Genomic DNA, 72089 nt, shown 5'->3' on the forward strand with positions numbered 1-72089 from the left:
AAGAACAAAATCTATATTGAGATACAGTGAAGAAAATTAATCTGTACATGTATTTATTGGCCATTGGCTGCAATAAATCTGTTATTAAATAGAGCAACAATTAAATATCACTATTTCACCACCACAAGTAAGCTCTAAAACGCATTGTGGAATACAACTTAATAAAAGAATTGTGACTGGTAACAGTTTTAATTATTTAATTACAAACTTATTCACCGTCACAGACAAGGCCTACATTAAAACATGATTACGTTTTTTGAAAAGATTATTTCCTGTACACTATTAGCTAAAAGAAGAAAATTTACCCAGAATTCAAAATACAGAAAAAGGAAATTAATTTCTTTCAATAACTGTCTCAGGATTTCACTAAGTAGGACCTACACATATATAATATGAATGAGTATGCAATATAATTGACATCTGAAGTAAGAAATGCAATAGCATTAATAGTTGAATCACATATTATCTGCTGAACAAGATAATATTTCTCTCTGACTAGATAGATACCTTGAGCACATAATTATAAATGATACTCTCTCTTTACACTTCTTGCAACAGAATAAAACTTTAGTTTTATTTCATACTGTAAAGAAATGGTTACATACAATATTCTTAAAGTCCTTTTGGAGAAAAAAGAATAACACAGAATATTGAAGTTAAGATGAGATAAGAAACACTTAAGACGACAAACAAGAAAAAACGGAATGAAAAACTGTAGGAAAAGATAAACACCTAATACAGACTTGTTTTCTTCATTATTCGAAGAAATTCATCTTGATTAATTTCACCATCACCATCTCTGTCAGCTTCATCAATCATTTCCTACAATAAAGAAAAAAGAGAAAATGCTGACAAAACAATAACTGAAAAAATAAACTCACTATGTATACATATAGAATGAATACTCAAAATACAGGCCAATATATACAGTACACAATGAGACAAAAAGGGGTCAATGGCCCATACCTGCAGCTCCTCATCAGTAAGATTCTCACCCAACTCTTTCGCAACACGTTTTAGATTTTTGAAGGATATCTTTCCAGTTTCATCATCATCAAACAACCTAAATGCTTTCATTATTTCTTCTTTTGAATCTTTTTCAGCCATCTTCACTGTCATCAGTGAAAGAAAGTCATCATACGATAAGACACCTGGAAATGAATTGATTCTTGTCAGAATATCATGGAAAGTATTGCAAGTAAACAATATCCTGTGATATTTTATCAATTATTTCTGTCAATAAATGGAACAAAAATTACCACAGTATTAAATCTATGTCCAGTTATCCACTGATCATCAGCCCATCCCATCCATACACACAGGGGCGGCCGTACTTTATGTGCTGAGGTGCTGCAGCACATTGTATTATTTCAAAATAAATTACTTTAATAAGGTTATCTATTACAATCAAATACAGTGCATTGAAAAAAACGTCATTCAAATAACAGAAAATCATTCAACTTCCCTCACAATCAGGTAAGTTGTCGTGTGTCCCACTCCGGAGGCTGTGCGTATACAGCTCAGCGAGAATTCGTTAAGAGTTTTGACAGAAAGCAGGAACTCTGTCTATTGAGATTGCGTGCCCAACTCTTCCGATATGCTGTGGAAATAACAGCCAAGACATCACTTGCTAGCCCTAGCGATTCTTCGTTCGACCACAGAGAGGCAGCACAGATCAATGATCACGTTTGCATTTCGACCGAAATGAGAGCGTGGCAGGTGGATTCAGTGGTAGTATTAAGAGGGAATCACTCAAAACAAACAGCAAACAAAATACTGTATAGGAAGGTATCAGCAGTTCCCACCAGATCTTTTAATACTCCCAACTTGCCTATTCCATAGCAACATTTGTAAATCGATGAACGATAAAAATTGTAGATTTTATGTAGGACACGATGTTTTGATTTTCTTTAATTACAAAATGCCTAGTTTATAAATGTCACTATAGCAATATAACATGTATTTTGCATTATTGCATTGCTGGTTTTATTTCAATGCTCTTGGTAAAACTGAGAAGTTCTGTTTTTGCGCGCTCACACAAAGTGTTTCTGAGTTCGTGAATGTTTTGTCATTGCAAGTGTTATTGTGTGCTTAATTAGTTTTGTATGAGGAATGTGTATATGTGTTGAGGTTATTTGAGTGTTAGTTCAGAATGGAAAACTCAGTAGAGCGCCTCTTTAAAAAAGAGGATTTTCAACCAGAACTCTGGAAGAAAAAATTAAAGTAAAGAAGTTAGGTAGACCTACCCCAGATTTAAATATTGCTCAGAAAGGCATCTCTAATAAAACTCCATATACTAGAAAATTAATAGAAAAGTGTATAAAAACTATTTGGTGTGCGGATGCGAGATTAGAAATGCCCTTTTCTGTTTTCCGTGTTTGTGTTTTGCCAATAGTGATTCTTGGGGAACAGTGGGTGTAAAGATCTTGGACATCTAAATGCTTTAAGAAGCATAATGACAGTGAGAAACACATTAATAATTCTTTAAACTTGAGTACTTTAGGAAGGGTTAATATTGCAACATTTGTAAGCCGTGCTCATCACGAAAAAAAAAAGAAAAGCACAATCAACAAATGGAAAAGAACAGGTATGTGTTATCAAGAATTGTAGAATGCATTAAGTTTTGCGGTTCGTTTGAATTAGCTTTAAGGGGACAGATGAAAGTGATAGTTCTGACAGTCCTGGTGTTTTCTTGGGCCTATTAGATTTAGGCCCGGTTTCTTCAACTGTATGTTAAATTTTACTTAACAAATGTTAACTAACAATTGTTATTACTTTAACACTTCGTTTAAAAGTGCCCTGTTTCACAAACACATTTACAACATTTGTTACGAAACCATTGTTAAAGACAAATTAACACATTTCCGTGAGATTTCCGAACACTTTGGCAGTGAGCATCTTTTGTTTCTTTACATAAAGCGCTCCTAGTGGTATGTTGAAATATTATTTTGTCATACAGACACATGGTTGACATTATTATAGGTTATGGTTAGCGGAGACCGATAAGACGTAAACATGTCAAGTAAGAGGCAACAAAAGCGTTATTATGATGAATGCGAGTTTTTATTTAATTTTAAATTATGCGAATGTGCTTAAAAAATGAAAGAACGGACAATTACATCACAACATTCGATATAGCCTATTATAGGCTATTCTTATCACCGGGAAATTGATATGTTTTGGTCCGCTTCTGTGGTGTCATGGTTAGCGTGATTAGCTACCACCTCCGGAGGTCCGGGTTCGATTCCCGGCTCTGCCACGAAATTTGAAAAGTGGTACGAGGGCTGGAACGGGGTCCACTCAGCCTCGGAAGGTCAACTAAGTAGAGGTGTGTTCGATTCCCACCTCAGCCATCCTGGAAGTAGTTTTCCGTGGTTTCCCACTTCTCCTCCAGGCAAATGCCGGGATGGTACCTAACTTAAGGCCACGGCCACTTCCTTGTCTATCCTTTCCAATCTTCCCATCCCCCCCGCAAGCATAGCAGGTGAGGCCGCCTGGGCGAGGTACTGGACATCCTCCCCAGTTGTATCCCTGACCAGAGTCTGAAGCTCCAGGACACTGCCCTTGAGGCGGTAGAGGTTGGATCCCGTGCTGAGTCCGAGGGCAAAACCAACCCTGTAGGGTAAGCAGATTAAGAAAGAAAAATATGTTTTGAATGATTTTCGGGCATTCTTTTATTGCGGGGAAAATTGTGTAGATGCCACTGCAGCATTAACGAGGCATTACATTACATTTTTCTTGCACTCATGAACATAGTCACCTACAATTATATGAAAAGTGTCTCAAGCATAATATCTAACAAGTAGAGGCCATATGCTGCGGTCAACCGATTTCACCAAGCTTCAATGTACCTGTGGGGAGACACTCAATGGTAACTCGTGTATAAGAGTTTAAGTCAAATACGCTTTCGTTTTCGAAAAAAATGAGGTCAGATATCATTACACAGAATCCGCTTTGGACAAAGTAGAGGTGGTAGAACACTAAAAGGCAAACAAATTTTACTTAAGCATGTCAGGTCCGCAACCTAATAACTTCTGAAAAAGTGATGAATCCCCGATTCCAATGTAAGGCATATGTACTTGGGAGTTACATCACAGCCAAACGGAGTGGTGGCCAAGTGTTCACCGTACTTGTCTGCGAACCTCGTAGACGTGAATTCGAGTCTTGTCGCAGCTTAGTTGTTGCACAATGTAAATTAATATGTCCCCCTCTGTGGTGTAGTGGTTTGTATGATTAACTGCCCCCCCACCTGGAGGTCCGGGTTTGATTCCCGGCTCTGCCACGAAATTTGAAAAGTGGTACGAGGGCTGGAACAGGTTCCACTCAGCCTCGGGAGGTCAACTGAGTAGAGGTAGGTTCGATTCCCACCTCAGCCATCCTGGAAGTGGTTTTCCATGGTTTCCCACTCTCCTCCTAACTTAAGGCCACGGCCGCTTCCTTCCCCCTTCCAATCTTCCCATCACCCCACAAGGCCCCTGTTCAGCATAGCAGGTGAGGCCGCCTAGGCGAGGTACTGGTTATCCTCCCCAGTTGTATCCCCAACCAAGAGTCTGAAGCTCCAGGACACTGCCCTTGAGGCGGTAGAGGTGCGATCCCACGCTGAGTCCAAGGGAAAAACCGACCCTGGAGGGTAAACAGATAAAGAAGAAGAAGATGAATAAATTAATATTTGAGGGAACGTCAAGATAAAAATTGGAACAAAAATATTACGCAAATTGCAGTACACTTTACTTTCTACCTGAAATTAATATAGGCCTAAACGTTGTCACAGTTGTTACTGCTGGATCTCTTTCTCTGTATATATATATATATATACTGTATTTGAATTTGAGGTAGAAAATTAAGTTCCACTGCAATTTGATTATTCATTTTATTTGCATTTTTACCTTCACATTCCCTGAAATAATTATTTAATTTGTATTTTAAAAATGTGTCTATGGCGGGATTCGAACTCACGTCATCACGGTTCGGAGACAAGTATGATCACTCGGCCACTGCTCGACTTGTATGGGCTGCAACTCTTCAAGTATATATGCGTTGCATTAGAATCAGGGGATTCAAAAAATTTTCGTAATTTATTAGGTTGTGGACCTGACAAGTTTGAGTAAAATGTGTTCGCATTTTAGTGTTCTATCACCTCCATGTGGTCCGAAGCGGATCCTGCCTCATGATATTTGTCCTCACTGTTGGGAACTCTAACCTATTTTCTATATTGTCTAGTACCTTGTTCATTATGGCTTTGGTAATGAGAAATATATCTTCTGACAACTCCAAAAAGTCTCTATTTCTTAGATCATTTTGATCACCTATTGAACAGGACAGAAGCAGATCACAGAACAAAAGAACCAGCTGTTGAAATCTGCACAGAGGAACCTCCCATTATATGGGCAGAAAGAGAACCAGCCCTTAAGAAGATGCCGCAAGGGAAATCTCCAGGAATCAATGAAGTCAGCACGGACATGATTAAAGCAGCAGGAGTCCAGGGTTTACAGTGGCTACATAGAGTGCTCAATGCAGTTTGGAAAGGTGGCAAGATACCTACTCATTGGAGCAAGGGTGTCATTATGCCCCTGTTTAAGAAAGGAGATCACCGAAAATGTTCCAACTACCGGGGAATAACACTCATTTCTCACGGGCTTAAGATTCTTCAGAAAATCTTAGAGAGCAGACTGCGAGTCATCTTACAGTTTGAAGGGGAACAGTATGGCTTCAGGTCTAACAGGTCCATATGTTAATGGAAAAATATTCGGAAAAAGGCAAAGATCTGTTTATGGTTTTCCTTGACACTGAGAAGGCATATGACAGCATTACAAGCGAGAAGATATGGGAATGCCTGAGAAAAAGGAATGTGCAAGAGGGACTGGTGAGGAAAGTTCAGATGCTGTATGAGAACTGTACCAGCTGTGTGCGATTAGGTGACAGACATTCATCCTGGTTCAAGACCAAAAGTGGAGTCCAGCAAGGCAGTGCACTATCCCCATTATTGTTTACCATCATCATGGATGACATAATGAGGAACATCAAGAAAACCTTTGGTGAACTAAATGCAATGTCCTTTGCTGATGATGTTATGATCTGGGGAGAAACTGAGGAACAAGTACAGTCGAGACTCAATAAATGGAAGGTTAAGTTCCAGGAGTTCAATCTCAAGATAAGCGAACTCAAAACAGTAATGATAGCAATAAACAGAGAGGGACGACCAGCGAACATCATGCTAGGAAATCATCCACTAGAATGTGTAGAAAGCTTTGCATACCTGGGCAGTGTAGTATCTCGAAATACACTACATACAAAGGAGGTAGCAAATAAGAGTGCAGAAGAGCTCTTACTTCTACCAGCAAGTATGAACACTCCTCTGGGATCCCAAAGTACCAACAAAATCAAAGCTGGTGATGTTCAACCAGTACTTCGTACCAATCTTATGGCTGGTTTCGGGAATGACAGTTACCTGTAGATGCGTAGTTATCAGTGGCTTAACATGATGATACGCTTAAAATGAGTTTCCGAAACAACCGTTACCGTCAGCTTCACAGTTATCTGTGCAGTGACTGGTAACTGCAGCTAAAGCTGTAGTTACCTCTATGTTAGAATTGATTCCAACTTATACTGATATGTGGCGCCACTTCATTATGATTTCGTACAAGGCCTTATATTAGTTTTGTAAACATTAGTAAGTGATAATGAACTGATTATAATATATTCACAGTCATTCATTCTATTGTTTACGTGCTTTCTTTTCTTTTTTATGTTACGGTAAATATCCTGAGTTTATAGCACTGTAGGTGGTATTATAATACTAGTTTATATCAGCAATACGGAATTATTATCTTCATCTTCATCATCAGATTCTGTGTCATCAGACGAAGAAGATTTGGCTGTTTTGACTGCTCTACCAATGCCACGAATGTTCAGGGCTTCAAAAAATCCATTCGATCACTTGAATGAAACCAAATTTCAGATGAGGTACAAGTTAAGAAAACAGATGGTGATGAGGTTAGAACATCAAATTAGTCAAAATATTAGACCTGAAACACACCGAAACCAATCTGTAAGTTCATTAAATCAAATCCTGATTACCCTAAGATTTCTGGCAACAGAAGCTTTCCAAATTTTACTAGGTGATGACATTAACCTACATAAATCAATGACATGTCGCATATTGCAGAAGGTGCTCCATCAAATTGCTGCTTTGTGGGACAAATTTATTTGCATGCCAAGGAACCCAGTAGAAGTTGCAGAAACGAAAAGAACCTTCCATGCTATTTCTGGGTTTCCTTCTGTAATAGGATGCATTGATGGGATACACGTGAAGATTCAGTCTCCGGGTGGTGAAAATGCAGAACGGTACCGAAATAGAAAATCCTACTTTTCCTATAATATTAAAGCTGTCTATGATAAAAATCTGCGCATCATGGATATTGTTGCGTGGTGGCCAGGTTCAACCCATGACAGCACAATCTTCAGTGCATCTGCAGTGAACCTCAGATTTGTTCAAGGAGAATTTCCAATCTTCCAATCTCTTTTTTGCTTGCTGAAAGTGCATACCAGCAGAAGAAATTCATTCTTACACCGATTCTAAACCCTCAAAATAATGTGCAAGAACGATACAATTCAGCACATATACGCACAAGAAATTGCATTGAACGGTGCTTTGGAGTTCTTAAGTTCTATCCTGGCTTGGGATTTCGCACTAAACGACAAACAACTTTAACAGCAATAGTGGCAGCTGCTATATTTACAACTTAGCAATAGAAGAAAAAGAGGATATGCCAGTCATGAAAATGGATGCAGATTATAACGACTAAGTGCCCACAGAAAACCTACCTGATAATGAGGGTAATGCTGTTCGTGCTACAATTGTGGAAAGCATTTTCAGATAATGTAAATATGAAATATTTATATTCTATTATAAATTGATGTATTAAACTATAAATTATCACAAGTTATAATATATTAACATAGGCTAATTTTCAGATTAACATGGCATGGAAAAAATGAAAACAGTAATATTTGCTTTTGATTGTTCTTACATCATTTTAAATTGTTTTAATTTTATTTTGTAATCAAGTTCCTTAATTTTAAATTCATATTCTTGTTTTTCCAACTCCTTGAGAGCAATTTTCTTTTGAATGTCTAATATTTCACATTTTTATTATGCTCTACTTCCTTCATTTCAAATTCTTTCTTTTTAATTATTGCAAGTTCTTCATCTATATCAGTTTTGGCTTTTTTCTATTCACAATGCTTTCACTGATGCTGTGGACATAATTTGATTTTCTTTTAGGTGCTGGTTTAGGTCTAGGGTGTGCTGCAGTCGATAAAATTTTGTTCTTTACATTTACGTCCATCTTATGAGAATCACTTTCGCATGGCTTCCAAGCCACTTTGGAATTGCGGGAAATGAACTTGCGAATAACGCAATGCATAATTATAAAATTTCTTGCTCATGAAGGAGTTACAGCGGCAGAAATTTTGGCTTCAGTCACTGATTCCACTTGGATGGTACCATCTGTCCCAGCTGTTTCAAATACAACCTCCTGGAAACGTGACACCTCTACTGTACACGTATCTTCCAATACGGGAGCTGAATCATTAAACAAAATAGAACTGGAATCAAATGAATTTTCGTCTGACTCAAATTGATCTTTTAGTGCACCTATAATCTATTTTGTCAGCCTTTGTTTCATGAGTCCCACCACCAGTCAGTGAACACCCAATCTGAAATTAAGGAACATTCACCATTAATATTTACATTTATACAAAATAATGAACATTTTAGTCACCAGTATGCATTTAATATAAGCCTGCTGAATACAGATTTTTCATTGCTCTGTTAATTTTATTATATCCTTTAAACAGTGGTGTGAGATCTCATATATCCCCAAGAAACATAAAACATCTGGACTTCTTTAATTATATATCTTGCAGGGAGCTGTAGTTTATGTTACCTTCTTATCTGTGTTGACACACTTCATACCCTACGTCAGGGTTGGCTCACTACGTTCGATTAAAATTCTCAAAGGGACTGCCAGAGCTTACATCACCAGTTAAGAGAGTATTTTTGTCAATGCATGTTGCATGGCCAGCGTAAGTAAAACATATCAAATGGCTGGTCCATTGCAATTATTAAGACTACAAATCCTTAGAACAAGGAGTACATTAGGGAACTATTAATGAAAAATGTAGTGATATGGCTAATTTCTTTCGACTATTGTAGATTGCAGTTTGTAACGCTTTCGTGTTGTTCAAGTTGTAGCCCGAGAGACCGAAAAAATGGATTTCTTGAAGGGTTTGGTAGCTATCAGGTAAAATTACATATCAAAGAAAAATTATAAATGAGCGAGTTTTCAATGAGACCAATATACAGTAAATGGTCCATTATTGGACATTATAAATTTTTCAGCTAACTCATTCCTGGTTGCCAGAGTTTCGTCCCTGTGTGCTAAGTTGGGGTCATCAGTTGGTAATTAGCACACCCATCAAGACGCATGGCTAGTGCATACCGTGGAGGCCACTGCGTAGGCTATTTGGAGCCACCGGCAGTGCCAATGCACTAGAAGAGACTTTGTCTCATTACCAAAAATTGATGCCTGCCTGGCCATCAGATGATATAGATACTGATTCCCATAGGGAACCTGAAATATTTGTCCCGAATGAGTAAATTACCAACTGATGAGCCTAACTCAGCATACAGGGGCGAAACACTGGCAACCAGGAATGAGTTAGCTGGAAAATTTATAATGTCCAATAACGGACCATTTATATTGGTGTTATAAATTTACTCGTTCGGGCCAAATACTTCAGGTTCCCTATGGGAATCAACATCTATATCATCTGATGGCCAGGCAGACATCAATTTTTGGTAATGAGACAAAGTCTCTCATAGTGCATTGGCACTGCTGGTGGCTCCAAACAGCCTACGCAGTGGCCTCCACAGTATGTACTAGCCATGCATCTTGGTGGGTGCACTAATTACCAACTGATGAGGCCAACTTAGCACACAGGGGCGAAATGCTGGCAACCAGGAATGAGCTGGAAAATTTATAATGTTCAATAACGGACCATTTATACTGGTGTTATAAATTTACACATTCGGGACAAATATTTCACGTTCCCTATGGGAATCAGTATCTATATCATTCCCAACGAGATACGAGCACGAATAAGCAACATTTTGCACACAAGACTCGGTGCCGAGATACAGAAGAAAAACTGGAAAAAGGGCAAACGTGCTGTACACGTCCAACATCTTTGAAGAGAAAAACATCATATATGTATGTTTTAAGTGCGAGTTGCCAGTTTGTTCGCAGTGTACTAAAATAATTTTCACCAGTTGTATCGAGGACAAATGAGTGTGGCATCATCAATACAGAACTTAAGTGCCGGAATGATAGGTTCTAAAGTGCACTACACATTTTCATGTATAGGATTATATTTGTTTACGCTTGTTTTGCTCTGGATCAATAAAAAGTGATCCGTTTGGTTATTTGAACATTTTTAGTGATGACAACAATCAAAGTGAAATTTAAGAGGATGTCTGTGTACTGTAAGTAAGAAAGAAGGGAAGATATATTTAATTTTTGCATTATTAGGTCCTACATATATTCATATTATGAGAGATTATTACATGCTGAACACGATAAAATAATTATAGTACTTGTATAAGATGTCGAATGTTTCTTATTGGACTCTATTTGTCACAAGTCTCAGAGACCTCACATCACTACCAGTTCGAGGATATATCACCGGGCGAGTTGGCCGTGTGGTTAGGAGAGCGCAGCTGTGAGCTTGCATCCGGGAGATGGTGGGTTCAAACCCCACTGTCGGCAGCCCTGAAGATGGTTTTCTGTGGTTTCCCATTTTTACACCAGGCAAGTGCTGGGTCTGTACCTTAATTAAGGCCACGGCCGCTTCCTTCCCATTCCTAAGTCTTTCCTATCCCATCGTCACCATAAGACCTACCTGTGTCAGTGCAATGTAAAGCAAAAGTAGCAACAACAACAAAAAAGAGGATATAACAGTACTTACTCTGTTTACGTTATTGTGCTTTCTTGCTTTCCTTTTCATAATGAAATACAGTTCTTTTAACTGTTTTGCAGTCCATCCTCCTGTCTGACTGGATGCATTGAAGACTTTAGATAAGTCCTCCCAAGAACTTTTTTTTCTGAGCTAACGTTGCCCCATCTCTATTCTCAATCACTTCTTTTCTTTGAAGAACGAGGTCAATTAACAAGTTTCTCTCAAAAGGACTAAAAATTTTTCACACGTTTTTATCCGACATTTCCGTATTGTGTCGCACCAAATAGCTACAATCATTCACTGAGTTCTTATAACCGCATTTCGACTGAGATGACTGTGTAGATGTTTGCCAACCAATTTTCATTATTGAAAACTTCTGCTAGTAAAAGGAACTAGATATTACAAAAAAAACCACTAAAAACTTTTGCGTAGAGACATCTATTGGAGAATGAGAGATACTAAATATGACGATATCTGTACTGTTTATAGCCAGGGCTTATAAATCTGGATTTATGTTTCCGGAAATTCATTAAAGTTAACAGCACAGTTAAAGTTACAAGCGTATTTAGGTAACTTACAGGTAACTGTGGTGTACCAGAAACTAGCCATTAACCTATGGTATTGAAACCTGTACCCTCACTAAGAAAGACTCATAAAGATTTCAGGCATCCGAGATGAAGTTCCTTAGGTCCACAATTCAAAAAACCAAACTGGACAAGGGAATAGCCTGTGGGGGTGAAGTAGGCCCCGAAACCACTACGGTAGCTGTGAAGGCCCTACAGGAATCCTGAAAAAGATGGCGGCTAACGGGGCTCTGGTGAAGTCACGACAGGCCTAGCAAGCCGGTGATGGATATTAACTCACTTTCAAGGCAACAAGGAACGATAAGCCGGACCGATGTAACAGACGACGACCCTGGCGAGGAACAGGATTATGAATTGGCACACTGAAAATACAAGCCTTGACCGAAAAAGTAGAAGAGGTTGTAGACATGATGGAAAGAAGAAAACTGGATGTACTAGGGCTGGCAGAGACTAAGTGGAAGGGTGAGGGTAGGAGAGAGCTGCGGATTGGTTTTTGGTTGTACTGGTCAGGAAATGATGAGGGTTGACGGTCTTCCCACCATCTGTTTCCCTGCCACATGTCTCTCCAAGTTAACATATGCTGTCCTTGTAGGCTCCATCCTCATTACATCCTGATTACATGCCCAAACCACATCAGTCTGGACGTGCTGACCCCGATCTAACAATGTCGTCTCAATCCCAGCTTCTTTCCTACATCATTCCCTACTTGATGACATTGCCAATCTCCCACGATGTGGACGAGGGGTTGGATTTGTGGGAGACATTTCGTATTCTATTCAAAGTTAGAAATGTATTCTGTGTTAAATGATACAGTCCCATGATTTCTCGCGTGATAGTATACATATGGATTAGGAACATAATAATGTGAAGTTGACTAGCATGCTGCATATTTGTGCAGCCTAGTTATGGATACTGAAAATGTCCTAATATCGCTTACTAATTAAGACAAAATTAAAATCCAGGATATGGACAGGCATCTGCATCTTTCAATGGTGGCACCTTCAAGTTTTGACTCGAGTCAATCAAAGTGTTGTCACATTCAAGATGACGGTCAAAGTCATTCTCTCGCACATGGCCGAGTTTAACCTTCAAATAATTCAAAGAGTTTGACCACGAAATAACCGTTTGGTCTGAAATATAAGACTTCAGCTGACATTGTTTTAGAAATGCAAATGGGCTCCAGTGCTAATGTTTTTATATTTGTTGTTTGGTGTTTTATACACCCTTTAATACACTCTTGTTATTTAATAAGCCCCAGTGGAAAAGGCTTTCGTATGTTCTCTCGTCTTTTTCACGCCTTTTAATACTCTCATCTTTAGAAATGGTAGTTACCCAATATCTTTCACTATAGCTGTACATACACGACGTAAAATGCATGCATGATATAGATGTTGCTTCCCATAGGGAACCTGAAATATTTGTCCCGAATGAGTAAATTTATAATACCAATATAAATGGTCCATTGTTGGACATTATAAATTTTCCAGCTAACTCATTCCTGGTTGCCAGCGTTTCGCCCCAGTGTGCTAAGTTGGGCTCATCAGTTGGTAAATAGCACACCCACCAAGACATATGGCTAGTGCATACCGTGGAGGCCCTGCGTAGGCTACTTGGAGCCTAATATGCGAAGGGGTCTAATACACGAGTAAATACGGTAATTCAAATTTGCAAATTTAATTACAGAAACTGGAAATTAATAATCCATTAATTTATTTTGAACATAGAGACATAAGTAACAACAAAGCAAATCATAGGGCATATAATCTATATATATAAAATAACTTGTCCTTACTGACTAACTGAATGATTCACCATCGCCGAGCCAAAACTACTGGACATAAAGAAATGAAATTTTGAGGATCCATTGATATTAAGATGTAGGTGCTCATTAGAGAGGACTTTTGGATATTCTGTCGCTAAGGGGGTGAAATTTTAAAATGAGGGTATCTATATCTCAAAACTGTAAAAGTTTACAGAAGTAAAAATCGGTATTTAGAATCTTCTTTAAAAATTAGGAAACACAATTTTTTTTGTTTTCAGAAAATCCCAATAGGGAGGGGGGGTGAAAAAGGGGTTGAATGCCTTTAATCAGGTTACCTGTACTTATATCTCAGAAAATGAACATATTACAGACCTGATAATTGGTAGTTTTGATCTCTTATAGAAATAAAGAAACACGTACTATTTAGTTTTTCGAAAATCCAATTAATGGGAGGGTGAAAAGGGGGTTGAATTTTTACAATGAGTGTATCTATATCTCTAAACTTTGAAAGTTTACAAATGTAAAAATTGGTATTTAGAATCTTCATTAAAAATAAAGAAACGCATTTTTTTTTTTGGAAAATCCCAACAGGAGGGGTGAAAACGGGTGAAAAATGGGTTGAATGCCTTTAATGAGGGTACTTATATCTCAGAAACTGAAGATATTACAGACCTGAAAATTGGTGTTTGGGATCTCCTTAAAAATAAAGAAACGTGTATTATTTTGTTTTTGGAAAATCCAATTAATGGGGGGGGGTGAAAAGGGGGTGAATTTTTAAAATGAGTGTATCTATATCTCAAAACTTTTATAGTTTATAGATGTAAAAATTGGTATTTAGAATCTCCTTTAAAAATAAAGAAACTTTTTTTTTTATTTTTTATTTTTTTTTTCAGAAAATCCCAATAGGAAGGGTGGAAAAGGGAGAAAAATGGGTTAAATGCCTTTAATGAGGCTACTTATATTTCAGAACCTGAAGATATTACAGACCTGAAAATTGGTTTTTGGGATTTACTTTAAAAATAAAGAAACAGGTATTTTTTTGTTTTTGGAAAATCCAAATAATGGGGGGTGAAAAAGGGGGGTGAATTTTTAAAATGAATGTATCTACTTAAAACTTTAAAAGTTTACACATGTAAAAATTGGTATTTAGATTCTTTTTAAAACTAAAGAAACATGTATTTTTTGTTTTCAGAAAATCCAATTAATGGCTGTTAAACAGGAGTGACAAATTGGAGTGAATTTTTTGAAAGACTATATCTACAGAATATCTGAGAAATGTAAAATGTTACAGACGTAAAAGGTGGTATTTGGAATCTCCTGTTAATGTAAAGAAACATAGGTGATTTGTTTTTGGAAACTCCACTTAAGGGGAACTAAAAAGGGGGTGAAATTTTAAAATGAGAAATTCTACAGTATATCTCAAAAAAACTTAACATGTTACAGAAGTGAAAAATGGTATTTTTTTTCTTTCTATTAAAAATAAAGAAACATGTATTTTTAGTTTTTGGAAAAACCACTTGGGTGGGGGTGGTGGGTAAAAGTGAATGAAAATGGGGTTGAATTATTTTAATTAGGATACTGATATCTCAAAAACTGAAGAGGTTACAGACGTGAAATTTGGTATTTGGAATCTGCTTTAAAAGTAAAGAAACACATATTCTCGGAAAATCCAATGAAAGAGGGGGCGGGGGAAGTGAAATAATTTGAATATCAATTGCATGAGGATACTTACATCTAATAAAAACTGTTGTTGGAGACGTCAAAACAAAGAAAAACGCGTTATGGGGGCAAATCACGTTGGGGGGGCGGGAGTGAAAAGGAGTTGAATTCCTTTTATGAGGACACATATCTCAAAAACTGAAGATGCTCGAGTCGTGAAAATTGGTATTTAGAAGATGCTTACTATTAAAGAAACAAGTCTTTGCCGGAAAATTCACTTTGGGGGGGTGTGAAAGGAAGTAAACAAAAGTGAATTATTTTTATGGGGATACTTATATCTCAAAACTGAACTAGACGTGAACATGTATTTGGAATCTCCTTTAAACATAAAGAAACACGCCATTTTACGGAGGGGTGAATCAACTTAATGGCGGTAGGGTGAAAAAGGAGTTGAGACCAATTGATTTTACTGTTCATAATGTACTTATTAGGAGCCTTCATGGCTCAGGCGGCAGTGCACTGGCCTCTCACCGCTGGGTTCCGTGGTTCAAATCCCGGTCACTCCATGTGAGATTTGTGCTGGACAAAGCGGAGGCGGGACAGGTTTTCTCCGGGTACTCCGGTTTTCCCTATCATCATTCATTCCACCAACACTGTCCAATATCATTTCATTTGTCATTCATTAATCATTGCCCCAGAGGAGTGCGACAGCCTTCGGCAGCCAGCACAATTCCTATTGTCGCCGCTAGATGGGGGCTTTATTCACTCCATTCCTGACCCGGTCGATTGACTGGAAACAGGCTATAGATTTTCGATGTACTTATTCTGATCATAAACCGATCATTTTTAATCTTTCCTGGGTTCGTTTTATAGAGCCATCTTTTTCTTCTGAGAACGTTCTTAGATTACAGTAGATTCTCCTGACGTATAAATAAAAATTTAAACACATTTGAAATAAACTATAGGAATGAGATTGACCGTTCAATTATTCACCTCTGTAATAAGGTCAATAATGCACAGAAATATGTCATTCGTATCGCCAGAAATCCCACACATACTGGTGCTGGTCACATTGTCAACAATGACAATGGCGGCAGATGTAATGTACCGCCAAGTAGTGGTCTTGCATCTTGCTGTGGGGTCCAGAACATCTATAACAATAATAATAATAATAATAATAATAATAATAATAATAATAATAATAATAATAATGTTCTGGACCGTCGTCAAATGTGCGGACCGCGCTGGAATCGGGTCCTGGATGGGTAATGACTAAGAATGCAGTCTGGCCTTGGGTTCAGTACCGCCAAGGCACCCAAGACGACACCACGTCGGATCTTCCGAAGGATTTGATCCATATTAAACATGCTTTTAGGAAAAGATGGCACAGATTTAGGAACCCAAATGACCGGGTGTAATACCTGGACCTAGCCCGGGAAGTACGAAATCGATTGCTGGAAAGAAAGATTGAAAAATGGGAGGAACTTTGCCGTAATCTCTCAGAAAATGAGCCAGATCGCAAATTTTGTCGGATTCTCTCAGAAAACGAGTCAGATCGCGAATTTCGTTGGATTATATATAAAAGGTTAAGCATTCAATTAGAAATTTAAGTATAATACGTAGTGTAACACGGGTATCTTGCTAGTATATTATATGGATCATTAAAAAAAATCTGCATAGCTTCAAAACTGAGGTGAGTACAACATTTTCAGCAAAACCTTATGCCTTTATTTAGGTTGGCAGTTTTAGCAGTACTACAGCATTTTAGCTTCACAGTGTACTGGTTAAAAAAAAAAAAAAAAACATCATACCTGAGCCATCTTTGTCAATATCAGCTATCATCTTTTTTATTTCTTCTTTCTTGGGTTCAAATCCAAGGGCTCTGATTGCAACCTGAAAAGATATAAGAACTATCAAATCTACTCAGGATGATCTATCATTTAAAGAGATTAATATTAGAGAAACAATATAGTAAACAGTACTAGATAACACAATGCTAAATATTTTAAATCAGAACTTTAAAATTTACAAAATGGTGAAAAGGCATAATTAATTTTAGATAGTCATACATCACGCTCAGACGTACACAAGAGAGATTTGTTTGGTATGTTTTATGAAAGAAGAGTATTATTATTGCTCACGTCCACAGAATTTACCTCCTTATTACCCTGCACATGTTCCCCAAGTGGTACTAAATGAGCAATAACATATCCACAGTCGAATTATCAATAATCATTGATCATGGACACATCTTGTGACAGAAATAATATAGGTCCTCCTCATAACCTATCAGCAAGGTCAAATGACTAATCCATTGCAGTTATTAAGCTGAAAATCCTCAGTTTGAGGAGTACATTAGGAAACTACTAATGAAAAATGTAGTGATATGGCTATTTTCTTTTGGCTATTGGAGATTGCAGTTTGTAACGCTTTTTGTGTTGTTTAAGTTGTACCATGAAAGCCCGGGAAAAAAATGGAATTCTTAAAGGGTTTGGCATCTGATCAGGTGAAATGACATGTCAAATAAGAATAATAAACGAGCAAGTTCCCAGAGAGATACGAGCAGGAATAAGCAACATTTTGCATGCAAGACTCGGCGCCGAGATACGGAAGAAAAACTGAAGAAACGGCAATCTTGGCATACATGTCCAACATCCTTGAAGAGAAAAACATAATATGCGCGTTTTAAGTGGGAGAGTCTCCAGTACGTTTGCAGTCTACTAAACAAATCTGCAACAGTTGCAGCGAGCGAATGGATATCGCACCATCAGAGCAGAACTTCAGTGCCGGAATAATAGGTTCCAAAGTGTGCTGCACATTTTCATTTATATGAATATTTTTGTTTATGCTTGTTGTGTTCTAAGTCAGTGAAAAGTGATCTGCTTGGTATTTACGGTGTATTTGTATAATCCTACTGACGACAATTATAAAGGTGAAATTTAAGATGATGTCTGCGTATTATGAATTAGAAAGAGGGGGAAATATATCCATTTTTTTCAATATTAGATCGTACATAAATTCATATTATGATAGATTATTACATGCTGAATCAGACTGACTGAGATCACTGTGTACATGTTTACCAACCACTTTTCATTATAGAAAACTTCTGCTAGTAAAAGTAAACAGATATTACCAAAATAACCCTAAAAACATTGAAGGTTAGGTCAAATGTTCCACCTTTACAATACTAAGATTCTTTATTAACTAAATATTTACATGATTTTTAATTATATCGGGACATGTTTCGTCTACCTTGTAGACATCATCAGCCATAAAAACTTTTGAGAAAAAGCTACAAGGACAAGGACAAAGTAACACATTAAAATAATTCGGATAACCGAATATGTCATTTAAAATGGTGAAGAATTCAGAACTGTTTTGAGCACTGCACTTAAAAATACAGTTGACATTAAAATTAAAATTGTCCACATGGGATGATACAGTATAAACTTGCGTTAAAATTCTTCCTTTTTGTGTGATGTGTTAATATATAATATTCTGTTATGTCGTGAAGGCTTGATAATGAATTGCACAATGTTCATTCCAATAGGATAACAACGATGTATAAGAAATCCAGCGAGCATATGTTAAAGCCGTCTTATTGGTGTAGTATTGGCATTTCCTGTTGAGAAGATAGGTGGAAAATTTGAACGTGATGACGTAATGTGGAATGTGCAGTAGAGGGCCCTAGAATAAGAAAGATAGCTGTTGTTAGTGTTAAAATAGGCAAGTTTTTGTGTCTTGAGATGTAAAGTAATGAAAATGAGAAGTGCGGCACATCTGATTACTTACGTTCTCGCCTGTCTGGCAGCGACTAGTTCAGTGTGGAAGCCTGTGGTTGACTGAGAGTGAACTATAGAGGTCGTGTGTGAAGGGAGCCGCCATGAGGGGAAATTAGGGGAAGGTTAGGATCAGTAGGCGGGAAGCCGTCACAAGGAAGCTTGTTGTTGGATTTGTTAAAGTAAGAACTATTGAGCAATGCCTCAAAAATTACGTTCGCAGTTTCGGAAATTTCATTTAAATTGTGAAAGGGATTGCATTTATGATCTATATTAATATAGATGTTTTCTAAAACATTGAGTAAAGTGCTTTTATTATGAAAATAAAGAATTTTTAAGTCCTGTTCTATGGAAGTGAAGGAATGATTGGATTCTGTCATGTGAGTACATTTGCGTAGAGATACATAGTATCTAGTGGAGGACAAGAGATACTAAACATGTCGATATCTGTACTATTTATTACCAGGGCTTATAAATCTCGACTTAAGTTTCCAGAAACTCATTAAAGTTAACAGTGCAGTTAAAGTAACAAATGTATTTAGGTAACTCATAAGTTACTGTGGTGTACCAGAAACTGGCCATCAGAGTAGCCAACACTGAAGACCCGTAGTCTTCACCAGTAATACATCCCTTTACTATTTTTCTATACAATAGTAAATGACGATGCAGATGTCATTCCCCCAGGGCAATCTCTCATTACCAACAGTAGCACATTGTCTTTGGATTCTGGAAAGCCTGATCTCATCGAGTGGAAGAAATCCGAGTTCTCCTATATCATCAACTCAAAATTTAAACCCAAACATATCACAAACTTTGGGACAATAAATATTAAAATCCTCTGTAAGAATGGTAAACTCAAGCAACTTATATCATGCATAAATGCAATATTTCATTGACAGCAGTTCAAGAAACCAAAATTTACTGACAATGTGGTTTCTGAGTCAGGTTATAGAATAATTAAGGGGAAACCAGCATCCAAGAACAAACACGGTTCAAAAGTCTTTGGAACGGCCTTCATAAAATGGCGAGATCTGATGGATTCCATCATCTCCTAGCAAAGATCTGACAGTGCTGTCCTTCAGATACTGAAACAAAGGATACTCCCTCATGAAAAGACATGCTCCTATCAATAACACTAAGAACCTCGAGAAAACAGAAATCTTCTGGCAGATGCTCGGAGACAAGATAAGCAAGATCCCCATCATCAAATCAAGATCCTCAGAAGTGACTTCAATGCCCAACTGGGGAAAGAACAAAGATTCAAAGACATAATAGGACCTCACACAGTACGTAAGGAAAGGAACACTGACGGTAAGCATTTAACAGAACTGTGCAGGTTGTACTAGATGAGTATCACGTCCACAGTCTTTCCCAGAAAGCCAAGATACCAGACCACCTGGTAGTCACCGAACCCTGCTGTTGGCTCATTTCAGGTACACCACGTTGCAATCAGCGTGAAACAAAGGATGTGAGAGCTAATGGAACACGGATTCTGACCATTCTCTCACACAAATAAAGACCAAGCTGCTCCCTAAGCAACACGTATCCTTTAATATAATCCCACCGAGAACTCCTCAGTTCCTTTCTGAGAATAAGGAATGCTATATCTGACATCTTGCAAAGAGAAATGAGTGCTTGGAACCAATTGAAGTCCGCCTTTAACCTCAGACAATGGAACTCAATTAAATGACAGGAAAACTGGGAGAATTTCACAACAGTGTGAAAAAGTCATGCAAGATTATCACACACGTGAAGATATCTTACAAACGATCAAGACTGAATTGCTCAATTTCGAACATCCTGAGGAAAGGATACACACAGAAGACCTATCACAGATCATCCTACCATAAGAACCATCAATTCTGCAGTAAGTCACTACCATCATCAAATGACTCAAGAACTGCAAGGCACCCAGAGAAGTGGCATCATTGTGAAAGTTCTGAAAGCAGATGAAAGTTTTATCATCGAGGCTGTACTATGGATCCTGGTCAACTGCTGGAAGACCAGCACAACATCCAATGACTGGAAAACAGCTCTAATACACCCCTTATGCAAGAAAGGTGATCAAAATTAGGTTAACAACTACCAGAGGATATTCATTGCTGCCGACACCCTACAAAGTACTCACCAGGATTCTACAAGACAATGTAGAGAGCCAGAATGACCAGACCATTGGTGAATATCGAGGAGGATTTTGGCGACGAGCTTTAATATTACTGAGATATTCATCGAGGCTTCTGATTTGAAGCCTTACATCCTAATGTCAACTGAGTTAAAAGTAACTCAACACATTGAAGATGCCGCCCGTAATTTCTTCGGGCGCGTGAATTCATTGCTACTGACGGCGCTCGGAGAATCTACGAGCGTATGTTTTCACTATGGCTAGGAAGAGAAGCCGCTATTCCAGTGAGCTCTTACTTCACCAGGACACTGTCTGATGCTTCTAATGAGCATACAGTTTACTAGTTATGAGCTGAAGTCAAGAGCTCTTCTTTGAAAGCATTGATAACACAGCTGCGTTCCAACATAGCCTGTGGCTGCGTCATTGCTCACTCTCAGCTGTGAAACGAGCGGGAAGTACATGCGCACAGACAGGAAAGGAGTGTGTTTCGGGAGCCTGGCTTGTTTGTGTCATTCTTGTGGCTATTATGTCTAATTCCAGCACACAAAATTTAGATAATGAATCCATATTGGATGTTCTTATGGAAGACAGGTTCTGAGATGGAGGACAATGATGATGATTTCATACAACGTGACCATGATGATTCTGACGCTTCAGGCAAGTACACTTATTATTTAGCTCATTTCAAATAGGTACAAAGTGGGTTTTATAATATAGTTTTATTCCAGGTCCCTAATAATTTAGATTGTTTCCTGTGTACAGATGACAACCTGCAGCAACGCGATGCAAGCCCGTCATCAAGTTACGAACTGCGGGAAAAACATCAAAACAAAGGGAGTAAGCGTGCAGTTCAGAGACCCGCTATTGATGACGAATGGTCATCTACCGATAATCTTCCTCAATTACCGGTATTTCAAGAAAAATGCGGAGTCTGAATTCCAGTAGAAAATAACAGTGATGCATGGGAATGTTTTAGTAATTATCTGAACGTAGATATTTTTAGGGACATAAAGTCAGAAACAAATCATTATGCAAGCGATGCAATAAAAAAGAAAAGAAATCTCAATGAACAGATAAAGCAAAGATCTCTCTTTGGCTCCTGAACTACAGTTACACTGAGGGAGATTTATCACTTTTTCGCAATTATCATTCATATGTGTTTGGTTGTGAAGCCAAAGTTGACAGATTATTGGGCAAAATTGCCGATTCTTCAAGCTCCTTTCCCAAGGTCACTCCTATCTAGGGATAGATTTCGAGTGATTTTGTCATTTTTACACTTGAATAACAATCAAACGTATGTTATAAAAGGTCAACCCAACCATTATGCCCTGCATATGATTAGACCGATTTATGACCGTTTTATTAGAAAATGTCTATCAAACTGAAAATTTGACAGTTGATGAGGGCATATGTCCCTTCTGAGGCCAGGTAGGATTCCGTGTTTACATCTACACATATAAAACTAGCAAGATACCCGTGCTTCACTACGGTATTATACTGATATTTATAATTGAATGCTTATTCTTTTATATATAATCTGCCAAAATTCGCGATCTGATTAGTTTTCTGAGAGAATCCGACAAAATTTGCGATCTGGCTCATTTCTGAGAGATTACGGCAAAGTTCCTCCCATTTTTCAATCTTTCTTTACAGCAATCGATTTCGTACTTCCCGGGCTAGGTCCAGGTATTACACCCGGTCAGTTGGGTCCCTAAATCTGTGCCATCTTTTCCTAAAAGCATGTTTAATATGGATCAAATCCTTCGGAAGATCCGACGTGGTGTCGTCTTGGGTGCCTTGGCGGTACTGAACCCAAGGCCAGACTGCATTCTTAGTCATTACCCATCCAGGACCCGATTCCAGCACGGTCCGCACATTTGACGACGGTCCAGAACATTATTATTATTATTATTATTATTGTTATAGATGTTCTGGACCCCACAGCAAGATGCAAGACCACTACTTGGCGGTAAATTACATCTGCCGCCATTGTCATTGTTGACAATGTGACCAGCACCAGTATGTGTGGGATTTCTGGCGATACGAATGACATATTTCTGTGCATTATTGACCTTATTACAGAGGTGAATAATTGGACGGTCAATCTCATTCCTATAGTTTATTTCAAATGTGTTTAAATTTTTATTTATACGTCAGGAGAATCTACTGTAATCTAAGAACGTTCTCAGAAGAAAAAGATGGCTCTATAAAACGAACCCAGGAAAGATTAAAAATGATCGGTTTATGATCAGAATAAGTACATCGAAAATCTAGTCTGTTTCCAGTCAATCGACCGGGTCAGGAATGGAATGAATAAAGCCCCCATCTAGCGGCGACAATAGGAATTGTGACGGCTGCCGAAGCCTGTTGCACTCCTCTGGGGCAATGATGAATGAATAACAAATTAAATGAAATGATATTGGACAGTGTTGCTGGAAAAAATGACAGGGAAAACCGGAGTATCCAGACAAAAACCTGTCCTGCCTCCGTTTTGTCCAGCACGAATGTCACGTGGAGTGATTGGGATTTGAACAACGGAACCCAGCTGTGAGAGGCCGGAGCGCTGCTGCCTGAGCAACGGAGGCTCCTTATAAGTACATTATGAACAGTAAAATCAATTGGTCTCACCTTCTTTTACACCCCCACCGCCGTTAAGTTTATTTAACACCCCCTCCCCAAAAAATTAAAAGAAGGCGTGTTTCTTTATGTTTAAAGGAGATTCCAAACACAAATGTTCACGTCTATTACCTTCACCTTTGAGATATAAGTATCCCCATAAAAATAATTCACTTTTTTGCACTTCCTTTCACACTCCTCCCACCCCCCCCCCCCCCCCACCAAGTGAATTATCTGGCAAAAAAATACTTGTTTCTTTAATAGTAAAGAATCTTCTAAATACCAATTATCATGACTCTAACTTCTTCAGTTTATGATTTATGTGTCCTCATGAAAGAAATTCAACTCCTTTTCACTCCCGCACCCTCCCCTCCTTCAAAGATGATTTCGCCCCCAAAACGCGTTTTTCTTTGTTTTTAAAGGAGATCCAAATACCAATTTTCACGTCTGTAACAACTTTAGTTTTTACTGGATGTAAGTATTCTAATACAATTAAGTCAATTAATTTTTTTAATTCTTTCACCTACCCCTCCACTCCCCTCTTCATTGGATTTTCCAAGAATACGTATTTCTTTACTTTTAAAGCAGATTCCAATATCAAATTTCACGTCTGTAACATCTTTATTTTTGAAATATCAGTAGCCTAATTAAAAGAATTCAACACCATTTTCTGTCACTCCCACCCTCCCCCACCTCCACCCAAGTGGTATTTCCGAAAACTAAATATACACATTTCTTTATTTTCAATAGAGATAAAAAATACCATTTTTCACTTCTGTAACACTTTAAGTTTTTTGAGATATACTGTAGAAATTCTCATTTTAAAAATCCACCCCTTTTCACCCCCCATTATTTGGATTTTCCAAAAACGAAAGAATTCCTGTTTCTTTATTTTTATAGTAGATCCCAAATACCAATTTTCAGGTCTGTAATATCTTCAGGTTATGAAATATAAGTAGCCCCATTAAAGGCATGTAACCCATTTTTCACCCTTTTCCACCCTTCCTATTGGGATTTTCCGAAAACAAAAAATTCATGTTTCTTTATTTTTAAAGGAGATTCTAAATACCAATTTTTACATCTATAAACTATAAAAGTTTTGAGATATAGATTCACTCATTTTAAAAATTCACCCCCTTTTCACCCCTCCCATTAATTGGATTCTCCAAAAACAAAAAATACGTGTTTCTTTATTTTTAAAGGAGATCCCAAAAACCAATTTTCAGGTCTGTAATATCTTCAGTTTCTGAGATATAAGTACCCTCATTAAAGGCATTCAACCCATTTTTCACCCGTTTTCACCCCTCCTATTGGGATTTTCCGAAAACAAAAAAATGTGTGGTTCTTTATATTTAATGAAGATTCTAAATACCAATTTTTACATCTGTAAACTTTCAAAGTTTAGAGACATAGATACACTCATTTTAAAAATTCACCCCCCTTTTCACCCTCCCATTAATTGGATTTTCCAAAAACTAAATAGTACATGTTTCCTTATTTTTAAAAGAGATCAAAAGTACCAATTTTCAGGTCTGTAATATGTTCACTTTCTGAGATATAAGTACAGGTACCCTGATTAAAGGCATTCAACCCATTTTTCACCCCTCCTATTGGGATTTTCTGAAAACAAAAAAAATACGTGTTTCCTTATTTTTAATGAAGATTCTAAATACCAATTTTTATATCTGGAAACTTTCAAAGTTTTAAAAATTTTAAAAATTCATCCCCCTTTTCAACCTCCCATTAATTGGATTTTCCAAAAACTAAAAAGTATGTGTTTCTTTATTTTTAAAAGAGATCAAAAGTACCAATTTTCAGGTCTGTAATATGTTCAGTTTCCGAGATATAAGTACCGGTACCCTGATTAAAGGCATTCAACCCCTTTTTCACCCCTCCTATTGGGATTTTCTGAAAACAAAAAAAATGTGTTTCCTTATTTTTAAAGTTCTAAATACCAATTTTTACTTGTGTAACCTTTTAAAGTTTTGAGATATAGATACACTCATTTTAAAATTTTACCCCCTTAGCGATGGAATATCCAAAAATCCTCTCTTAGTGAGCACCTACATCTTAATATGAATGGATCCTCAAAATTTAATTTCTTTATGTCCAGTAGTTTTGGATCGGCGATATTGAGCCAAAACTACTGGACGTAAAGAAATGAAAATTTAGGGATACGTTCATATTACAATGTAGGTACTCACTGCAGGAGGATTTTTGGATATTCCATCGCTAAGGGGTGAAAAGGGGGGTGGAGTTTTTAAAATGAGTGTATCTATATCTCAAAAACTTAACAGTTTAAAAATGTGAAAACTGGTATTTGGAATCTTCTTTAAAAATGAGGAAACGCATATTTTTTTGTTTTCGGAAAATCTTAAGGGGTGTGAAAAAGTGAAAAAGTGGTTGGGTACCTTTTCTGAAGATACTTATATCTCAAAAACTGAAGATGTTACAGTCTTGAAAATTGGTATTTGAAATCTTCTTTAAAAATAAAGAAACACATATTTTTTGTTTTTGGAAAATCTTCTTAAGAGGGGATAAACAGGAGTCTCAAATATATCTCAAAAAACGTAACATGTTACAGACATGAAAACTGGTGTTGCGAATCTCCTTTAAAATCTCCTTTTTTGTTTTCGGAAAGAAACACTTGGTGGGGGGGGGGGGTTAAAATGAATGAAAAGGGGGTTGAATTATTTTTATTAGGATACTGATACCTCCAAAACTGAAGATATTAAAGTCATGAAAATTGGTATTGGGAACCTCCTTTAAAAATAAAGGAACACGTATTTTTGTTTTCGGAAAGAAACACTTAAGGGGGTTGTAGAAAGGACTGAAAAGTGAGTTGAACTCTTTTTTATTAGGATACTTATGCCTCAAATGCTGAAGATGTTACAGACATGAACATTTGTATTCTTTAAAAATAAAGAAACAAGTGTTATTTTGTTTTTGGAAAATCCACTTAAGGGGTTGGGGTGGGTGAAAAGAGCTGAAGAAAATGTTGAATTATTTTTATGAGAATACATATCAAATACTGAAGATGTTACAGACGTGAAAATTGCTGTTTGGATCTCCTGTACAAGTAAAGGAACATGCATAACTTGTCTTCTCAAAATCCACTTAAGGGGAAGTGTTAAAGGGGGTGAATTTTTAAAATGAGCATATCTACAGTATATCAAAAAACTTTACAGATATTACAGACATGAAAATTGGTATTTTCAATCTCTTTTAAAAATAAACGCATATTTTTTGTTTTCGGAAAAAAACACTTAAGTGGGGTGGGGGAATGACTGAAAAAGTGTTGAATTATTTTTATTAGGATGCTGGTAACTCAAAAACTGAAGGTATTACAGACGTGAAAATTGGTATTTGGAATCTCCTTGAAGAATAAAGAAACACGTATTTTTTTTTACTGTAAAAAGAACGGAAGAGCGAGTTCAACTCTTTATGAGGATACTTGTGTCTCAAAAACTGAACATGTTGCAGACATGAAAATTTGTATTTGGAATCTTCTTTGAAAATAAACACGTATTCTTTTGTTTTTGGAAAATCCACTTAAGGGGGTGGGGTGGGTGAAAAGACATTTTTTTTGCTAGGGGCTTTACGTCGCACCGACACAGATAGATCTTATGGGGACGATGGGATGGGAAAGGCCTAGGAGTTGGAAGAAAGCGACCGTGGCCTTAATTAAGGTACAGCCCCAGCATTTACCTGGTGTGAAAATGGGAAACCACGGAAAACCATTTTCAGTGGGTGAAAAGAACTGAAAAAAGTGTTGAAATATTTTTATGAGGATACTTATACAGTTGAACCTGACTTATACGTATATCAAGGGGAAGAAAATAAATTACTTGTAACTCAGAATTACTTAGAAATCAGACTTACGCAATAGATCACATATTTACTGAAAAACCGATGGAATAGACCTACATGTGTAAATCCTTGCAAATAATAAATACATTAAGACAGAAAATATTTTGAACTTGGCCCAGCATTAAATAAATCAGGTAGTTTGGCTTGTTTCACTTTTCTTGCATTAAGAGTATAAACCTCCTTTAAAAGACTTAGTCATGAATTCAAAGCATTTTCACTACAATTTTTCACACCGATGTAACGCCTACACACTTCGATTACACTTAACACTTCACTCAGTTCAGGTGTCAAGATTCAAGTCGTTATCTCCATCGCCAATGTAACTATCGCTTGTAGCCGCCGCGTTGTTGGCATACATCAGCAATAATCTCTTCATCCGGTAGTTCTCCACATACAGCCAGATTGTCATCGAAATGCACAAAAGTATCGAATTCTACAGCCTCCGGTAGCGTTAGCTCATTGCCAGACAAAACTTCGTCCCCATGATCATCATTAGAGGCAGCCTCTTCTAGTAAGACATCAGCTTTGCGGAAACAGTTGCTGATTGTGGAGGATGACACCTGTACCAGGCAGCCGAAATAAAGTCCACGGCTTATAGCAAATTAATGGAGAGAGGTTCATTTCCTGCATTACTCAGTGTTATTAAATGTTGAACCAGCATTTTTCTATAATGCACTTTGAAATTTGCAGTGACGCCCAAATGAAATGAAATGGCGTATGGTTTTTAGTGCCGGGAGTGTCCAAGGACATGTTTGGCTCGCCAGATGCAGGTCTTTCGATTTGACTCCCGTAGGCGACCTGCATGTCGTGATGAGGATGAAATGGTGATGGAGACGACACATACAACCAGCCCCGTGCCGACGAAATTAACCAATTATGATTAAAATTCCTGACCCGGGCGGGAATCGAACCCGCGACCCCTGTGACCAAAGGCGAGCATGCTAACCATTTAGCCATGGAGCCGGACAATGATGCCCAAATCAAGTTGTTGTAGAACACTGGTATGGTTAGGAGGGAAAATTCCATTCGGACATTCTCCAGAACGATTTGAGGTGGATGTGCTGCACAACGAACCATAAGAAAAAGGATCTTCTTCAGTTTCTTTTTCATTTTAATGTCCAGTGTTTTCAACCACTGTTCTATTTGATTCATATTCCTTAAGTTTTGTTTTCGCACCCTTAAAACACCTCGGATTCTTCGATTTTCCTATCACAAGTGGAGGAAGTTTGTCAGATCCATCTGCATTGGTGGCGAGAAGTACTGTTACACAAATTTTACTTTTCTTCCCTCCATGGCATGAGTCGCCTTTTTCAGTTAATGTTTTATTAGAAGGAGATTGTAGAATAGGCCGGTCTCATCACAACTGTAGATGTTTGGAGGCTGATAATCGTTTACCTCTTTCCAGTGTTGCACATGACGTCGTCCACAGCTTTTTAAATCACCGCAAATTGTTCTCCCTGTGATTCCATGACGATTTTTAAATCATTGCAACCCTCCTGATGAAACCTTGAAAGCAGCAGTGATAATCATTTTAGCTAAATCTATCGCCTTTGCCTCCAGCATGTCTCCACTAATTGGTAGAGCTGCAGCCCGCTTTTGCTGCAACCATGTGAAAAGTACTTTCTCCAAATCTACGTACCTTCCATCTTGCTGACGGCTGCGCTTTGCTGATTTTGAACTTAGTTTTAAGAACTCGTACAAAATAGCGTTTCCTTTACTGATGACTTTTTGTTTTGTGTGGATTAGCGTCCACTTCTTGTATAACTTTTCCTTTTTCTGTTCTCCATGGCTAATCAAAAGCAACTGAACGACACATCTACTGTTCAACAGTAAACACCAGATACCGGCATCGTGGACATTTTACTTCTCCGTTGTTCCCATGAAAGAAATTCTCATATTCAAACAAATTTACTGTATTTTCTTTTGTTTCCGCACCGAAACCACCCACTTTGCTTATAATGTATCTTAATCTTTGGTGGCGTGTCAAAAATGATGAAGGTGCATCAAAAACGACGAAGGTAGAGGAGGAGCAAAGGGGACTCGCCTTTGTTAAGCCGCCAGTAAGTAAGGGTCAACAATGTCACTCGGCGAAACTCTGTGTTCTGTTTCAACACCGAAACCCAATCGCTCTACTTCCGCCTACGCTAACAAAGACGAAACTTCATAAATACAGTCGTTTTTTTAAAAGCACATTCTCATTACAATTACGCAAAACTCAGTTATATTTCACTGGCACGTATTACGTATAACAGCGAATTACGTATAAACGGATTACGTATAAATAAGGTTTAATTAACACGCTTTTAAATTACATTTTCCGGGACCTAAAGGAAATTACGTACAAATACAAATTACGTAGAACAGAGTTACGTATAAAGCAGGTTCAACTGTATATCAAATACTGAAGATGTTACAGTCGTGAAAATTGGTACTTGGATCTCCTGTAAAAGTAAAGGAACATGCATCATTTGTTTTCTGAAAATCCACTGATGGGAAGTGTTAAAGGGAGTGAATTTTTAAAATGAGCAAATCTACATTATATCAAAAACTTACCACATATTTTAGACATGATTTTGGTATTTTCAATCTCTTTTATAAATAAAGTAACACATATTGTTGTTTCGGAACAAATACTTAAGGGGTGGGGACTGTAAAAGGGGATGATTTCTTTTTATGAGGATACTTATATCTCAATTACTGAAGATGACACAGACATGAAAATTTGTATTCGGAATGTCCTTTTAAAAAAGAAACACGTATTATTTTGTTTTCGAAAAATCTAATTAAAGGGAGAGAGATAAATTAATTGAAAAATGAGTTGAATTCTTTGTTTGAGGATACTTATATCTCGAAAACGAAGAATGTTACGGACGAGAAAAGTGGTATTTGTAATCTCCTTTAAAAATTAAGGCACACGTATTCTGTGGCGGGGGAGCCAGGGTGGAATCAACTTAAGGGGGCGTAAAAGGAGTTGATTTTTTTATGAGGATACAAATAAGAAGTGGACTTAAAACAATACACCCCTAAGGGGGTTTTGTCTAGGGGTGAGGAATGATGACAAAAATAAGCATTTACATGAAACCGTTTGAATTATGAAGTTAAAATTCCAAAAGATATCCTAGGTTTTAATTAACAGGAGGTATGAAACAAATTTAACCGCTCAAAGTGTGAAATGGGGGTTAAGATCCAAAAACAAATATGTTCCTTCCTTCCTACGGAACGGTTTAACGTACGAAGACAAAACTCCAATTCCTAGGTGTGGAACAGGAAATAGTTTTTACGTTCCAATCCTAAAGTGTTAAATGAGGTTAGCTCCGTAAACGAAATTATTCATCCCCCAAAGCTGTTTGACGTAGAAAGTTGTAATTGTACTAGATGGGTGTTCTTTTATGCCCTAGGTATAAAATATCGTACACTTCAAAATATTTCTCCCCTAAGGGGTTTAGATGGGGGTTGATCCTCCGAAACCCTTTCAGGCACTAACTTATTTTCTTTATGAAAGTTGGTCTTCGGTACTCTAGATGTTAACAAATATTTAAAAACATTCACCCCTTTAAAATTATTCATTTCTCCATTACTGTTCGATGTACAAAATCAAAATTTCACAGATTGTCGCCTTTACATCCCAGATTTTAAATAAGATGGGGTTTAAAACATTCAAATTCTTCCTTATGGGTTTCATATGAGGGTTAGATCATAAAATAAATAATAATTCCCCCCCCCCAAAACGTTTGACGTACGAAGTGAGGGCGTATTTTACAGGCTTAGCTGACAGTGGACTCTCTAAAACGTAAAACATTGAATAATAAATTTCAGTTTAAAGCCGTAGCAAAGCACGGGTATCTTGCTAGTAAAGAATAAGCCAAACAAATATGGAATCAAGTTTTACATTGTCAGTGATGCAGAATCTGGTTACGTTTACTACTGCAAAATTTATACAGAGTCGGCTAGGGGAAGAAACAACACAGTTCAGGAACTAATAAACCAGTTATGTGGTCCTTATTTCAACAAGGGTCACACTATTTATATGGACAGATTCTTTACCAGTGTTCCATTGTTTCATCATTTGTGAAGCAAAAAAACAATGGCAGTTGGCACTGTTAAAAAAATAGGAAAAACCTACCGACAATTTTCAAAATAACTAAACTGAGAAAGGGGGAAGTGTTATTCAGACGTAAACAATATTTACTTGCATTAAGTGGAAAGACACAAGAGATGTTTATTGTCTTTCATCAAGACATGGGGCAAAAATGACAAGTGTTCAGGTAAAATGTAGGGGAAGAAACATAAACAAAGAAAAGCTCAATCTAGTATTAGATTACAATAAAAATAAAACTGGAGTGGATCATTAGTTATTATCCATTCCAACGTAAGCAACTGAAATGGTGGAAAATATTTTTTCCATACTTTTTGCATGGCTATTGTAAATTCCTTCATAATTTACAAGAAAACCTGGTCAAATCCAAAGAAAGCACATTTAGAGGGCTTTATGATTGAATTAGCAAATAAGTTTGTGGAAATAGGAGGCACTGACAATCCAGAACCCAGCATGAGTAATATCACAAATTCTGCTGCGTGACTGGGAGGCATTTTGCTGAAAGAATTCCACCCTCCACAGGGAAGCAGATGCATCTAGGTGCTCTAAAGTATGTTCAGACAAAGGCCAAAAGAATAATGGAAAGATATTTAGGAGGGAAACGCAGTGGTTCTGCAGCATTCGTGATATTGGTTTGTGTATGCCGGATTGTTTCAAGGCCTACCACACTAAAGCTAATTACTGCTTGTAAACAATGATAGCCATGCGAATTGACCTCGTAGGCTAGACTATGTATATATCAGTAATATGTTTTAGTTCATTTGTTCTCAATATTTGCAAAATTTTAAAATATTAACCTGACTGGTATCCATAGCGACAGAAAAAAAAATTATTGCTTGTAAAACATACCCTGTTCATGAATGTTTTTAAAAAATAAACCGCTGTACTATTATAATAATTAAAACATATGTTTGTGAAGAGGAAAGTCAGGTCTTTCTAATTATTCCAACAGTTTTTACAACCATCGCTTTACTTAACTGTAAAAAAAAAGCTTTTTAAAATGTAAAAAATCCTGCATTTTCTGGAGGATATCACGTTCAAATATGGCCGTCTCCAAAGTGTTAAATGCTCTTCAGCCTGTCAAACACACAGGTTAAATATAAATATTATACTACAACATACCTGTAAAAAAGAAATATTAAACAAGGGATAAAAATACACACTATTAAACAAAGAATGACATGTTTCATTCTTAAGAGAACATTATCAGATTCTATCAAGTCACACTAAATTGTTTGTCCAACCCCTGTCCCATTCCTCTACGGGGTCAGGAATGAGGGGAGATGAATCTGTCGTGGCAGGTGCCTGTTGCCCTTCCTGATGTCAACCTCATCAGAGGAGTTAATGAGATGAAATGAATGACGTGATATATGATAGTAGGAAGGGAAAGGGTGAAACCCGGTGCTGGCACATAGCCTACTCCTGTCGAATAGCACCAAGGGGTCTGCTCAAGGCTTAACATCTCCATCCAACAGACGAATCACCATCAACAGCGTCACATGCCCTCACTCCATGTGAGCACTGCAGAGAGGTTTGGAAATTAATCCAGACTTTTGGCACACAATCTAGTGATTAGAAATTGTATACCACCACCTCCCCTACCTTGCCAGCCAACATTCTGACGGGGAACATTTTTTCGACCAGCAGGACTCAAACCGGCTACCCTCGATGTCAGGCCATTTAAACTTCTCTGCCTTAATGATCATGGTCCTGCTTTATCTCCACTCCAGCATTTGTTTGGATAACCGTTGCTCTGTCACCAACATGGGTCCAATAGCTGTAATCCACTGATCTATTTTCGCCACGTCACGTCCTTCCCCCACCACCACGTCATGCCCCTCTATTTGTCACATCATTGATACAATTATATCTCGTATTTCAATTCTTTATGTACACTATGCAAGGGTTCTTAATGAGCATCTTAATGATCATGTCATTTGCATTCACGTGAATGGCTTTCATTGTTTTTATTACCATCGATTTATTATTTTATTGATTTATTTTTATTTAATGGGTTGGTTAATTTTTTTTAATTTTCCTTTTGTAATTTAAGCTACGTTTACATGAGCAACTTTAATAACTAAGGGATAGTCTAACGAGCTTTTTAAAGAGAAGGAAAGATGGATGGATGAGAAATGATGGAGGCCACTGGTGAAATCTCCTTCAAGTTTCCCCACAAAGAGGCTAGCTCGAATTTGCACCATACAGGCCCCTCTGTTACTGCCATCAATCCAGAGAAAAAATTGGTTTTAGAAATTTTAAAGGTTTGTGGTGAGGATGGCACAGACAACATGGAGGCAGAATATGATTTACAAGAGGCTGCCATAAGCCCAGTTTTTTTTTTCCCCTTTGTGGCTATTTCTAGCCGAGTGCAGCCCTTGTAAGGCAGACCCTCCGATGAGGGTGGGCGGCATCTGCCATGAGTAGGTAACTGCGTGTTATTGTGGTGGAGGATAGTGTTATGTGTGGTGTGTGAGTTGCAGGGATGTTGGGGACAGCACAAACACCCAGCCCCCGGGCCACTGGAATTAACCAATGAAGGTTAAAATCCCCGACCCGGCCAGGAATCGAACCCGGGACCCTCTGAACCGAAGGCCAGTACGCTGACCATTCAGCCAATGAGTCGGACATAAGCCCAGTGAGGAGGTCAAAGTAAATTACAATTTAGTATCTGGTATTGAGTAAGCATTTATTCACCTTGTAAAAATTCCTCTTTTTTAATATTATGCCAACAAAATATAATGATAATTTCAATTATTTATGGCAAGCATAAGACACAAAGAAATGTTTTTAATTGTGTGGTTAAAATTCTGTTATTCTAGAGTTTTAAACAATATATAACATTCTCATAAATATGTGTTCATATACCGTATTTACTCACCTATTAGGCCCATTTTTTCCCATTTTAACAGCCAAAAAAAGTAGAGGGGGGTCCAATACGCGATAACCTCAAATTTTGTGCAGCGAACACATGACTTCTAGTCTATAAAAATTGTATGTGTAAACATTCTACACTATTCTTTAACAAACTTATGAATGTATTTGAGTTATACTGGCTATTTTCGTTGGAAGGCAGTATTTCTAAACATAAAAAGATAATAAATGGTGAACACGACATTTAGGCCTACATATAAAGTAAATATAGTCAGTTTTAGTTACTCATATCACGTTACATCTCATTCATTCCTCTAATGAGGTTGACATCAGAAAGGGCATACGGTCGTAAAAACTCGCTACGAAGATTCGTCTCACTGCATACTCAACCCCGTAGATAAAAGGGATAAGGGTATCATATTATCATATAATTCAATATTGATACGAAAGAACTTGATGGCCAGTCATTTGTCTCTGTAAGTTCAGTAGTGGGCCTACCACGCAGTAAACCTGATCGCTGCTTTCATTTGAATTATTGCCTTGCGCCGCCAACTTCCCTGCCCTACTACTGGCGTGTCAGCATTCTAAGTGACGTCATCCTCACTGCCATCTCATCAGCCGCGTCAGTCATGCTTCATTCTCTTTGAGCCATGCATTGCAACTGAGAGCATACGAGGTTCCGTCTTTTTGAACCTTTTAAAAATAGTTTGTTCCCAACTATAGAGTCTAAACAGTGTGAATCTATTCCCAAATGGTTTCTGGAGATGGTCTCCGACATTCCCAGTTGGTGTATGTGTAACAGAAGTCACTCCTTCCGAATAATGCCGTGCTATAGAAGGTGTGCCAAACCACGAGCTGATAACTAGCGTATTGTATGTTATGAGTTGTACTTCCAAATGTAATACATAGTGACTGGAAACATACTTTTGATAACTGTGGCTGTTGAAACCCAGACCCTTATTTTGAAGTATATTTCATGTTGTTCTCTACATTTATTACATCAGGATTTACATAAACAGCTGTCAATGAGATAAGACAGACCACATTGTTTAGGTTAGGTATGTTATCGCCCGGATAGTGCCAAAAGTTCCTCGACGGAAAGAATAAAAATAAATAACAGGAAAGTTTGCCGCATTTATGAATATATACAGGTGTGGCGGTAATGCGTTTTATTATCATAATGTTTAATTTTGTACGTTCGTTGTCTTGTTTTTTTATTAACGGATGCCCTAGTATGTTTTGTTTGGCATATCCGAAAATCGTTTAAAAGTACAGTACATGAAACTTTTAGTGAGACCAGGTTTTACGGGGGTGAGGAGTAAGGAGGGAGGTCTCCCGGTTCTGGTAATACTGCCAACTGAATGGAAATGAAAAGTGAATTGAATCAATAGTATGATCGATCAATATGAATTTTCTAAACCTAACCCAACAACTGTGTCACACATTATATAACATTTCTTGATGTGAATCTTGTTCCTAGCATGAATTCTATATTTTGGCTTTGCTGTGTAAACAACAACAGTACTAGTACGTAAAGTGGACGCCAGATGTCTCACGGCAATGCATAATCGATTCATAATTTGTGTTTCGAAGGTTGCCAATACGAACCTCAAAGACAACCGAGGGCCGATTCAGCACTAGGGAGCCCAGATTTCACTAAAAGTTTCTTGTACTGCACGTGGGGACATATTATTATTTGTTAGGCACGTTGGCAAGTAAAACAATTGTTTTAATTGGATAGCTTTTATCACGTTTTTAAACTTACTTCTCTCCAAAAAATACCTATATTCACCCGAGTTACGAGATGTTAAACGATCACTTTGTTAATGATCTCTCCTGCTATATAAATAGCAACAACCGTGAATATTTCTCAACTAAAGTAAATTCGTTTCCTCATCCCGAGGTGGTACAGCTTTCTTTAGACACACCCCCAGTGGAGGGGAGTTATATGTACCATTTTTACCACATATCAACCTCCCTGCCACTCGTAAATCTCTGGCAGTATGGTTCCGGGAATCGAACTCAGACTCCCGGGAACGGCAGCTAATTGTGCTAACCATTACGCTGGCAGACATTATTAACTACAAAACACAGACATACAGCATGACTGATACATGCTTGCAATGCGCGAGTTGGTCACGATGCTAGGTCTATTCACCTATTTGTGCGACATAAGAGCTACAGTAGGCCTACGCTACGGAGGCGGACATTTCTTAACTACGAAACACAGATGTACCGCATGGCTTTGATGCGTTTTCAATGCGTAGGTCGTACGGACTAAACTATTCACAAATTTATGCAATGCCATCAGAGCTGCAATAAGACTTGTACCCACTTCAAAGCGGAATCGTTGTTCTTCTCTGATGAATTACGTTGGGGGGTCTTATATGCAAGATTTATCTTTTTCATTTTCTTCGTCTCGAAAAGCCTGGGGGGGTTTAATACACGAGGGGGTCTAATACATGAGTAAATACAGTATATGTAAATAATGGCTGGAATCAGTCCACACTAAAATGAAATGGTGTATAGCTTTTACTGCCAGGAGTGCCGAGGACACGTTCGGCTCGCCAGGTGCAGGTCTTTTGATTTGTCTCCTGTAGGCGACCTGCGCATCGCGATGAGGATGAAATGATGATGAAGGCGACACATACAAGCAGCCCACGTGCCAGCAAAATTAACCAATGATGGTTAAAATTCCCAACCCTGCTGGGAATCGAACGTGGGATCCCTGTGACCAAAGGCCAGCATGCTAACCTTTTAGCCATGGAGCCAGACTCACACTAAGGTAAGAGATAAACACACTAATTAGTATGCAGCCAAACATACCTTAAGCTCTTTAGTTTCAATTTTTCCTGTTCCTTCTGTATCAAATAGGTCAAATGCCTCTTTGATGTCTGCTTTTTGCTCATCAGTTAATTCAAATTTAGGACCACTTGACTTCTTCCTGCTTCCTGTTGTAGCCTGCTTCCGGAATCCTGAAGTCTAGAAAAATAATTTAAACTACATGACTACAAACAACTTCCTTGAGGGCATGTTCTTACACAACATAGCAAAATAATTCTCAATAACTGATAAACAAACAAGCCTAAGTTTAAAACATGTTAAGAATATGTTTCCGTGGATCTGTGCACCTATAGAATAAGACAGAAATGGGGGAAAAAAGTAAGACTCTCCAGAGAAGAAAATTGGATAACCACCAATGACGGGTGCACTGAACCATCATTACCCACTCCAACACATTCAGATATTGAATAGTCCATATAGTTGGTCCAAAAAAGGCTAAGTTATAATATCACTTATTACCTCTCCAGATGTATGAGACCCACTGAAAGCTTACCATCTGGACACTCTAAATGTCAGATCCTGTGAAAGTTATAGAACATGAGATCAAGAAAAGATAAACATGTACAGACAACTTTTCAGTAAAAATTGACACACCAAAGGTGTGAATGCAAAGAAGATTAGACAATAGTATGTATATCATCACTGCCGGGACAAAACCTCCTATGTGAAATATTTTAGCTTAGAACTTTGGCTGGTAAGATTCTGTCATCTAAGGTGCAATATTGTATGAATATCATCATGGCATTATCACTCATCATGTATGTGCTGCGGGTCAGTGTATCTCCAAAAATATTATCACATAGGAGGTTTTGTCCTGGCAACGACGATATGCTTCAGTGTCTGCTGCCTTCAAAATCAAGTAAAAAAGATAACCAACACAACTAAGTATCCAAAACACATGGATATGGAAAAGTTGAAAGTAAAAGTGATATCAAGAAATTTGCCCATTTTTAATATAATATTCACAACTGATTTCTGAGGTGTTTGACACAAGAACAACGAAAACAAAGTTTGGGACCATAAGGTAAAAGGTTATTTTGGTCTCACTTTAGTATACCGTACACATCAACAGATATCCTCAATTCCATAGATTTATAATTATTGTGATGTAGGTGGACACACCAGCATGAAATATGCAACACATGATAAATGCTGAAGAAATTATTTCTACTGTAATTATCTATTTAATCAAAGTTTAGTACATTATCCCATATTTTTAGACAGAGAGATTGTTGGCTTCATTTTGTGAGCAATCAATGAAGTGTGGATTGTTTATTGCACTAGCCTTGATTTTTTCCTTGCACAACCTGGAAAACATATCACTGGATGTGAGGTAATGATGTTTTCCCTCTCTTCAAGCACTTGTTGTAGTGTTGCATTGTAATCTTTTCAGTCACATGTGTTTATAAGATGATTCTATCATTATCTTAATCAGTTTTCTAGAGTAAACATGCCTGAAGATGCTACAAAGCTGTTGCTTTAGTGGAAGATGGTTGCAGCATGCATTTCATTGCAGAAGTGCTGAGAACGGCACCTTCCACATTTCCAGAACTTTAAGAAGATACAAGGAAACTGGAAGCTATTCAAGGACACCAGGATCTTATAGCTTCAATTCTCCACAAACATCACACTACCACCACTGAAGAACAAAATCAACTCAAGCAAGTTCGAGGAGGTCAATGTTAGTGAGACAACTGTCCGAAGAAGACTTGAAGAAGGTAATCTTCAATCCAGAAGACCTACTAAAGACCCAGAATTCACCAAAGAGCATCACGCAGCTCGACTGCATTACACAAAGGAACATTGCGGCTGGATATTACAACAATGGGAGCAAGTACTGCTGAGTCACGATTTTGCCTGCAATCACCTGACAGTAGACAAAGGGTCTGGACAAGGCCTGAGAAAAGGTATTCCCCTTGCATTCTCACCCAGGAAGCCTTTTCAGGGTGGTTGTCTGATGGAATGGATAGGAAACAACATGACTCCAAGGACAGATTTGGTCTTTGTGGAATATAGGAGCTTCACAGCACATCTGTAAGTGGAGGGAATCCTTCTGGAAGATGGCGTACATTTCACTCCCTTTATTGGGGATGGTTTCACACAAATGCAAGACAAAGCATGCCCACATGTTGTGACATGTTTGCAACAGTTCTTGGTTGGAGCAGAGATTCATGTTATGGTTTGGCCTACTTGAAGCCCCGATTTGAATCCTATTGAGCATTCATGGGGCCAGCTGGTGAGAATTGACTGTCGGTACTACCCAGACACCCTACAGCACCTACGCGAGGTCCTCCTGGAAGAATAGGAGACGATTCCTCAAGAGGACATTGCAGCATTAATTAGGAGCATTCCTGAAAGGTTGAATACCATCAAGATTGGTATACAACAACACAGGTTTCTGCATCAGAAGGTTTTTACTGCGCTTAGGTTATGACGTCACAGAGAGACGTACCTCAATGAGGGTTCCCACCCGCCGCCAGTCTCACTAAAGGTACTATTTTGCTGAAACAGCCCATCGTCGTGGTTGGCAGAGTTAAAGTCGGAACACTTTTGTTGCAACTATTCAGCAGCTAGTGATCAGTCCACTGTCACATCTAGACTCTACCAGGACCAAGTCGAGGAAGTGTTCAAACGCAGTTTTCACCGTTAAGTTGTGAACATATCCCCCCAAAAAAATGTCTCTGATTCTGATGACGAAACCCTTATAGAGAATGTGTAGAATCATCCTGTGAGTTTCAGTCACAAACACAGACTTTCAGAATATAAACAATAATACCAGGAGGAAAACTGAAGATGCTGATGGGAAAGATGGTAAGTTTATATCTTTAAATTACAATATTTTATTTCTTAATTGCTAAATAATATGACTCGATGATCCGAGGTAATTTGGGAAGGAATGTACCTCAGATTTGAAATAACTCGGACTACACAGAGCAACATAGGGAAAATCGTGAAACATGAAAAAATCAGCAACAATTGAAGCTAAGGTCCTGTATTTTTTATAGTGTTATGGCATGGATTAAGATTATTTTTTGAAACAAGTCCTTAACTGACTTCTGTTTCTGAATGGTGCATTGTTTCTATGCAGCAATGTCACGCCATCACTCGCACAGCAGGGTGTTGGTGGGAGTTGCCTCCAGTTGTTCTTCGTAGTGTAATGACGCCTCCAGCGCAGTGAGACACTTGCTATGAGACATATTTGGTGCCACCTCTACTAAAATTCTTCCTCTTTATCTTCTGTTGGTTCATTCAATACTTCAATGACTGATGCATTTGTAAGTTCATACTATTCATCACTTTTCATTCATTCATTCATTCATTCATTCATTCATTCCATCACTTCAATTTCACTAGCATCTTTACATCCGAGTATATGTGAGATTAGATCTGACAAGTTTGGTATGTCACCATTAGACATCGGATTTGTATGCAATGATTGATGCATTTGTAAGTTCATACTATTCATCACTTTTCATTCATTCATTTATTCATTCATTCATTCATTCATTCATTCATTCCATCACTTCAATTTCACTAGCATCTTTACATCCGAGTATATGTGAGATTAGATCTGACAAGTTTGGTATGTCACCATTAGACATCGGATTTGTATGCAAATGCATATTTTATTTGCCGATATGTAGACTCCAACACCAACAAGGAAGTGCGTTTGAAGGTGAAATTGGATGGATTATTATGTTTAATAGTGCATTTGGATGCATATTTGTATATATTTGAGATTAGTGCATATGTTTCAAATTTTGGATTTATTGTGTATGTTTTTGACTTTTATTGTGTATATTTTAACATGTTTTACAAGCAGTCTTCAGGAAAATGTTAATTAATGCCATGAACTCTTTCGGCAATGAAACAGTTGAAAAGAAACTGGCACCTATCAAGATACACTTCCGAATCGTACCAGAATCAAGCTAGAAGCTAGAAACATATGGATTACGTCTTAGTGGTTTGCTGGACATTATGGAGAACGTGAAGCGCGAACTGGAAGGTATCCCAGAAAAGCTCGGACTCTATATACAAACAAAATATCGTGATGTCTGTAAACAAAATCCAGCTACATGTTATAGCGTACTGCAAAGCGAATTAAGGACAGGAAAAGTAAGATGTGCAGTGTAAAATGAAAGAGGAATATGTATTTAAGTGTGTTTCTTCAAGTTTGTATTTTTATCAAGGTTCTCTTACAACCTTACTAATTGATTTACCATATGAATTAATTAACACACTGTGTCTTATCTAGGAGACGTATGCATATTGTTTTAACAGTGAAATGAAATGTCGTATGGCTTTTAGTGCCGGGATATCCCAGGACGGGTTCAGCTCGCCAGGTGCAGGTCTTTCTATTTGACACCCGCAGGTGACCTGCGCGTCGTGGTTTTAACAGTGAACACTGATAGATTGAAACATCTCACAAATTATGCACGGATTGTTTGTATTAGTGGAACAGCAGCAGCCGTTAATGTGATTTTTTATATTATTTTTTACAATTTATTTTACGTCGCACTGACACAGATAGGTCTTATGGCGACGATGGGATAGGAAAGGGGTAGGAGTGGTAAGGAAGCAGGAAAGGCCTTAATTAAGGTACAGTCCCAGCATTTGCCTGGTGTGTAAATGGGAAACCACGGAAAACTATCTTCAGGGCTGCCGACAGTGGGGCTCGAACCCACTGTCTCCCGGATACAAGCTCACAGCTGCACGCCCCTAGCTGCATGGCCAACTCGCCCGGTTTTTTATTTTTTTATTCAGTTGTTTATTCATGATCATGATTTTAAGTATTAGTGTGAGTGAATCGTGTGTGTGTAGTAAAGGAATATTATGTTTGCATTTCACACAGGTGTTTAATAGCATGAAAATACGTGCATACTTAAGTGCATATTTCACCTCTTTTTGCAGCATAGTTGTATGCTTACAGCATATAAATCTGATGACTAGTCATCATCATTGCTGTCATCAGAGTTAGTCAGCAGACACAGCATTTCCTAAAATCTTCTTCGATGATTTTGTGTCTCTGGCTTCACTTCATCCCACGATTCTGCTAACCAATACACTACGTCCTTCATGGTTATCTGTTTGAGGAAGTTTGTGATGTTTTCCTTACGTTCTGTTGCTTCAGGAATGAATGTAGCAGGCGGTGGCGATACTTTTTTTTAGACATCCCAAAACGCCCTGATCCATAGGTTGTATCAAACGCATTATGTTGGGGGCAAAAATAAAACACAAATTCCATCACATCCTAGTTCCTGTTCATCTGGATGTGATACTGGATTGTCCAGCAATAAAACTGCTTTAAAAGGTAGACCCTTCTTTCTCGTAAACGTTATAATTTCAGGCACGACACACACGCGCGTGATCATAGCAGGCGAGGCACAATACAATGACATGACAGGAATAAGCATAGAATGAAACTCTGTAGAAAATTCATTTTAAATTTGTGAGAAGAAAAATTCAAATAACGCTCAGATTTATCACAGCCTCGGATTTCTGAGACTCGGATTTGCAAGACTCTACTGTATGTATAAAATCAAGTGGAATGCATTAAAACGAAATTAATACGTAAAGTTAAATTATTTTTAACATGAAATGTATTAGACAAGTATGTCTGTCTGTTAGGTCATCAGCCCAGAGGCTGGTTGGATCCTCAAATAGCACCACCAAAGGTTATGCGGTTATAAGGAAACCGCAAAAACCAATGGCAGCACCAAAATGAGGCGTACTAGGCAAGACGAGGAGCGAGGTAGTTTGCCATTGCTTTCCTCACTGGGTCAGAAAGTGCTATTGCAGCACGACTGACCCTATGAGCAACACCTTTCATAACACGCAGATGCACTAGTCGTGCTCTGAATGCCATTACTCAGCACCACCCATACCCCAGCAGCTTCCATATTGTCACAGCCATGGATTAGACTGGGACTTCAGTGAAAGCTACACTTTACTCTGGCCTGTGCCAAGAGATGGATACAAAAGTACTGTATCCATCAAGAAATGGCAGCAGGCAATTAGACAAGTATAAAAGAGATAAATTATCAAGGCACAACTTATATTTTAGGCTAATGTTTTGCCATTTCTTGTCCACTTGATCAGTTTGAGAAGCAATGGAAAGACATGTGGGATAATTACTATAGAAGGGGAAACTGCCTCCTGGATCTGCTGCACTACCGTTCTCGAGAAAGTCGCTAATGTTTGAATGTTTGGAGTTTTTAAGTGATGTGCAAAAAGGGAGACCGTCTTTCTGCGATAATTCACAACAGGAATCTAGCGATCATGAACAAGTGATCTCCTATGAAAACGAAAAGTGACAGCACCAGGAGAGCACATTCTCAAATTGTACAGGATGGCGACAGTCAGATGACCAGGTCATGCCCGTCATTCACTGCAAAAAGTGACACTTCTCCCAGTGCCAGTGGTACATACGTGGCTAGATCAAGATCATCAATACATTCAGTACAAAATCAAATTGCAGTGGGTTAAGCCTGAAGAACCTTCTATAAATATCTTCATCATTTTGCAGGTGATTTCTTATCAGGGTCATGGAAAACCCCAAACATTTTACTAACTACTCTTGATGAAAGGTGTATAATTTAATCTTCTTCTACTTCTTCCTCCAACAAGAACAATGTAATTAAATCTAAATACATCTTCTAAAATATTACACTTTGTTTACCCTCCCAAACCTTCATCAAAATGATTTCTTTCCGTCTTGAACAGCAGTCGGCAATTGTGGCAGGTAGTTTTGGCGAAATACACCAGCAGTCAATGTAATTATATCTAAATACATCTTCTGAAATATTACACTTTGTTTACCCTCCCAAACCTTCATCAAAATGATTTCTTTCCCTCTCAAACAGCAGTCGGCAACTGTAGCGGGCAGTTTTAGCGAATTACACCAGCAGTCACCGCCAACCGTTCCAGCTAACTGCTGTGACGGGCAGTTTCAAGTAAGTTCCATAATATCTTTATAGAATGTGTGCAATAATGTGCAAGTTTTCTTTAATATGTGAAAGTGAGTTGCAGTTTTCTTTTTATAATTTTATGGTACTTTCTATTAATTAGCCGCTAGTGGTGAATAGCTGCTTTTGTATTCCAGTGTTATTCTGACTTCGACATGACTAGATTTTAAGTCACAAGTTGTATTTAAACATGCCAGGTATGAGGCATATGGTTGCAAGGCAAGGGAAAAACCAGGTAAGTTCCCTCCAAACGTTACACCAAATATTTCAGTTTCCCAAAAGATGAGGAGCTAAGAAAGCAGCAAATCCAAGGATATAGGCATGATGGAAAGTGGAATGCGGATTTGTGACGGGTGTGTTCCGAACAATTTCTGACAGCAATTTTGAACGGGGTCTAAGGAGCGAATTGTTAAGGCTTCCTCGCTAATGTATCCTTAACAAAGACACTGTTCCCTTTATAAATTTGAGTGTTTTGCAAAGTACAGGGTGTCACATAACAGAGTAAGGAGGAAGGAAGAGACAAAAAAATGGCTGACAAATTGTTAAAAGATTCAGAACATAACATGACTATTGAAAGTTCACCACCTCCTCAGGTCTGTGATAATACTATGACCCTGATTGAAGAAATGGAAAGGTTGAAAAAACAGTGAAGTTAAATGACAAAAGGAAAACTAACGCTATCCTTAAACTGAAATTAGAGGCAGCAGAAAGCAAATTACATCCAAGCCCCATATCCGTAAGGATTCAATTAAATGTAAGAGATTAAAACATTCCGTTCAAAGCATCCGCACAGAACTGATGAATGGTCTGAAAGGAATTTTTAACCGTAAATCAAAATAATATAGATACTCAAAAACCAGAAAAAACGTGTGAATTGGACTGATGAAAACATACTGATACCTTTCACTTAATAAAAGTATCTAGGGGGAAAAAAACTTATATTTATCATTAATTCTCCTATTCCAGCTGACAATGGGTGGGGGCAAATATGGTTCCTCTCCACTTCATCCTGTCTCTACACCATTCCTCATCCAACACTGTGTTCCAGTCCAGGTTCCGTTGTCCTATGCTGTTCTTGACATCATAATCTTGGTTTCCCTTGCCCTCTCTTCCCTGTCATCTGTCTTGCCAGTGCTTGCCTTGGCAGTCTTTCTTCTTTCATCTGCTTGACATATCCAAACCACCTCAATCTGTTCTGTTCCAGTTAGTCATTTAGTTTTTGCATATTTCGTTCTTTTCACATGTCTTCATTTCTCACTCTATCCCTCCTTGTCTTCTGTATCTACTCCTGGAATTTCATTTCAGCTGCCTGTACTCTACTCTCACATCTCTGAATCACTGTCCAGGTTTCTGCTGCATATGTCATTAGAGGTAAGTAATATCCCTTGTAGAGATTGGACCAGCTAGGAAGACATCTGACCATGCATGCGCACTTTGAACGACCCAGCGTAGCGTATTTCCTCCTACCAGAGCTTCTGCTACAAGGACAGATGAGCGCACAAATTTATACTCAGCTGTCTAGACATCTAATTTCTCGATGTGTTTTGACTGTGATGAGTGGTGTACATTTGGCCTACCTGTGACATTATAGAAGTCGTTAATGTCTATAATTTACAGCCAGAAGGAAATACCAATAACTGAGAATCTTTTGTGTCAAGACAATCTGTGGAGTGTTTCATGTCCATTATATCAAATATTTTGGGTTGTCTGTACGTTGCCACATCAAGTGAGAAAGGGAAGTCAGCGTTCTCACTCCCACGTTTCTGCTCTCTCATTCACACACTTCCCCTCACCAGTAGTCTTCCTGCCTGGCCCGATCTCTACATTACTTCTTTGGCCTTCATTGGTACATCTTCATTCCATTTGAATCCTTCTACTAATTTCCATATCCAGTCTTCCATTTTCTGTCAGTTCACTCTCCAAGTATTTGAAGTGTTCTACTATTTCTAGTTCATCACCAATTTTAATTCCTTTACTCATCACCAATGTCTTGCTCTTCTCCATGTTGATCCCCAAACCTCATTTTCTAATCCTTCTATTCGGTTCATTCAGCTGTCATTGTACCTGTTCATCTTCTCCCCAGTTCACATCCTTATCCGCAAACATCATTACATTAATTCTTTCCCCTCTAAAATCTTCCCTTGCTGCCTGTACGATGTCATCCATCACCATTATGAACAGTAAAGGTGACAACACACTCTTTTGTTTTAGCCCACTGTCAATTCCAAACTAAATTACATCTGTAAATAACTTGCATAAGGAGTTAATTAAATGTAGGAGGTTGAAACATTCTGTTCAGAGCATCCACACGAAACTGGTGGGTGGTCTGAAAGAAATTTTTACTGATTTACATTTTTACATTTACGTAAAACAAAAACTCATGATATTGGTTACTGGTCACCCATTCTTCACAGTTCCCCCAAGTGCCCAAAGAACTGTGCATTGCTTGCAGCAGTGTATGCCCTAACTGTTTCCAAGGCAAGTTCAGAAGTACCATATCATATAAAGGCTATTATTATGGTGGGGTCACCACTCCCAGAGGCATTTTATACCAACTGCCAGCTGTAACTTGAGGCCGCTCCTCAGGAGTACCGACACCTTTCGCAACTGCTTCACTGAAATACTGATTTTGCTGACAGGAGAATGTTCTTCCGCTTTATCTGCTGTTGGGACTGGGGTCCTCTTCCGCCATCTAAACTGTCGCCCATGTTCTCTTTTCTGGTGAATTTATGTGTCATTTCCTACACAAAGGCTTCACCTGGCCTACAACAAGAGGGCTCCTCCGCCCATAGCCGCTGGTCCTCCCTACGGGGCATCAAGTCTGGTAATGGCCGCTTGACCCTCGGCCAGACAGTCGCAAGTAGCATTGTCTACTGTCTCATATGGTAGCAGGATGAAGAAGAAGAAACCTTGACTGGCACAAAATGATGGAAGAATGGTGGAAGGAGAGAAAAGGTGGAGAAGTACCATAAATGCCCCGACCCAGAATGAACTGGACAAGGAGAAAGGAGGACGATGAGACAAAACCTATAGTACCCTCTGTCTGGAATTTCAATGCTGCAAAAATGGGCTACAGAAATTGATATGGGAAATGCAAGTGGAATCCTGGAAGATATTCTGCATATGATGATGATAGTTGCTGTCTCGTACAAAAAGCATGAGAGAATCGCAGTCCTCCAGTTTGACGAAATGTGTGTCAAAAGTGTTTTCGAATATGACCCCCTGAAGGACGAACTCATAGACCCCAGTTCACAATTACAAGCTGTGATAGTGAGAGGGCTGTTCAAGAACTAGAAGCAAATAATTTACACTGATATCAATAAAAATATGATAACTGACATACAAGACTCTTTGATTCATGTCTTTCAGAAATAGGGTACGGAATAAAAGTATGCATCTGCGATATGGGTGCAGTGAATCAAGGCTTTGCAAAGCATACGGAATCGATGAAACAATAACATGGCTTCTGAACACACGAACATACATACATACATATCTTTATTGCCCACCCTAGTGTACACCATCGGCTTACAGGCAATAAAGACAGACAGAGCGAAACAAAGGAAAACAAGCAATAATAGCAACTAGATCTCTCTTAAAACTACTTAACTACATTAACTACCTCTACATCTACTCAGTATCATCCCACACGTACGCGGATAGCCAGCACACATGCAGGACGATACCGCACTACTAACTACCCTAAGCCCAACCCCTGACTACCACCTAAAAAAATAATTTAAAAAAATTAATTAGACTGCAACAGCCCTGGCATGGAACACACGCCCACCAACCCGTCTACAGCAGCCACCAGCCTTGCCACGTGAGAACTGGTATCGTATCTCACCGACCCTCGCTGACAAACACTGTGTTCCTTTCCTTATCATGTGTTACAAGCCACCCTAGCTGAAACCAGACCCAACAGGTGGCCTGCAACACACTTCCGCTATGTACGTCACACATACTCTTGTCCATTGTCAGCACACTACCTTCCCTAACCTTTTCCTTTCCATGCAGACATGCTCAAGTCTAACTTCTGTGGAGTGGGGTCAAGTCCCCACCCCTCCCTCTTCTCTTGATACGTCACCCTCACCTCTCACGCACTACTCCCGCTCTCTACATCTCACCTTATAAAACTTAAGACTTAAACATCAGCTAACAACCATTTAACATCCCTCATCAACGCACCTAAAACAATTAACACTTTTTTTTTTTTTTTTTTACACAGACAAACTTTTTTCATTCGAAGTCCATTAGTTCACTCAGTCTTCTCCACCTACCGCACCACACTTCACATATCAAACCGTCTCACCTTATTAAGCTTCAGACTTAAACATCAACTAACAATCATTTTACATCCCTCATCATCGCACTTAAAACAATTTGACTTTTTTTTTTTTTAATTTCACTTACACAAAAACAAACAGTTTCCATTCCAAATCCATTAGTTCACTCCGTCTTCTCAGTCTACAACACCTCAATTACATCAAACTGTTAGACTTATCCCATTTCTTCCATCCTATCAAACTTAATACATAAACATCAAGAATCCCTCAATTTTACACCCCTCATTAAGGCATCTACACCATTTAACTTTTTTTTTTTTTTTTTTTTTCATATGACCTACTTTCATAATTTCCATACTGCCAACATTTTCTCCTTAACTACATTCCCACTTAATCTATCTCAATTCTATCACATATACCTTCTTTATAGTCCCTCCTCACACAAATACACTTAAACAATCCAATTTTTTTTCACTCCTCATTTACACACCAACAGACAGTACTCCATTCCAAGTCCATTAGTTCACTCAGTCAACTCGCTTTTTTATTTTTTTGTTTTTTTTATTTTTATTTTTTACCTAAGCTTTACACTACCCTCAAACCTACTCAACCTCCCCTTTTCTCAACGCTTACCTAATTTTCTCAGGATTTCCCTTTGCCCCAGGCGGATCACCTTTCCACAGGGCAAGGTGCTCTCCCCCTTTCCCCTAACACTACAGCCCCCTCTTCTGATATCATGATTACCATGATACCCTTCCCGCATTTGCTCAGGGCGGATATCCATTCCTCTGAGCAAAATGCCTTCCCCCTTTCTCCCTCGGCACGAACCACATTATCTGCACAACCCCTGTTACTCCCTCAATTTCTTTATAAATATAGCTCTGGCCACATTTAAGAATTTCGCTATATTCATTCCTTTCTCCCACTCTCTACATAACCAAGATGTTATCTTATAGCTTTCCCCTACCATATGCAGCTCCTTCTTACTTAATAGTTTGATCTTTAACTCCGCCAAAGGTCGGCATTGATTAAAAATATGCAGGTCCTCCCACTTCTCTCCACATAACACACATCTATCCCTATTCTCACTACCTACCCATCCCCTATTCCTCGGAACACCCAATACCCACCAATACAAACCTCTCTTATCCCTTCTACCCTCAAACTCCGTTTTCGGGTTTATTACTTCCACCAATTTATTTAATACTGATAAAGAGACTCTCTCTCTACATTCCCCTATTAAGCTCTGTCTTTCAATATCTAGTAGTCTTCCCTTTATCCTTTCCCATACCCATTTATTCCTACCATCCCCCCAGACCTTTCCATATACCCCCAATCCAATCTTTTGTAACCATTTTTTGCATTTATTCACCCACTAACCTTCATTTGTCATACCTTTCTGAAAATCAAACCTTCATTCGTCATACCTTTCTGAAAATTAAAACGTTTCTTGTACTAACGCCCCACCCTTCCCTTCCTCCAATCTAATCCAGTACTTGAACACCCTCTTAGCTATTTCAACCTCTATCGATTCTTTACAGACTAATCTGGCCCCGGCATTGGCTGTACAATTCGGTAGGTCCATCATGATCTTGCTAAATTTCGCCACCACCTGGTTTAGCTCACTCCTGTCTTCCTCCATTCCCCATACTTCAACCCCAAATAGCATTTTGCCCATTACCAGTGATTTAAACACCGTTTTCTGAATTTTGTATTTAACGTCTGGAAATTTCTTTTCTAATAACCCTACTACCGCAAGCGCTCCTCTTCCTTTAAGTTTTGCCTTCTTACACTGATTTTTCCAAGAAGCATTCTTACTAATTATTACACCTAGGTACTCAATTTTTCCCCCTGGTTTAATTTCTTCCTGCTCCAGCCTCCAGACTTCCTTATTCTTTCTCCCACCCCTTTTCCTACACACCATTACCTGAGTCTTTCTTACATTTACTCTGAGAGACCATTTCCTAGTAAATTCAACTACCTTGTCCAACCCTTTTTGCAACCCATTTGCCGTCAAAGCCAAAATCAATAGGTCATCCGCGAATAGCAACCCCGGAACCTCCATTTTCCCTACCCAAGGGCATTGCCATGCGTCTCCACCATGACCCTCTAAAATATTATTTATAAATAATATCGGGGATAGCTTACATCCCTGTCTCACCCCGCTTTTTGATTCAAAACACTTACTCAACCTTCCATCCTGCAATTTAATCATCACAAACACTTCCTCATAAATAGTTTCAATTGCCACCCTCATTTTTTTCAACATTCCAACCTCCCCTAATCTCAAAAATAGCGCCTCCCTACTGACCGTATCAAAGGCTTTTTCTAAGTCAATCGCTGCTATAAATAATTTACGCCCTGCTATCCTCACATACTTTGTAATCAAAGTGTCCAGAATCCAAACATTATCAACTGTATTACATCCTTTCCTAAATCCATTTTGGAACTCAGATATCCTACCGTACTGTTCCGCCCAATTTGTTATCCTATTCGCCAAAACCCCTGTGTACACCTTTGACAGCGAGTCTAGGAGTGTAATTCCTCTATAGTTGTTTGGATCACTATTAGCTCCTTTATTTTTATAAATAGGGCATAATACCCCCTTCCTCCATTCTCTAGGAAATTTCCCCGTTTCCAGCAACCTATTAAAGAATTTCACAATCCCTCTCAACATCAGTTCATTTGCCCCTACCTCTTTCCATACACTATTGGAAATACCATTCACACCTCCTGCAGCCTTGGGTCTAGCATTTTTTAATACTGTAATTACCTCCTGCCTTGTTATCTCCCCATCCAATAATGTAATGCCTACTTCCAGTTCCCTTCCAATTTGTGACTTGTCTATTTCTCTACCCAATTTCCTCTCCCCTTCTAAAAGCCTTTTAAAATGCCTAACCCACTCGTTTTCTCCTATTTTATCCCCCTTCCCCTCCGGTTTCGTTCTTCTGATCTTGTTTATTGACTCCCAAATCCTCTCAAATTTCTTCTCTCTACAATATATATTTATTTTTTCAGCTTCCGCCTCCTTCCATCCTCTTTTCTTCTCATTCAAAACCTCCTTATATTCCCTTCTCAATTTACAATATTCCTTCCTTTTTTCTTGCACACCCTCCTTCCTAAACTCCGCTAGGGCTCTCATTACAACCTCACGTTTTCTCCTACAGTCTTCATCAAACCATCCATTTATTTTATTCTTTTTTCCCCTCTACCCTTCTCCTCACTTTCTTCCCCACCCTCCATACAGGGATTTCAATTAATTTTAGCACGTTATCCACATCATTCCCTTCTACCGCCCTTTCAATTCCTACCCTTAATATATCTCCCTCCTCTTTCAAATGCCGTCTTAATTTCTCTTTAGTATTATCATCCCATACATACTTCCATCCTCCATTCCTATGCCTCTCCTTACTTTCCTCCATCTTTCCCTTCTCATCAGCAACCAAAGTTCTCAATTTTATTTTGACAGGCATATGTTCTGTCAACCCACATGCTAACACCTCAAAACTTCTCCTTAACGCTATCTCTGAGCTTATTCCTATATCCACCACACTCCCTCCATTTGTTGTAATATACGTCAAATCTCCCACACTATCCCCCTTCATCCACCCATTTAGAATAAATAAGTGTTCTATAGCACATAACTCTAATAACCTTTCTCCATAACTATTTACAACATTATCCTTACTCTTCCTTTGCAGTACCCCGTCTACTTTTACTTCTTTCCCGTATACCGGTACTCTATTGCTCACTTTCGCATTCCAATCCCCCAATAAAATCATCCCATCTTCTACATACATTCCTTTAATTGTGTTTATTTCTTCAATCAGTTCGTCAAAAAAATGTTTATTTGCATAAACTGAATCGCTCGGATGGTTATAAAGCAGTGCCAGACAAATTGCTTCCGCTGCCCCCTTCCCCATTTTTACTCTCAACCACACTACCCCTTCTACCCTAGTCTGTAACGTCTCCACCCATTCAGCTATCTCATTTCTTATTAAAACTACTATGCCCCCTGGGTTTCGGCCCCTCTTCCCTATTTTTTTCCTTAACACGTTAACTACTCTATAACCGTCCCATGTAATTTCAACCCCCTTCCCTAACCACGTCTCTACTAGAGCAATAATCTCAAAATCTTTCACTAAATCCACAATTTCCTTATTCCCTAACTTTCCCATCAACCCCTCAATATTCAGCATCCCTATCACCATATCTAGTTATTTATTCCCTCCCCCTCCCTCCCTATACTTCTGCATTTCACCACTTCCCCCCTTACTTCTCGTGATTCTTCCTTTTGGCTCCACCCCATCCCTCTCTTTCTTCTCACCCCCGTCCTTCCCCTTTTCCGTGCCAGAGCCTTTTTCCCACCCCATAGATCTTTTAAACTTAAGGATCTCGCCTTATTTAATGCCTGCTTTCTCTCCGGGTTTATTTCTGCATCACTCCTATTCGGGGAGGTTGAGTCACTACCCTGACTCCTTTCCCTTCCCGTCACCTCTTCACTACCTGTATCCACTTCACTTCGGTCTAGTGTCCTACTTGTTGATTCACTCCTTCCCGGGCTGTTCTGACTCACCGAGGACTCTGCTGTCTTCGCTACCTGCCCGCTGACACCGCAGTCCCATCTTCTCTCTTCCTTCTCCGTACTGATGTCACCCTGCTCTCGATTTCTGCAACTCATTTCCTCCTCACATTTTTCCATCCTCAGCAGTTCCTCCTGTGTCCACGATCGCAATCAATTTCTGCCTGAAGTTACCAGACACCTCCCCACTATCTTGACTCGCAATCCCTGCACTCTAGCACGCCACATATGCCGCTTATAGACATCCAACTGCATCCTGTCTTCTTTCTCTATCTCAGCCTTCAAATAAATGTTCGATCCTTTCAAATTTCCAGCATTCCTCAGAAGTGTATCAGCCATCAGGGCTGATATTAATCTTAACTTCACCGGCCTATGTCCCTTGTTCCTTCCCACTCTATATATATCATCTATATCAACTTCAGAAAAGTTTATCTTCATTTTGTTCGAAACTATGTCCACCACTTTCAATACTAATTCCACTTTTGATTCTGTTCCTTCCTCAGGTACACCATACACAAACACATTTTTTCTTGCTGATTCGTTCCTCGCTAACCTCACTTCTCTCTTCATTGCTGTTAATTCCTCTTCCAGTACCACCACCTTCTTTTTCAAGCTCCCTACCTCATCTTCTATCTCCGCTAACTTGTCATTTACACCTCCAATTTCTTCTTTTATAAAACTTTTTAAGTCCTTCATCTCCTTCATTTGGGTTGCCTGGTGTTCCTGCATCATTTCCTTAATTTCTTCTCCTTTGCTTGCTTCCTTTACCACTCTCTTGATCTCTTCAAGCTTCTCCCAGCCAAACGGACCCTGGTTTGGACCCGGGTTCTTTTCTATACCTCCTACCACCAGCAGCGTCGCAATAACCATCGCACACAACATAATCTCCAACAGTCCTTTATAACCACTAATTTCTCTTCCTCTCTCAACTCCACCTTCCTTCCAACACTGCCTTGCACCATGCCATCTTCCAATTCTCAGCCTGTATTGCTGAAGCGTTATTCCCATATTGCGCACCTCAGCTCATTCACACGTCCGCACTTCCCGATGTCTCGCTCGTGACTCAACCCACGAACAGCAGGAAAGTACACTTCATCACAGATACCACTCACCTCTTGAAACTAAGTAGGAAGTGATTTCTCAACACTGGCTTTGAATTTTCTGATAGTAAAGTTGTCTTGAAAGAACCCCTGGAAGCTCTGGTTAAGAATGACAACCACAAAATTAAAGCATGCCACAAAATTGATTTATTTGATTTCACATACATAGAAAGGAGACCAATAATTTTACATTCCATATGAATTCACTGTCATAGTTTTGATGACTGCTGACATGACACTGAATTGTCACCCACAATCCAAGAGTTGTATCAAAATATTAGGTTGTATAAATTGAGTAATTTTAACACATTGAGTGCCAAGCCGATTGTAGCAAACTATTCCACTGGTGCCAGGCATGAATTTCAATAGTATTCCGCTGGTGCCACAGCAATTATACGTTTTGTAGGTTGTTTATATAATCTTGGGATATATTAATATGATGTACTAAGTAAACTTTATCACATCATACCAAGGTCATGTGTGACGCCATACGGTGTCAGAGAATTTTTTTATGTTTTATGTGGAATGTACAACACAAATTTCAAATATGTCAAATCTGTGTGATAATTCAAAGTAACACCATATTTACGAAAACCTGCTGAAATGCAAAACAAGTCCTTATATTACATTACATATTGTTACCCCCTGTGGGTGGGGGACGCAGATGAAGAATGCACCCCCGGTATACCCTGCCTGTCGTAAAAGGCAACTGAAAAGGGGCGACCTAGGCGCGGACACAGATTGTGGTTTGGTACCATCTGTTGGACCACCTGTGGATGGCAAGAGTTGAATAAATCCACAGGTAATCCCTGCTTGTCGTAGAAGGCGACTAAAAGGGTCATGTGGCCATCGGTCTGCTCTTAATTCTTTTTGAGGGTTAGTTGTAGACCGATTCAAAATTCTTGATGTGCTTGCTCCTGTGGCTGAAGAAGTATCAATTTGAAGATTTAGATGCTCCTGGCTTGTAAATGGAATATATTTCTGTGTTCCTACACAAGGACCACAGTAATCATTGTTCACATGATTGTGTACACCATTTGCACCACCATCGTCCCCACCTATAAATGTCACTATCAGTATCGCCACTGTCTTCCACATCACTCGATACACTCATCATGCTGTCAGGGCACTCATCGTCACTAGCGTTATATTCACTGCTATCAACACTTACATCTTTCTCTCCATCAGAATCCATAAGTAATTCACAAATATCCAATTCACTAATTCTCTTCTTGGTAAGTCACCATTTCTACCAAGAATATTACCATATGGTGGCACATAGTAGCAATACATAGCTGGAATAGACCCTGTAGTTCGCACTTCATGAAGTACCAATTTTACGCGCATAGATGTCACAGCTTATTTTCTACAGCGCATCGCCCAAAACTCTGCTGTGCCGCCATATGGCGTCACGCCAACTCTGATTTCAAGACCTGTGTGCCGCCATATGGCGTCACGCCATCTCAAATTTGAAGACCAGCGTGACACCATATGGTGTCACGTGGCACCCAACGTGTTAAATGTCCAGCTTTACCAAAATAATTCATCAACATCAGGACATATAACTAATGAAATGCAAAGATAAGGAAGAAAAAAGAAAAAACAATGCTGTGGCCATCTAACACCATACATGATGTGCAGAACTGTGCAAGCAAAGTGGGCTCCTGTGAGTTCTACTCTTTGACTTAACCTTATTTTTATATTTCAACTTGGCTCAACAGGTTCACAGTCATCCCACAGATAATAACGAAATCATTGCCTACATGCAGCAGACTTATTTTCAGTGAATATTCGCCATCACTGCCACCACTATATCAGCCCCCAGAACTCCAAGTAAAAGAATCCTTGATATTATCTCATTAGATATCATGCATGAAATCTACAGATAAATTCATGTTACTACAAAGCACATAATGAGATTAGAAATAATAGAGGCATCACAAAATCTGTCACAAGAACAATAAAAACACTTTCTTCTCCACAGAAGCGCTGATAATCTTGTCACTTCAGTATAGTATCGTGTATTTCATATGCATGAATTCACGTCATCCCACACGTCGCACCGGCACAGATAGGTCTTATAGCGACGATGGGAAAGGTATGGGCTAGGAGTGGGAAGAAAACGGCCGTGGCCTTAATATAGGTACAGCCCCAGCACTTGCCAGGCGTGAAAATCGGAAACCACGTGAAATAACTCAAAATAAATGAATCGATGATTGGAAAAAGGAAGAATGTCCAATTTTCTCAAATTTAAGCTGAGATATACAATTTGCTCGCGACACATGGACACGTCGATTGGTATATAAGGGTTGAATGTCCGTGTAAAACGCTGGGATCTGTGGGCCATTATAATTTCAGGTGATTGGAAAAGGGAAGATTGTCCGGACTTTCGTCTTTGTTCCACTCACTGCCATGAACAGTACCACTGTATGGGAGTCGCACGGAGCGCAAGCTTACGAGGAGAGTGTTATTCTGTTGGTGTTGGATGACTTATTCACTGCCATTTGCAATTTATTGCTGGTGATAAACAGTAAGTTTAGAAATATTATAGTGACGAATGGCGTTAAAATGAACGAATGTGAGTCTGTTGACGATCAGGTGCTACCAAGAAGAAAAGGCATTAGAAATACTGTTGCTTATAGCAAAGAGAAACGCAATAGGGCCAAGTCCTTGGGCCAGCAGTACATTTCGTCGAAAGGTGTTATTGTACCGCCAAAATCTACTGGACCTCAATGTCGATAAGTACCGTGTAGTTTCATTATTTCAACAGTATCTGTAACTCGGTGGTATTTGTGAAACTCAGTTATTTTTTTAAAAGCGTTTTACCCTTATGTGTGATAATGTTGTTTATTATGGATATATGGATATAATTTATATGTGCAATAACTTTGCTTATATTTTCCTAATATCCTTCTCCTATATGTTTCTTGCAGTTGCCCAAAGGGGAGTTTTGACAGAATTACGGAGGAGCAGCAAATGACTATTATCTCTACAGTGTATGATGGCAGAACTAAGAAAGAGACAGATTTGCACCTTATGGGACTGATAGTGTATACACCAGTACCAAGAAGTAGAAAAGAGGAACCAAGATTTGTGAAAAAGGGTACATTTCAATTTTATGCTATGAAGGATTCTGAGAAGTTGCCTGTGTGCCAAAAAGCTTATTCAAGTTTAGATGCTATAAGTGAAAAGGCTATTGTTCCCTTAACAACACTACTCCACTATCTCCAAATGATAATAGGGGATGACACCTCAATAGAGGAAATGCTCTAAAACCAGATGTTATTCTCAAGATAGATAAAGATATTAGATGTTTTCCAACTCCTCAGTCACATTACAGTGGAAAATATGTTCGTTACTTGGACGCAGATTTAAATGTAAAAAAATGCATGCACTTTTTTGTGAAGAGAACCCTAATATGAATATCAAATATGAATCTTATTTGAAATAATTTAAAGAAAACCTCCAGTATAAATTTGGACGCCCACAGGTTGACGTGTGTTCCACCTGCAAGGAACTCGAAGCCAAGATCAAATCTACTTCTCTAAACGAAACAGTAAAAAGAGTTCCAGTTGCGGAGTTGCTTATTCATACGCGTAAGGCTTCGAAATTTTATAAAAAGCAAGAAGAAATCATTAAACTGTGTGCAGAAAGGGATGATGTAGTAGGGATAGTTTTTTACTTCATGCAGAATGTCCCTTTGCCTTCTGCCTGTCCAAGAAATGTTTTATTTAAGAAAACTCTGTCTATTTGTATTTGGAATTCATAACGTGAAGGATAACACAGCTTATTTTTATCACTACCATGAAGGTCAAGCTAATCGTGGTCCAAACGAGGGGTGCACCTTTTTGTATGATTATTTACATAGACCTCCTGACACAGTTAAAGAACTTCACCTTTTTAGTGGCTCTGATGGACAAAACAGGAACAACACTGTTGTTCAGTTTTTGATGTATCTTACCAAGAATTGGAAAATTTCAAACAATTCAACATTATTTTCCAATACGAGGCCACTCTTTCTTCCCTTGTGGCAGGGATTTTTCTGTCATAAAAAGAGTGTTACGAAGACGAGACAGGGTGTATTCAGTTGAACAGTATGTTGAAATTATAGTGAATTGTAGAAAGATGCCTGATGCATTTCAAGCCAAAGTCATGGAATATGAAGATATAGTTGAATTTAAGCAGTGTTGGCCATCATATTTCAAGAGAAGTTGTACTGCCTTGGACAGCCAAATGAAAGTTAAGTTTTCGCTTGCAAGCTATAGATATTTAATCTATGAATCACAGCTACCAGGCTACATACGTGCATCGGAGTTTATTGATGGACTAAACTTCAGCTCCTTCAGGAATCTTAAGGGACTAGAAATACCGACAGGTCCTGCGGACTAAGCATACAAAGAAGTATTTCCTCTCAACCATAAGAAAATCGAAGATGTTCAGAAAATCATCAAGCACATTCCTTCAGACTATCAAAGATTTTACAATAATATTGTTCAGTGGTCGACAAGAAGTGATGATCAGTCTGATGTAGAAATTGATTAGGACAATGAAAACAAAATGTTTCCATATAAGGAATTGCAATGTTGAGTGGTATGTACCGAGCTAAGAAGTATTCCTTGTATCTGTTGTGGATTTATATGCAATAAACTAATTGGTTACGGTGATATAAACGAGTGTTTCTATTAAAATAGTTTTCAGTACTTTCGAAAGATTGGATTGTTGGAAAAAGGAAGAATGTCCAAGGCTTTCTACCTCAAATTACTTTTCATCAGTTGTGAAAATGCCCTCTATCTGGCTGTCATAATGTTCCCGCTGCATAGCTTTACAACTTTGTAATGTATCACAAAACTCCAGGATCAATAATATGAATGCTATTCAGTTTTTTTCCAGTTTTCTCAAAACAGGGTTGTTTGGACATTCTTCCTTTTTTTTTTTTTTTCCAATAACCGACTCAAATGATCACTCCGGTTATATCAAAACAATATTATTAAAACGTATAAGCTTACCATAACGCAGCCTTTTTCAGCGGCCTTACGTGTAGTCAGTACCAAAGAAGATGTAAAAAAATTAAAAAGAAGTAATGGATGAGCTTTATATCAGCATGTACAATCCTGTACCGGTGTCTGCAATTAAGAAAAGGCTGTCAAATAAAAACTCCAATGAAACAATTAATTAGGTAAATTCATTACGTACTAGCCTCAATTTAACGCTAACTGTTAAAATACTGTATCACATGTACAACTAAATACTAGGATTCAAAAATACTTAATCTATTTACACGAAACACAGTAAACAACAACAGCCTTCTAGATCACAACAAACACAGAAAACATTCTCCACCATCCAAAAACCACATGCTTGTTACTCCCGTTGTCATGGTGATTGACACAGGGTGGCCACAAGTCATAACACCTTCGTACTAAATTTCCCGTTAACCCGTTATAGGTTGCTGGGAAATATATTTACCACTTGGGTTTCCATAGAAACCCTTCAGATGGCAATACCCTAAGTGGCCGCAACTGTCTGCTTTCTAGTCTAGTAAAGCTCTCTGGTAAGAATATTTACCACTTTTTCCGAAACTCGCCCTTCACGGCTATTTCAATCGTTCCACTTCGGGAAGTGGTGCATATGTTTACCAGAGAGTGCCACTTGAACTTCACTCGTGTAAGCATTGTGTTGACCGTAAAAAAAAAAAAAGGCTCATATTAGCGGGATACTGGATTTCCCTGATTTATATAAGGCAACAATATATATTTTTGAACATTTTGATTATGTTGTGAACATAGATTGCATATTTTGTGGTTAACTTTGAAAGATTTTATCCAAATTATCATTGGCCTACGCATAAAGTACCGGTAACAAGAAAGGCAAAATAGTGTGCTCGTTTTGCACATTGATAACGTATCGTACTCATTTTCAATGCAATTGGTAATATAAATATCGGAAAATAGACTTCAGAGCTTCTAGTTATACGTTTTACATATGCCCTTTCCTACAATATTCTGGCCAACATGTTATATTCACTAATATGAAAACATGCAGCAAGAATGTAAGGTAATGGACGTAAAGTGGCTCAAAAAAGTATTGGTCTGCCCATAGCCGTGGTATGAACGGAACTGTATGGTACAAATAATGGTGCATATAATCCAAATCAAATCAAAATCTCTTTATTTGCAAATGAGGTGTCTACCTCGGTGGCAAACGGTACACTAAAATACATTATTGTCAAGCACTAAATTTTAAATTAACAAGAGAAGAAAAATTTTTCTTTTCTAGAATACAATAATATACAATTTATGCTAACAATTTTTTTCTATTAAACAAACAGATCATCCTTAATAAATTTATATTGTTTACAAAATTCTACTTATAATATCTCCTATACTTACAAACATAGTCAACTCATATACAGTATGTGGAATTACTTCAGATAATACTATGCACTGGTATAAGATTAAAATTTGCATTGCATTTATTTACTTTTTTTTTACCCATTTTGAAACCTAAGTAGCATAACGACCTGCTGCGTCTTAACCAGAGCCCCATTTTGCCACCACTTTTCAGAGTTCCTGAAGGGTCTTCACAGCTACAGTAGCGGTCCCAGGGCCCTCGAAGTCCCCACTGTACTTCACCCCTACAGGCAGTCCCCTACTTTGGCTGTCCAAACTCCATGGACCAGGGGATTGAATTATTTTTTTAACACACATTTTTTATTTACAATAGCCAGTACTGGTCGAATGCCCTCTAACATTTCATTTATTTTCCCTGTTGCTGTTTATTCTCTTCTTGAATACCTGTACAGATTTTGGAAAAGGATCAAACACTACCTCTGGTAAACTGTTCCACTCCTTCACGCCCTTCCCAATGAATGAAAACTTACCCCAGTCGCTTCTGCTAAAATTCCTTCTAATTTTATACTTGTGGTCAGTTCTGCCAATATAATTATTTTCCAACTGAAGCCTCTCACAGATTTCTCCCTATGCTTCTTCTCCTGTATAGGCTCTATATAATCCTATAAGTCTAGTTTTCTCCCTTCTCTTACTTAAAGTTTCCCACCCAAGTTCCTCTAACATTTCTGATACACTACTGTTTCTCCTGAAATCCCCTGTTACAAATCTTGCTGCTTTCCTCTGCACACTATCTATTTCTTTTATTAGATATTCTTGGTGAGGATCCCAAACACTGTTTGCATATTCCAATAATGGACGAACCATACTTAAGTAACTTTTCTCTTTTAATTCTTTGTTGCATCCTTTAAGTAGCCCCATTATGACATGTAACGATCTGTATGCTTTCCCAACAATGTCATCAATATGACCCTTCCAGTGCAAATTACTTTCAAATCTCACACCTAAGTATTTGCACTTGCCATCTTTTGGGATAACTACCTCATCCAAAGTATATTCAAATTCAGTTTCAAAGCTCCTGTTTGTAAATGTTGTAACAGTCGATTTGCCTCCATTAACCTTCATATTATTTTCTTCAACCCACTGTTGGATACTTTCAAGGTCCCTTTGTAATTCTGAACAATCCTCAATGTTATTTATTTCCCTATAAACAATTATATCATCTGCATACAATCTTATTTTTGATGTTATATTGTTCCCTAAATCATTTGTGTATATTAAGAAAAGTAATGGACCGATTATACTACCCTGTGCGATTCCCTTCCCAACTTTCTCTTCCTGTGATATATTATTTCCTACTTTGACTTTCTGAACCCTTGGATTTAGAAATGTTCTTATCCAACGTATAACCCTTACGTCCAATCCTATTCCCTCCAATTTCTTTAATAATATTCCATGTTCCACTCTATCAAAGGCTTTGGAAAGATCTATGGCTATGCAATCTAACTGGCCTCCTGAATCCAACTGATCTGATATGTCCTGCTGAAATCCCACCAGTTGTGCCTCACAAGAAAATTTCTTTCTAAATCCATACTGGCTCCTCATGAACCAATTTTTATCATCACATATCCCTCTGATGTACTTTGCTATTAAACTCTCCAGTATTTTACAAACTATACTGGTCAGGCTGATTGGTCTGTAGTTCTCTGGTTTCCTTTTATCACCCTTTCCTTTATAAATTGGTATTATTATAGATTCCTTCCATTCTTTTGGTATTACACTATTATTTATGACATACTCAAAGAGAAATTTTAAATAAGGCACTATGTACCACCCCATTGTCTTTAATACCTCCCCAGTAATTTGATCACTTCCTGCTGCTTTTCCTTGCTGAAGCAGTTGGATTTCTCTGAAAATATCTTCATTTGTGAATGAGAAGCTTCTTGTTTCCTTATGTGTCTCTCCCTCTCTATCTTCTGTTACTGTTTCCAACTCCTGACAATCTTCTACTGAATCTCTGAATTTCCTACTAAATAGATTTGCTTTCTCAGTATCTGTTGAATAGTGTTCACCCCCTTCTCCCACCATTGTAGGAATTTGGATTCCTTTTCCTTTTTGATTCCTAATATTTGAATACATCTTTTTCCATTTCCCTTTGTGGTCATTACCCTCTTGAAGTATGCCATTCATATATTTCTCTTTTGCTTCCTTTTTCACTCTATTCAGTTCCCTCATTAACTGTTTTCTAGTTTCTCTATTCTCCCTACCCTCTTTGATTTTCCTGTTTACTATTCTACATTTTCTTTTTAATTTCCTTATTTCCCTTGTATAATAAACAGGGTCTGAGGTCATTTTACCCTTCTTAACAGGTACAAATCTCTTCTCTCCTTCCCAAATGATTCCTTTAAATTTAGCCCAAAGTGTATCCACACTACTCCCTTCACTTATCCAACAACTGAATTGTGATTTAAGGTAAGTCCCAAATTCATCAACTTTAGTTTTTCTGTACAATTTCTTGTCTTGTGTGACCCTCTTATTAAGCATTTTTGGTACAAGTCCTACATCCATTATTACAGCCTTATGGTCACCTATTACCTCAGTTTTATCAACAATTTCCCATGGTTTAGCCAAGAATACATCTAGCAAGTTGTTGAGACGAGTCGGTTCTTGTACTACTTGTGTAAATCCTCCCTCCCAAATTAACTTATTTGCCAGTTTCTGTTCATGGGCTTCACTTGCAGCTCCATTCCATTCAACTTCAGGCAAGTTTAGATCTCCCCCAATTATTACCATATTATTTTTATTGTTTTTATGAGTATAATCTATTATTTTCTCAAATATTTCCATGTCTCTTTCCTCTCTTCCTGAAATAATTGAATTATACATATGCAGATATGTAAGACAGTCAAATACATCAGTAAGTTCAATATGGAGCCAAAGAGGTTCACGCTGTTTGCAAAAGGACCAGTAATACAACGGCGTGCGTCATTATACGCCAAACAAGTATTGGTCTAGTACACAATATAATCGTGACATCCTGCTGTCTGCTGCATCTGGCTCATTGTGTCTGTGCTGACACGACGGAAGGTAATATTCAGCAATGTTTCCGTGTTCAGCTAGCAATGGGAAGGAAAATGAAAGAAACAACCGTGGAAGAAAGGAGGATTGTAGTGCGACTATTTCAGGAAGGTAAATCTTTCAAGGGCATAAGTGAAATTATTGGAAGAGCTGTTATAACTGTTAAAAATATTGTGTACAGGTACAAACGAACAAGGACAATAGAAAATAGACCAAGAAGTGGCCGCCCTCAAAGTTATCAGTACAAGACAAATGGCAAATTGTGCGTAAAGTGGCCCAAAATCCTCAGCTAAGTGCGCCGAAGATAGCAGCTGCGTTACAACAAGATGTAAGAGTGCAAGTGCCATCTGAAACCATCCGAAATGTGCTACGCGAAAGAGGACATGCGGGCAGAAGGGCCCTTAGAAAGCCGTACATCAGATAAGGCCGGTCTCCACTGACCATCAACATGTTAAATGTTGAATACTGTTTCATTTAACATTGTGTCCACACTTAATAAACATGTTAAACTTGACTTTCTTTGTTTATATATAGGTAGTTCATCATATAAATTTGCGGTAATACATTTAGGTGGTGTCTAGTATTTTCAAACAAGGAAAATGGACTCAGATGAAGAGGATTTGGCCTTTGTTATTACCACTGTTGCTTCTTGTTATGATTTAGAAATGCAGTTATTAGATACATTTTCTCCCCTCATCCTGCTCATTGCTTCAAAAGCAAACCTCTTTGAAGTATAAACTTCGTCCGCTCCCGCCCCCCGACTTCCGACTTTTTCTGATATATATATATATTTGCAATACTCCACTGTACTGGGAGCCGAGGGACGCTAGTTTTTTTTATGCGCTCGCAGGAATAATTATAGATAATTTAGAGTTCCTGGAAACTGTCGGCTTTGTTCGCTTTATCTCTGTATTTCTTTGATGAGACATCCAACAAACAAGGCCTTTCTACTATGTCATTAATTAAGTCCAAAATAATCTTGCTCCACTCCATTTCTGACTATAAATTTTAGTATTGTACCCGTAAAAATGTGTTCATATCTTTAAGGCGCTTGACATTAAATGAACGAGCATGATTTTTAATCTCGGGAGTGGCTTTATCATTGGAGCTGGTACAGAGAGAGGTATAGTTATCAATTTGAGAGATTATTTTGATAAATTGAGTTTATTGATCATCAAAAGCAAGTTCATATCACCTTCGTACAGCAGCGTGGAAGTGTCGTGGCTGGTTGGTACCTCCAAGCCCATGGGATGGTGCTGGACATCGACTGGGCAGGGACCACACCTGCTCGGATGAGGAGTTCTGGAATGTCTGGAGGTTCTGGAAATGTCTCGATGTTCTGGAAGTCTCGACGTTCTGGAATGTCCCGACGTTCTGGAATGTCTCGAAGATTGGCACACGTTCCTGGGTTCGATTCGAGACGTAATTCACACCTGAATTTCCTGCACGGCACTCCAAACATTCAGGGCACTGTCTGAACAGATATGACCCTTTAATAATGGTTACGGCACTCTAAATATTAAATCAAAACGTTCTGGAATAATCACTCGAAGAACAAGTACTGGTAGAAATGCAAGTTAAGTCAGAATGTTCTAGAGGATTACTGTCACTGCAGTCCTAAATGCATAGTTCTGAAGATTTAAAACATATTGGCAATGAACTGAATAAGTAGCACTCGGAAACTGTCCTGTTGCATTAATAAGCGAAGTGAATAGCCATTAAAGAAAATAATATTCGAAAGAAAAAGTCTGACTTCATAAATTATGGATCACTCAAAATACTGGAAAGTTCTAGGCTTTCGGGAAATGCGATATGCGTATTCCGAATCGTCACAGTCTTTAAGAATCAAAACATAAGTCCCTGTGCAGCACTTGGAAAGCATTGCATATTTCACAATTAAACGTAATGTTGAATGTCCCCTAAGTTCAATGTTCCAGAAATTGATTCAAAAATATAAGTTCGAATAAGTTCGAAACGTAAGTTCAGTGCGATACACAACACACGTGAAAATTCAATCGTCGTCGAATAAGTAAGTCCTTATGTGGCACTTCAAAAAAAACCAAGTTGCAATGTGTAGAAATAACAAAGTTCCAATGTGCCGAAATGTTAAAGTCCCAACACAACACTCGAAGAAAATAAAGTTCCAACGTGTCGAAATGTTAAAGTCCCAACACGACACTCGAAGAAAATAAAGTTCCGATGACAATGTTCCAGTACGTCACCTTAAGAAAATAATAAAGTCTTATCGCGACACTTGGCGAAAATAACTAAGTTCCAATGAGACGCTTCAGAAAAAAAAACAAAGTTCTTATATGGCACTTTAAGAAAATATCAAAGTCCAATCACGACACAAGAAAAAAAACAAAGTCCCAATGTGTCAATATGACTAAGTCTCAATACGATGCTCTCAAAAGTAAAGTCCCATTCAGGCACGTCAAGAATATGATAAAGTCTTGTTACAACACTTAGAGAAAATACCGAACTTGGATTTCGCAGACTGTCGACTAGAAGTTCGACACGCACAGCACTTCTCTTGTCACCCGTGTCACAGAGACGGCGGAGTGACAGACACTGAATTCGTAGGTCGGGTGGGCCTCCTTTTATACACGTTCGCATGGAAGTGTCTAGAACTCGGGTACTATCTACCCTTATAACTTCTATAATACTCGGCGGATTTTCTTGAAATCTTAAGATATGATGTCCATTGTAAAGGCTTTCAAGTTGGCAGTGTCAAAATAGCGATAAATTAGCTCAAAATGTACCTTTGAGGACGAGCTGGATCATTACCATATATGGTAGCGGATAGCTGGCTTACGGCGGCCACGTCACTCGCTGGGTACGTCACTGCGTTCGGCGGGCTGCCTACCTTCCACCTCGCGCGAAGTTCAACAAACATACTTCGGACTTCTGTCGTAGCGGTGTTCCCGGTACAGTATAGTGCAGAGAGAACGACACACGTGCGCGTACCGGTACCGGTACTGTATTTGTAGCTTATAACAAAGAAAATGAGTGTTGTGACTATAATCCTGCTTCACGAGAACCACGTCGTTTGCGTCGTCTGGCTATATGTTGACATGGAAACGGCAAGGAAGTTGCCGAAGCTGTGCCAACATCTCACGAACAACGAATTGACTTGACATGTTTTCCACTTGGAGCGGAAAACACGCCAACATGTTAAAAGTGTTAACCTCAACATTCTAGTTAACATGCAAAGTCAATTGGAAGACACAATCACAATATACATGTCAATTGTAACATGTTACATTTAACATGTTGGTGTTAAATGTTAATCAGTGGAGACCGGCCTTAAGGCTAACAGAAAGAAGAGACTTTCGTACGCTAAAGAGCACGGAAATGACAGCTATGAGGATTGGAAGACAGTCGTTTTTATTGATGAGAGTAAATTTACCCTCTTCAGGTCAGACAGACGAGTGACTGTGTGGAGGAAGACGAATTCTAAACTTGAAGAGAAGAACCTGGCAGCTACTGTGAAACATGGAGGTGGTTCCCTGATGGTGTGAGGTTGCATGAGTGCGAACGGTGTAGATGAATTAGCCTTTATTGAAGGGACTATGGATCACAAAGCATACATTAACATCCTCAAGACACATCTTCCATCAAGTGTACAAAAAATGGGACTCTCAGCAAAGTATACGTTTACTCAAGATAACAACCCCAAACACACAGCCATGAACACGAAGCTATGGCTGTTATATAATACGCCACGTCGGATGGAAACTCCACCACAATCTCCCGACATCAACCCGATCGAGAATGTGTGGCACTATTGGAGCAAAACGTGAGAAAGCATGCAATATCAAACAAAGCTGACCTGAAAGAAGTCTACTCACCGAATGGAATAACATACCACAGAAAACTACGGAAACCTTGGTACGATCGATACGAAATAGGTTAGCTGAGATTATAAAAAGGAAAGGAGGACCTACCAAGTACTGAAACGTTCAAGAAGGATCAAGAAATTGCGTTATATTAATTCAGACCAATACTTTTTTGGTGGCAAGTGAAAATGGTTGTTTTAAGTTATGGCTTTTTAGTTATATGGACATGGAAGAATTATGTTTTTCTTACAATGTACATGTTACACAAGATGATAAATAATTAGGAATTCTAGTATATGTCAATTTTTATCATCATTCCCTTAGATTCCTCGTCCTCATATGTAGGATATCTCGACAGACCAATACTTTTTGAGCCACTGTACGTTATATCAGTCACAAGATGCATTAGCTTCCCAAATTATGAAAAATGGATTTATATCCAAACAACACTTCAAGTGTATTTCGGGAAAACATAAATTTAGTCCATTTGTATGGTATTCAGTTCCTCTGAATTCAGGAGCGTATATAGAAAAAAAATAATAATAAATACATTTTCAGGGTAATTATGGATGTACGAATAGACTGCCTCATGTACTGGCTGACATCAGGGCTTCCCACATGGGAGGGATTGACAAATCAGACATATATTGGGGGATATATCACAAAATTTAGCTCGCTCCCCTAGGCACTTGCCTGCCTGAATACATATTTATGCTATCTTGTAAGATATTCTTATACGATCTTAGGAATTAATTTTAGACGATGGCTTGTTTTGAATCGTAGTGTTTGTAAGGTGAACTATGTGCCTTAGTTCTATATCTGTGATATTGTTCCAGCAATGTCTTTTACGAACAAAGGTCTCTCAGAAGAGGCTATCATCAATTTCATCACAGACCCTATGACCCCATGTTTCTAGTGCAATTTTCAGAGCCAGTGTGATATTTATAATTATACGTACTACTTGTTCCATGCTTTCCATATGCATTTTGCACCTATTATTTGCAAAACACAGTGGAAAGTAGTCATGCAAGCAAAGTGGTAAATATATTTACCAGTGCACACACAGTGGGAAAAAATCCTAAATGCTCTCTGGTAAAAATACTTACCACCCCATATCACTGTCGTACCCAAGGGGAGGCAGGGGTCCGCCACCCCCCCCCCCCCCCCAAAAAAAATGTTTCCTGAAACTAGAGAGAGGATCAGCCGTTGTTTTACATACGGTACGAACAACTTAAAAACTTACGCCGAAATGTTAAATTAACGTAGCGACAAAAAATCTACTAGCAAGGCTCAATAAGGCCATACATAATTATCCATATTTGTACTGCTTGAATGAAAGGAAACACTTAGGATTGTGATGCGCGGGGATATTTCCCTGTAGAGGCCTCAGTATCGGGAATGTAACCGTGTGTTGACGAATGTCAAGACACGAGGAAAGGGGCAATTAGCAAGGTATTAAACAGTAGGGGGCCGGAACGTGATCACCGAAATAACGGAGGCCACGGCCAGAAACTGTTGCAGGCTTACAACATCGTGTCAGCTTTTGCACATCGGTTCCCGGAAACAACAATGTCCTAGGGATCCTCGAGTTAAACTGTGGTTGAGAGATGTGCTGTGTTTAAGTTGCAGCGTTGGAAAGACTGTGACAGGATTGTGAGCTGCACGTTAGTTCCTCATTTTGTGCCATATAAGTAACTTTTTTGAAGAGGGGCCGTTTTGTCAATGAGAAGCCAAAACTATTGTATCCTCAGTAAGTTATGACTTTTTAAAATTCTAACAGTAGCAAGACAATCGCGAATGCGTGCCTAAGTTCGATAGGTAAGACTATATATTTTGTCAAATGCCCGGGAATTGATTGGAACCTCAAATGGCACCATCAAAACTACTTTGTAATTGGCGGGCGTGATAACTCAGTTTCAATGGTTCTATCTCTTCATCAGGACGGCCCAGGCTTGAATCGCAGTCGATGCATGGAACATTTTTAAATGGGAAACTACGTTCTATTGATACGGATTCTACTTAAAACACTAAATTCCGTTCCTTACCTTTCTTTGTAATTTTTAGCCATAGCCGCATCATTTATGGTGATGTACATTGAGTATACAACCATCTTTTTTGGCTTACATTGTACCTTAAATGGTAAGTGGATGCAGTGGCGTACCCACAAAATAATTTCAGTGGGTGGGGCGTAAGTCCAGGCCAGTAGCGTGGATACAACTTTTCCTTGGAAGGTGTTGTGAAAATATGTTTCTAATTTTTATTTAGAATTTGCTTTACGACGCACCGTAGGTATTATGGCAACGATAGGAAAGGAAAGGGCTAAGAGTGGGAAGGAAGCGCCCGCTGCCTTAATTAAGGTACAGCCACAGCATTTTCCTGGTGTGAAAAGTGGAAACCACGGAAAACCTTAATTTGGGGCTGCCGACAGTGGGGTTGAACCCACTATCTCCCGGATGCAAGCACACAGCTGTGCGCCCCTAACCGCACGGCCAACTCGCCCGGTGGATATGAAAAGAAAGCCGGTCCTACCGAGTGCGGTGACGGATCTTCAGTAGATATTGATGGTTTTGTTACCATGTACAATCATAGCTTCTGTACTCCTAACATAAACCGGCTGCATTATTGAAACTGTTCGTAAAATTGGTATTATCGTTCTTCGTTTGTGAGGAAGTTAATCTTCTTATAAAAAAGGAACCACTTTGGTACTACGCCCCGTGAAAGTTACTGACTACATTCCAGGTCGTAGATATTTCGATTACGGGAGACTCAAGGCCAAATCCACTGCACCCAAAAACAAGGCTGTATCTTCCCCATCCCATGTCTCTCTTAACTCGGTCAGTGCCGGGAATCGAATGCAGGATGCCTTAAGTCAAATTCTAAAATAAGGAGACCTAAAAGTAACCAGCCGGCCGCGCGGTGTAGGGGTAGCGTGCCTGCCTCTTACCAGAGGCCCCGGGTTCGATTCCCAACCAGGTCAGGGATTTTTACCTGGATCTGAAGGCTGTTTCGAGGTACACTCAGCCCACGTGTTTATAATTGAGGAGCTATCTGACGGTGAGATGGCGGCCCCAGTCTAGAAAGTCAAGAATAACAGCGGAGATGATTCGTCGTGCTGACCATACGACACCTCGTAATCTGCTAGCCTCCGAGCTAAACAGCGGTCGCTTGGTAGGCGATGTCCCTTCGGGACTGTTACGCCATGGAGTTCCGTTTCGAAAAGTGAACAGAGAAGGAAGCGACACCCCTGCAAGGCTCTTTAGCTTCCAGCTAGTTCTTCTGTCCGGCCTCGTGCATTTAGGACAGTTGGAAAACGTACGCCTTAATAAATGCTCCTCATGAAACCTCTGTAAAAGTACTAACTGCATCTATTTATAACAATAATAAAAAACGCCTCCACTTCATGTGGCTCAGTTGGTTGAGTCGCTGTCCTTCTGAGTCCGAGTTCGCAGGTTCAAATCCCGGCTTGGGTCGGTGGCCCTTAAAACGGTGATGAAATGGCAACAGCTCCGTGTCGTTGGTTTCTGGCACGTTAATAAAAATTATACATACGAATATTAGCGTCACAAAACTGTAACTTTATACTACGGTACTATATTCCGCATACCAGGCTTGCGAGGGAAAGTAATTAACAATTTGCTTTACGTCGCACAGACACAGCTAGGGCTTATGGCGACGGTGGGATAGGAAAGGCCTAGGAGTGGGAATGAAGCGGCCGTGGCCTTAATAATTAAGGGACATCCCCAGTATTTGCTTGGTGTGAAAATGGGAAACCACGGGAAACCATTTTCGGGGCTGCCGACAGTGGGGTTCGAATCCACCATCTCCCGGATGCAAGCTGACAGCTGCGTGGCGCCAACCGCGAGGGAAACTAATAGAACAAGGTAAACCCTACCTAGCATATGTTGTGACGTGTATTTTTCTTTACCAATTAACAAGATATCAATACCCACACGCTTTACATTCTATATTTATTTATTTATTTATTTATTTATTTATTTATTTATTTAATTATTTATTTATTTATTTATTTATTTATTTATTTATTTATTTATTAGTGCCTTCTGTACAGTGGCGAAGTTAGGGCCCCAGGCTCCCTCGTACACTTAACCACATACTAATCAAAATCTTAATACAATACTGAGATACTTAAAATAGTTAAAACTACATAAATTAATAGAATTGAAAATAGATTTAAATAAATTACTAACTAAATTAATATTTAAAATAATTAAAAATAAAAACTCTTAAAATTACTAATCCTTAGGCACGCATACATTCATACTTCAACCATTCAGTCAGCTGTCCTCAGCAGGTAGTCTCGGCAAGTGACCATAAATCGTGATTTTTTAAAAGCATAGTTTCTATGACCTGAGCTGGCAGGTATTCCATAATATGGCGACAGTCACCAAAAATTATCTATTAATTTTATTTGTGTGGTGCTGTGGTATAGAAAGAATGGATCTAGAACGTGTATTTAAGTTGTGAAATGATGATAAAAAGGTGAATCTAAAAGAAATATACAGTTGCTGACTTCCATCTACCACTCTAAACACCATCGTTAAAGTGTGTAGCTGCCGACGTTTATCAGACATCAGCCATGAGACAGCCTGATAGTATAGGGTGATATGAACATCGTATCCGATATTGTAAATAAATCGCAGGCA

At 38.7% G+C, this 72089-nt stretch overlaps 1 protein-coding gene across 1 annotated transcript; it reads right to left on the reverse strand.

Moving 5' to 3' along the window:
- Positions 1-546: 546 nt before the first annotated feature.
- LOC136874976 (uncharacterized) lies at positions 547-59533 on the reverse strand. Its single transcript, XM_067148690.1, has 6 exons — positions 59440-59533; positions 59168-59284; positions 37211-37366; positions 16836-16917; positions 967-1151; positions 547-822 (listed from the first exon to the last, which is right to left on the reverse strand). Exons 2-6 carry the CDS (start codon positions 59168-59170, stop codon positions 733-735), a joined length of 516 nt encoding a protein of 171 aa, XP_067004791.1. The 5' UTR covers positions 59171-59284; positions 59440-59533; the 3' UTR covers positions 547-732.
- Positions 59534-72089: the final 12556 nt, after the last annotated feature.

This window comes from Anabrus simplex, chromosome 1 (genome assembly GCF_040414725.1).
Source record: "Anabrus simplex isolate iqAnaSimp1 chromosome 1, ASM4041472v1, whole genome shotgun sequence".
In the NCBI taxonomy this organism is placed as follows: Eukaryota; Metazoa; Arthropoda; class Insecta; order Orthoptera; family Tettigoniidae; genus Anabrus; species Anabrus simplex.

Coding starts and splice junctions, on each gene's coding strand:
- LOC136874976 (XM_067148690.1), bottom strand. Junction 16,918..37,210: donor TTGAAACTAAAGAGCTTAAG/GTATGTTTGGCT, acceptor ATATCTTTTCAG/GTTGCAATCAGAGCCCTTGG. Junction 1,152..16,835: donor TATTGACAAAGATGGCTCAG/GTATGATGTTTT, acceptor ATTCATTTCCAG/GTGTCTTATCGTATGATGAC.